Below are 72089 nucleotides of genomic sequence, written 5' to 3'. Positions count from 1 at the left end.
CAGTCATCTGTGCATTAACAGGCACCCCACATGTTATGTACTGTATTTATGTTAGTTATTTCTGGAGTCGAATCAACCAGCTTTAATACACTAACCCTAGTATAATAAGTCTCCACCTGGATCTAACAAAGCAAATAGGTAAGAGCCCCCCAGTGGATCATCACTGCAGTGAGAATAGCTTGTTAACACTAAAACGTATTTAACAACCATGTAAGGAGTTATATGCAAATCACATACACAACTTGATGAGAACTAAAGGGATTAGAACTAAACAAAGTAAGAAAACCACTTAGTTATTAGTGAAGCTTATTGAAAAACAGCAAAAAGAAAGTATAAAGATGAGCCTGTGGAACAACTGAAAAAGGTCATGTGGTCTGATGAATGTAGACAGAATGAATGTGATGAATGAATCAGGGTGAGAACAGAGGTGGACAGTGTTGTAAAGATTATTCCTGTGGGGTCAGGTCAGCTGACTGCCTGAATAAACTGAATGACAGCTTTGAATGTCAACAGACTGTTTCCTTCCCTGATTACTAGAGGTTTAACGGTGCACTCGAGGTGAACCAAACGAATCCATGTAGCCTACGTGAAGAACACAGACACTGTGGAAGCAGGGTGGACACAAGCAGAATCCATGTGCAGGGTTTCCTCTATATACATTCAGCAGTGAATTCTCAGCACTGCTGCAAAAAAAAAACGTTTCATTTTCAGTTTTTGGTTTGTTGCAGCTTTGTGGCACAAAAGAGCCCACAGGTTCCTTTAAAGCAAAAAGGGTTTTATTTTTTAACTCCAGTTAGTAAAATCCAGTGAACCTGCTCCTCTTCTCCTTCACCGTACCTCTGCTGTGGTGTTACTGTGAGGTCACATTCACAGCACCTCAGGGAATACTGTGAGGTGTTCAAAAACACTCAGCAAATTACAGTGTTTGCCATAAACAAACACTGAACATTCAAAAATACAAAAATACATAACATGTGGGGTGTCTGTTAATGCACAAATGACTGAACAATATTTTGTAGAAATGTCCTGTGTCCCGAGCACCCCCCCATACTCCCCCCATTCACTGGTCTCCTTCACTGTACCGAAAACGTATTGAAAATGTATCGAACCGAAGACCCATATATCGAACCGAATTTTTTCTGTACCATTACACCCCTACTGAATACATGTACATATTCCTAGATGACAATGCCAGGATTCATCAGCCTGAAATTGTAAGAGTAGTTCAGGGACCATGAGGCATCATGAGTCCAGACCTTAACCCAATTCGAAATCTTTGGGATGTGTTGGAGAAGACCGACTCGCCCGTTATCAATACTGGATCTTACCTAAACTTAATGCACATACAGAAAGAAATAAATGTTGTGACATTGCATAAGCTTATAAAAACAATACCATGGTGAATGCCTCCCATAATGAAAACTAAATATGTTCCAATATTAAATTGTGGGGGTTTCGGACCAATGCTGTGAGTAGGGATGTAACGATAACCGGTATAATGATAAACTGCGGTAAAATTTCCGACGGTTAGGGCTGGGTAAAAAAAATCAATTTAATCGATCTTAGATCGATCTCATTTTAATTTTACGTAATCGATTAATAGTGGATGAGATCGATTTTTTCAGAGCAGGACCGGGAGTATGTGGAACCGTGGCTCTATCTTGTGAACCGCTGGGGAAGACTTGGTCTAGCTCGTGAAAAAGATGCGGAAAAGACGCGGTGGGGAAAACCCCTTCCGCCTCAAACTCAAACCCGCAGTGTGAAGGAAGTGGCCGCCCAGCAAGTCGCAGAAGCCAGTCGTTCTTGGAATGATAACTTAGATCCATACTATCACCTATGGCTGAGTATGGAGTTAGAGGAATAGTAAGGCAACAATGTCCGACCGCTGCGCTACCCGCACCCCCCCCCAAGCCACTGTAGAAACATGGCAATGTTTCTGTGCCGTTCATTATTTAAGAGCACATTCAGCAACTTACTGCTGAAATGTCATACTTATTTCCTTTCTAATATCAATATTGATACCAGTATTGATGTGTTGCATGACTGCGGTACTCAAATAATCAGGTTACAACTCAAAATTGTACTTTGGTATCTCTAAATTACTCTGACTCAATCAATTACTACTGAATCGAATTGATATTGAATCGAATCAAATCGTGATTAATCAATTCAGAACCTTATGAATCAAAATCGAATCGATTATGGAAATTGGCCATGATACCCAGCCCTACCTACGGTTAGTATTACCGTTTAAATTCTAATTATTATGATAACCGTGTTCGTACCGCACCTAGAAAACTCAGGTACTGTTCATTTCCTGAAGAAGCAGAGGCACTCCAGGCGTGTGCGCAGTTTGTAATGTTTGGCCTCTGAAAACATGGTGGAAGGCACCTGCATAGACAGAGCTCCAGAGATTCTGGGATAGCAGCTCCCGCATGGATCCGGTCCGTTGGAGCACGCATGCACAGACCTGGTCCGTCTGACTGCGGGTCGGTCCAAACAAGCACACGCACGGATTCGGTCTGTCCTAGCAAGCGAGCGCACAGACCCGGTCCACGCTAGTGTTGACCCGTCCCTGACCCCCACTGATTCAGATCCTCACCCACCACTGAAACTGTCTGAATATAGATACTCAGGACAAACTCATGTCAGTTCAAATGAGCCCAAATGAGTGAACTTCAACTGTACAAAGACACATAATGTGTGTAAAAACCAAAGGAGAGGAGGCTGTATGAACTGAAGGACATTCAACAGTATATCCAGTGACTGACCTCCAGAGGAACTGGACCATATGACACTGTTGTGGTTTGTCTGTCTCTCACCAGGACTGAACCACTGACCAGTCTGGATCAGATCAGCCTAAAATGTTTTAAAATCCTCATTCTTTCAGAATACATTTGTTCATTAAATAGTTCAGGAAAATATGACTGTGTTTCACTTTCTGTTTGTGTGTGTACAATAGTGTATATGTGTGACACGGTTAATGATTTGATCTGGAAAATGTTCAAACAAACTCCACTATGACCTGTCCAACTACTTTTTTTCACACTCAAAAAAACCTCAGGGATCAATAGGAGAATTGATAAGGAATTGGATTGATAAGCAGAACTGATAATGGCACTGATATTGATCAAATCCTATCAGTTCCACCCCTGGTGAAGGTATCTCTTGTGTCCATAAGGTGCCAACTTTAATACACATTTGTATGTTTGTTGTTTACATGTTATTACTTGAATGTTTCTGTAACAGAAAGTACATTGTGCATGTTACTTTATTAGTTTTTTTTTTCACAATACAACTTGGTTATATTATTTCAGTGTGTGTATAAGTAGTTTTGAACATTTTGAGCACATTTCAACAATACCGCGATAATAATGATAACCGTGATAATTTTGGTCACAATAACCGTGAAATGAAATTTTCATATCGTTACATCCCTAGCTGTGTGTAATGTTTACATGTCCCAAAGCATTTCATGGCAACAGAACTTTGACTAGAGCAAAATCATTTCACTTAGGGATGGGCGATATGGCTTCTAACATGTGTAGAAGATTTGAAAATATTGACATAGATATCGTGTATCGCGATGTAGGCTAAAAATATCGCAACACACGATATATATCTCGATATTTTGAAATCACCTATATATGTCTGTATCAATGTTAAATTCAACTCTTTAATGCATTGTCTCCTATTAGATTTTTTCTTTAGTATGTGCATGCTAAAAGTGGAAAATCACAATGAAATTATTTGTAAACTATTTAAAATGACTTTGGGTCGAGTGTCTTTATGAGATTCTTTAATCCTGGCTTCTCCACAACGCCAACAAGAGCAATGTCTTTGGAGATGTGTTTTGTCGCTGCGGCTGTAATCCGTTTCCATTTCAAACCTTTTTGTTGTATTGGATTGATTTGGCAAATAATGAATCCACAGTCATTTGCTTCAAGGGTTAGTTCCGATAAAGTTTTAAGTAGGGGTGTGCGATATGACAATATTAAATCGTGAAGGATTAGGATGCATCAATGATCCGACAAAGCAAAGACATTGTGGAATCAGGTGGGGGGTGGGGGTGGGGGGTATAAGGGGGTTCCGCTCCGTGCCGCACGTACCCTACAATGAGTACGAGCAATGAAAGCGAAACTTAAAATGGCAGGGTAAGTCTGTCATAACTTAAGACTTGGCCCCCACAGAGTTGGGCGTACTTGACTCTGTGTACGTCTGCGCACATCAACCTGCTTTTGAATGTGAAATTGGTTCGCTCGACAATGAAACCTCAAACGTCCACGTACAGTGCGCACAGTCCGCGCTGCTCATACTACACACAGTATGACCGACATGAGTCCTCCACATACAGGTCTGTGGCGTTTAGAGCTGGGAGACAAAAAATTGATTTAATTGATCTTAGATTGATCTCATTTAAATTTTGCGTAATCGATTAATAGTGGATGAGATCAATTTTTCAGAGCAGGACCGGGAGTATGTGGAACCGCAGGAGGCTCCGTCTTGTGAACCCCTGGGGAAGACTTGGTCTTGCTCACAAAAAAGACGCGGTGGGGACACCCCTCCACTGGAGGTCCTCTGTTCTCAAACTTGAACCCGCAGTGTGAAGGAACTGGCCGCCCGGTGAGTTGCAGAAGCCGGTCGTTCTTGGAATAATAACTTAGATCCATACTATCACCTATGGCTGAGTATGGAGTTAGAGGAATAGTAAAGTGACAATGTCCAACCGCTACGCGCCCCCCCCCCCGTGAGTAGAAGCCTCCAGCCATAAAACAGAATAAGGATGACAAAGTCTGTTCTTAGCCACTGTAAAAACATGGCAATGTTTCTGTCCCATTCATTATTTAAGAACACATTCAGCAATTTACTACTGAAATGTCATATTTATTTCCTTTCTAATATCAATATTGATACCAATATTGATGTGTTGCATGACTGCGGTACTCAAATAATCGGGTTACAACTGAAAATTGTACTTTGGTATCACTAAATTACTCTGAAATCAGTTAATACTGAATCAAATCGATATTGAATCGAATCGAATCGTGATTAATTGATTCAGAACCTTATGAATCGAAATCGAATTAATTATGGAAATTGGTCATGATACCCAGCCCTAGTGGCATTACACTCTTTGAATAACGTATGTCAACACTAAAAATCTGTTCAATCAGCTGAAGAGACACCATCCAAACAGTATGAGTCAAACTGAACTAGAAGACCAACCACACCACACCACACCACACCACAGCCAGACCCTAACCCTAACCCAAACAGTATGAGTCAAACTGAACTAGACCAACCACACCACAGCCAGAGGCAACAGGTAGAATTAATCAAAAGCAAACAACTGTAACACAAGCATTTAGTAAAGACAGTATGAGAAGAGTAGCAGCTATGTTCCACATTGATCCTTTTTTGGAGTGCCCGGATTCTTCTTCTTCTCATTTTGGACTTCTTCCTCCATCCAAGACCACCCAATACATTGATTACCAGTTGGAAAAATCAGAGCTACCAGCCACCTGTTCTGTAAACCTGGAGGATTATTGGAAACAGGCAATTCTCCACTGATATTTTGTTCTCCTTTTTTTTTTTTTTTTTAAACTTTTCATGTTTATTGAAAGCTACCTCAAGAACCAAGTGGAGTTTACTTTTTCTGTTCCAGAGTGCACTTAATCAGAGTGTTGTTGTTCACATTTTAGTATGTTTATGTTCTTGGCACATATTGGTAAAATTGCATAAATGATATTAAAATGTTCTGGAGGTTCTTTGGGCAAAATTATTCCTTTCTTTTAGGGCTATGTTTTACAGAGGGAAATTGTTTGGTTGCACTGTTCAAAAAGTTGCAAATTAGTCTCAAAGATCAGTGTAAAGAATCGTGAGAAAATTGAGATTGTGATTTTATTTTTTTTAAAATTGAGATATGATATTTTTGCCATATTGCCCACCCCTAACTCATCTACACACAATATTGTACACATAATCAGATTTGTCCTTCTGTGTTGGACCCCAAGAACATTAATTTGTCACTTTAGTGGCAGATGGGGATCCTTTTAAACATTAAACATTTGTGTCATTCATCTGCATCAATAATGTGTTTTACAATAGACTGAATTCTCAAAATATCAGATTTTCAGTGTATTTCTGCAGTGGTGTCACACAGGAGCAGAGCTAACAGGCTGAGTTCACACACTGGACTGACATATTTCATGTTTCTATGAAATTCCACTGACCTGGCCCGACACACACCTTGGGGGGCGGGGGACCTTTCTGCCTCATTCCCTATTAAAGCCAACCAGTCAACCCGACATTACAGCTGACACAGTCAAGAACTCTATCTCACTGCAAACATTATTTGACTCGTATGATCATTCTGTCAGTGCCACATCAAAATGAGAACAATCTGAACAATTCTAATAGTTGATTATTGAACAGATAAAAGGCTCATGTTCTCTGGACCATTAAGAATAGGGGTGTGTATTGGCAAGAATCTGGCGATACGATATGAATCACAACACTAGGATCACAATATGATATATTACAATATATCATGATACTGTTAAAAAGGCAATTTTTTGTTTTTTCTTCTTTTTTAAATGATTATTTCCTTGAAGAATTGAATTACACCAGAAATATGCACAAATACTAAACACATTTTTATTTGATCACAACAGGATCTAATGCTATATCACAAAATGTTCCTGTGTTCAAACTGAAATTCTGTTTTACAGACATTACAGTTTAAGATCCTGTTCAAATGTTCATATTCTATTAGTTCAGAACTAACATCAGAACATTATTTTTGTGCAATCCCAACAAAGGAACTAACATTATTTAATAAAAGAGTGTTAAATAATAATAAAATATAAACAAAAAATAAAACAAAAATGAATCTCCACAATATCTGCATTTGAATAAATACGAAGAAATATCGATACAGTACTTTTTAATATTGATACAGTATTGTGAAATGAAATATCGTGATATATTGCAGAACCGATATTTTCTTACAGCCCTAGTTAAGACAGATTTTTCATGAGGCACTTAGATTCTGACCAGACTGCTAATATCTCTGGCCACCAGACAAATTAGAATTCTAAACACTTTTTTGTTTTCCTGAGCAACAATGACACATCTTTAGGGTTTGGAGTATCGGCTGATAGAAAAAAAAAAAAACAACTAACTGGGTTACGTACCTATATTCACAGAAACCATTTCAACCACTTTGATGAATGAATGACTTAATATCTGAAAATCACAAGAAACTTTATCAAGCTAGTAATTTACCATTTAAAATCATAACAAACTGTCATGATTTAGTGTCTCAGTGGGATAAATGTTTAAACTACATTTTCCGAAACAAGCGTATTAAATCAGTATTTTGATGTACAGCTGGGGTGTCATTTATTTATTTAATTCAGGGACCATATTCAGCCCAATATGATCTGAAGTGGGTCAGACCAGTAAAATAATAATGCAAAAAAAAAATTAAATTACATTATGAAAGTGTTTACATCTACAAAGTTTCCTTAAAGCAGCATCTGATTTTGATCCCAGATGTTTGTCCAAATGTGTCCAACTCCAGTCAGATCCTAATTCTCTCTAATCCATTCGTCTGTCTGTGCTTCTGCACCTGAATCACTTCCCTCACAGTGAACACCTTCGTAGATGACTCCATCATAAACACAGTCCACTTGTTTACAGAACAAACCTAAATGTCACTCGGGCCTTTTCGGAAATTTTGTCGCAATGTGCACTGCGGGAAGCAAAAGTGGTTTGTCACAGATTCGGGTAGAAAACAATCTACATCACTCCAACGTAAACTCCTCCAGTCCACCAAGGCTGTTTTCCAGAATGAAAGGTTTGTTAAGCATCTGTGTGTTATTTATGCAATAAATTCTATACATTTTTCAAATCAGATTTTATATAAATATATTTTTTGGTGTTTTTTGGCCTTTTATGTTGATATAGTAGATTAAAGTGAAAAAAATAATAGACAGATGATATAAATGAAGTTGTGCTGAAAAAAAAGATACCAAACATGAGTATAGTAAACATTTGTTTATATAGTATATAAAGGCTAAATTAAAAGGACTGAAAAACAGCCAAAATAGGCTCAGACCACTAAGGGTTAATATTTGAATGTTTCTGACAACAGAAGGTACATTGTGCCAGTTATTTTATTTGTTTATTTTTTTGTTGTTTTTTTTTTTCAAAATACAACTTGGTTAAATTATTTCAGTGTGTATTAGTACTTTTTGAAAATGTTGAGCACAATTTCAACAATACCGCAATAATAATGCTAACCGTTATAATTTTGGCCACAATAACCGTGATATGAAGTTTTCATATCATTACATCCCTATGACTGAATAAAGAATTTCATCATCACAGATTGTTAATATGTTCAGTGTATTTTTTTTGCATGTGATAACTTCATCCCAGGGGCCACTAAACGCCACCTCCTTCTTAATTGGAAATCTACAACAGCCCCTTCCAGCACACAATGGATTAATGAGTTAATGTCCTTTTTAAAAGTAGAGAAAATTAGATATTCAAAACGGGGAAACTTGAACAAATTCTACAATAAATTGCAACCATTTATGGATTTTTTTTGAGACAATGTAATCCCCCCCCCCCTTTTTTTCTTTTCTTCTTTTTTTTCCTTTATTATTTACTTATTTATTTATTTTCTTATGTTTATATCACCAGTTTAATTATTTTATTCAGACTATGTCTTAGTATTCTTTTCATTGTATTGTTTGTCAGGTTTCATTGTTATTTGTTCCTAAAAAAAATATCCAAATCTGAAAGTAATGGTGTTTACAAACCTGGTTAACGTTGACATCAGTGTGCCATGGTATTGGCATGTACCTTTCATTTTCTTGCATACACATCGGATAAAATTTACTTAGGGGGTCAAATGAGAGGCCATTTTTGTCAAAAAAACAAAACAAAACAATTGTAAGAAATACATAGAATTGTGTTGAAATAATGCTAATACATTTGTGCACAGACTACTAATATTATTTGACAGTGGAAGCTATATTTTCAGAAATATTGGATTTTGAATAGCACGTGTATGTGAAAACTTTTGCTAGTGGATGGACGTGACATTACCCATGATGATCTAGTCAGTACCAGTACTTTATTAGTAATAAACTTATATACTTATTATTGCTAATTATCCTCTTATTCATAAAAGTTAGTATTGTGGATCTAAAACAATAACAGCTGAACAAAAAAAGGCCCAATGGCCCTGTAACTTACCGGCCAAATTAAAAGCTTTGGGAAATGTATCCAGATGCCATTTATTATCACCTAGTTATGTGTATTTATTATGTTACAGAAATAGCCCATGTTTGGGTCATATTTAAGTCAGATCTGTTAAAAATTCAAATTCCAACTTGAGATCATTGATACTTACTGATTTATTGGATCAATCCACTTCCTATCTCTTATAATGGGAAAATTTTTCAAAGTGGCACCAAATCCAGAATCAGATCCGGATGGAAATAATTTCAATACCTTGTGTTGACATCATCATAAAGAAGCTGTTTACCAAGTTTGAAGTCAATTAGAATTGTAGTTTTGGAGAAGAAGACGATTGAAGTTTTTGTAACGGATGACAGACGCCGACGCCGCTGACGGATGCCGCATGACGACAATAGCTTACGGCCTGTCGGCCAGTAAGCTAAATACACAAAATGTGGCACTGGACAGATGTGACGTGATTGTTGTAGATCCCATCATACTGATGCTCGGCAGCCATGTCACCATTTCCATAAATGATCCCTGTGCAAAAACTAGTATCATAATTATTTATTGTATAGTTTATCATCACACTAAAGAGTAAATAACAATATAGAATTGTTATTTCTTTATAAAAATGTGCATTATTAGAAAACTGTTGATTTCAAAAGTGACGTGTGACATTCTTAATGTATGTATTGGCGTAACATAAGCAGGATGGATCAGCACCATACTCCATACTGCAACCTGTAAAAATAAAACCTGATATGTAGTATATAATCTGGTAAGAAAAACTGAGGAATCTGAAAGAATAGAATATTTGTTTTTCAGGTAAATTCAGTTAAAATATAACTTGACATGAAAATATAGCATTAATTGTGATGAAATTGGACATTTTTGAGCTGAAAACATAGTTCATATGACCATCAACATGTTGCAACAGAACTGAAATCCTGTAAATTTGCATCACTTGCATTTACCAACACAAAGTTCCTTTGGGGATTCACTTATATTGATTTCTTATGCACGAAGACATAAATAAGACCTCTAAGTAAATTTTAGCTGACATCTATGAAAATATGGAAAAAGAAAAAAAATAAAATTCATCCCAGGGGCCGGATTGGACCCAGACTGGACCCCTTGGTGGGCCGCTTTTGGTCCGCAGACCATACGTTTGACACCTGTGTTCTAAATAATAAACAGGCCCAGCAGAACCAGACCCGTCCGGACCGGGCTGTGGTGGTTTTCCCAGACTGGGCTCACCAGGAGCCTTTAGTGGTCCACCCGGGTCTGTAGACCGGATTACTGGGCCACATGTGCTCCGTGGTGCGGTCAGGTGAGCTGCTTTTACCTGTTTCCTTCGACGTGGATCCGTGAAGCCGAACCCAAATCCGGTCTCCTCCTGGAAGTGGAAGATTCAACCTCAGAACTTCGTCGATGCTGAAAACGCACCGGTGTGGGTCATGGAAGTCTCCAGAAAAGTGCCGTTTTTCACCAGTTTCACGCGCAGACTCAGACGTTTATATGAAAATCCGACCTCGGCTCGCGCATTTTTTTTCCCGAGGATTATCGGAGTTTTCCGGTTTTGTTCGGTGAAAAGTCCACAAGTCCTCCCAAAACAGACCGTAAAGTCTGGTGTTTGGTTGAGTCCAGACTTAAATAAAGACGTATTTTTAGTGCCGGTGGATCCTAAAGGTCCTCCCCCTATGGAGTCTGTAATCAGATGCTGCTCACCACAATATCCATTCATCCTATTACAGTTTAACCCTTCACTGGCCGGACCACGGCTTAATGCGCCGTTCATGGACTGTTGGACAAACCGCTACCGAGGCCAGTAAACACATCAGTCTGTCATTCAAGAGGAGTAAAATATCAATAAACACAAGGTACTTTTGTACAAATAAATACTTAGGTGTAATTATGGACCTTCTGTTATGGAAAGTAGTTAAATTTATGTTCAAAAAAAAAAAAAAAAAGAAAAGAAAAAAAAAAGGACTGTAGATCTTTGGGCGTTTTTTTTGTAACTTGAATCTTTAACTTGAATCTTAATTGAGTAAAATTATAACAGTACCCCCCCCCCCCCCCCCCCAAAAAAAAAGAGACAAAAACAAACACACAAAACAAATCAATACAAAACAAAAAACCCCCAGCAAAAATAACAGACAAACAGCAGAATGAGTACAAAAGAAAACTATGTGCCCAGGTAGCAACTTTTTACTTTGTCAATATTTACAACGCTTAATTTTCACACTTTTCAGTTAATAATAATCTTAAATGACTGAATTATCAGTAAAATATCAATAAAAACAAGGTACTTTTATATAAACAAATACTTAGGTATAATTATGGACCTTCTGCTATGGAAAGTAGTTAAATTTATGTGCAAAAAGCCCCCCCCCCCCCAAAAAAAAAAAAAAAAAAAAAAAACAATTGCAGTGTAGATCTTTGGGTGTTTTTTTTTTTTTTTTTTTGTAACTTAAATCTTTATTGAGTTTTATGTACAATTATAACAGTACCCCCCCCCCCCAAAAAAAAAAAAAAAATATATATATATAATTTTAAAAAAAAAGAAAAAAACAAACACACAAAACAAATCAATACAAAACAAAAATTAGGACCAATGGCCCTGTAGCTTACCGGCCAAATTAAAAGCTTTGGGAAATGTATCCAGATGCCATTTATTATCACCCAGTTATGTGTATTTATTATATTACAGAAATAGTCCATGTTTTGTTCATATTCCAATCAGATCTGTAAAAAATTCAAATTCCAACTTGATATCATTGATACTTACTGATTTATTGGATCAATCCACTTCCTATCTCTTATAATGGGAAAATTTTTCAAAGTAACACCAAATCCAGAATCAAATCCGGATCAAAATAATTTCAATACCTTGTGTTGAAGTCATCATATAGAAGCTGTATACCAAGTTTGAAGTCAATCAGAACTGGAGTTTTGGAGAAGAAGACGATTGAAATGTTTTCCCCATAAGAGCTCATGTTAAATTTTCTGTCAGTTCCCGGATCCAGAAGAAGATCCTGATCAGCATGTGGACATTATGTTTTGGTCATCTCCCCATCAGGGCTGGACTGTAGAAATTTACACTTGAAATAATTTATATTTACTGAGTTATTGCATCAATCCACTTCCTATTTCTTAGAATGGGGACATTTTTCAAAGTGGCACCAAATCCAGAATCAGATCCACATCCAAATAGTTTCACTAACTTTTGTTGACATCATCATAAAGAAGCTGTATACCAAGTTTGAAGTCAATCGGAATTGTAGTTTCGTAGAAGAAGACGATTGAAAGTTTTGTAATGGACGACAGATGACGACAGACGACGACAGACAATGACGCCAGACACCGCATGACAACAATAGCTTACTGCCTGTCGGCCGGTAAGATAAAAACACTAGCAAAAATAACAGACAAACAGTAGAACAAATGAGTACAAAAGAAAACAATGTGCCCAGGTTGCAACTTTTTACTTTCTCAATATTTGTAACGCTTAATTTTCACACTTTTCAGTCAATAATAATCTTAAATGACTGGATTATTAGTAATATATCAATGAACACAAGGTACTTTTATATAAATAAATACTTAGGGGTAATTATGGACCTTCTGTTTTACTGTTGTCAGGGTTAAGGTGTTGAAAAGTGTCACTTGTATGGACTGGAAGTATGTGTTACAGTTCACTAACACATCTTCAAAATAGTTTGTGGCACATCTCTATGAGCTTCATCTGTGGACATACAACACCTAACAAACACAAAATGTCTCATTTCTCATCAAATACGTCCACCCAGGGAGGACATGTGGTCCTGGTTCTTATGTCTGTTTTCAGTAGGATGAAATGTTTGTACTGATGTCCTGTTTGCATTGTCTGACAAAGGAGGACTGAGGTGGCCCACTGGATGGATCTGTCCTACACTGTGGTTCTCCCTCAGGTTTCTTTTTTCCCACTGGGTTTTTGGAGTTTTTCTTTGCCGAGAAGGAGGGTCTAAGGACGGGGGATGCTCGGGACATTAATCCATTTCCCTCAACTGCTGTTTATTAGACTGTTGTTTGTTTTCATTTGTTAACGTGTTCTTTTGTCGGAAGCTCCGAGAAAAAGTCCGGATTCTTTTAGGTCTGATTTTTATAAATTTAATTTGGCTTATCTGACCACAAACAAAGTACACGATATGACTCAGCGCTGAGGATCCACACCAAGCAGGAAATGGATCCAGACATTCCAATGCACATCACTTTTATAATCCTTGTAAACTGATCTTCAAACTGGGCTGAGCCCCTTGTACTAGGTGGGCTGGGTCACAGAAAACGGGCTGGTGTCATCTGACTCTAAAGTCAAGCAGATGTGAAACCTCAACTCTATGGAAAAGCCTGTATTGACAGTGCGTTTATCTCTTATCTCCTGTTATGTACGATCATATATGTCCTAAGGACCTAAAACCTAAGTCCTGTGATCATAAATCTGTCAGTTTAGTTTGTTGACCAAGATGTGACCTATTATCCTAAGAACTGTACCACTAACCACTGAAACAAAGAACTCTAGTGACACGAAGGAATCCTAACCAATACTGACTAATATGTGATTAAACTTAAGAATTCAACTATCTAAATTAAAATAATATTTCACATATCCAACTAATTCTGTAAAGCCCTGTGAGGCAACCTTGTTGTGATATAGGGCTCTACAAATAAAATTAAATTGAAATTGTGCTCCATTTATAAACAGCAGTTCTCAGGGTCTACAAGTCCTCTTCAACTTTTTTTGGATCAAATCTAAAAGAAACTTTATCATAAAAATTCCATTGTGACATATATGTGAAAGTCCCAGAGCTGTTTTTGTGAAACTGTCACACTTTCCCATGTGGATAAATGTAGATGTTCCACATACTGATGGGAGACTGAGCTGGCCCTGAAGGCCTCATCATTTATGTGAATTCACTGAGAATACAGGTTTGTCTTCTACCACACACTTTAATGTTGGAGTCTCCACAGACACCAGAACATCACCGTATGAGTGTAATTCATTCCGAGACCAGGCTCGTTTTGCGATTTATTCATTTTACAAACCAGTTTTCCCCATTGAAATGAATTGAAATACAATTAATCCATTCCTGCACCCCCAAAAAACAGGCCAAAATAATTTAAGGGTTCTTAACACAGAAAAAGCACAGTTGAAAGAAAATAAAAATTATAAACACAAATAAACTGGTTTTGTTAACTTATTTACCTTAAAGATGAGACGATCAGTGGGTGGAGGATGAGGAGGATGAGGAGGATGAGGAGGGTTATTCACTGGGAGGAGAATCTCCTTCCATTAAACTTCAGGAAGTTGAATTTCTTGTGTTGTCTTTTCCCGTCATGTTCTTTCTTTCCTCACTTTCATCTGTCTGCACTTAGGGAGATTCTTCTCCACCTCCTCTTCCAGCTGAGTTCTGGTGCTCCTGAAGGTGACATGAACCTGTGGAGGCTTCAGCTGTTGGAGGAACACCTGCTCCTACTTAGGGCTGTAAGAAAATATCAGTTCTGCAATATATCACAATATTTCACTTCACAATGCTGTCAATATTAAAAAGTACTGTATCGATATTTTTAGGTATTTATTCAAATGCAGATACTGTGGAGGTTCTTTTTTTTTCTTTATTATTATTTAACACTTTTATTAAATAATGTTAGTTCCTTTGCGGAATCGCACAAAAATAATCTTATGTTGGTTATGAACTAATAGAATATGAACATTTGAGCAGGATCTTGTCTGTAAAATATGATTTAAGTTTTAACAGGAAAATTTTATGATATATTAGATCCTGTTGTGATTAAATAAAAATGTGTTTAGTATTTGTGCATATTTCTGGTGTAATTCAATTCTTCCAAGAAATCTTTTCAAAAAAAGAAACAAAACCAATTAAAAAATTGCCTTTTAAACAGTATCATGATATATTGTGATATATCGTATCGTGAACCTAGTATTGTGATTTGAATCGTATTGCAAGGTTCTTGCCAGTACACACCCATACTCCTGTGGATTTACACTCATATTTACAGACTAAAATTCTCCAGAGCTGCAGCTCATAAAGCAACTTTCTTGTACTATGGTGAACTCGAACCGTCAGGTTCCACTGTACATGATTTAGACTAGAAACAAACACACAGAAGCACATTCCGTTTATTTCCACAGTTTTAATAGGATTGTATTTACATAAATATTTCGGGTGTGAGGGGATACAAGTGCCAAACTGACATGTGTTTGTGCACATGTTACTTCTTCTCGGTGGACGTGTCTCCAGCCTCCAGAGTGGGAGGGGCCTCCTTGGGCTCTCTGTAGGCGGGGAAAACCTCCCACGGTGTGTTCAGGTCAAACTTCCTGAACTCCTGAGCCAACTCGACAGGTTCAGCCACAACACGCTTCAGCTCATCGTCATAACGCACCTGCACATGTGACAGAAGCATTTGCACATTAATATTCATGTTCCACACTCACAACAGGAACGTTAATGTAGCGTTCATCACATTCTGCAGACAGAACAGGACCAGGAACACACTCCTCAGTAGGGTTGTGTACTGGCAAGAATGTGGTGATACGATACCAATCACAATACTAGAATCATGATACGATATATCACAACATATCATGATACTGTTAAAAAGGCAATTTTTTGTTTGTTTCTTCTTTTAAATGATTATTTCCTGGAAGAATTGAATTACACCAGAAATATGCACAAATACTAAACACATTTTTATTTGATCCCAACAGGATCTAATGCTATATCACAACATGTTCCTGTGTTCAAACTTAAATTATGTTTTACAGACATTACAGTTTAAGATCCTGTTCAAATGTTCATGTTCTATTAGTTCAGAACTAACATCATATTATTTTTTTCCCAACCAAGGAACTAACATCTGCATCTCTCAGACAGTAAAAAGTGCTTTTAGGATGCTTCAAATAACCATTATTTAATAAAACAGTGTTAAATAATGATAAAAAAATAAATAAATAAACAAAAAAGAAAAACAAAAATGAACCTCCGCCATATCTGCATTTGAATAAATACCTACAAATATCGATAGAGTACTTTTTAATATCGATACAGTATCGTGAAATGAAATATCGCGATATATTGCAGAACCGATATTTTCTAACACCCCTACACCTCAGCATATCTTTATCATATTCAAAAGGTCCCACATGTTCCTAAATGGATCTGACCAATATTACCTCAACGTATCCAGACAGGGGGAAGTCCTTCCTGAAGGGGTGACCCTCAAAACCATAATCTGTAAGGATCCGTCTTAGGTCTGGGTGGTTTGCAAAGAAAATGCCAAACATGTCCCATACCTGAGAAAACATGCAACACAAAGGTTTACATACCGAACACATCAAACATTAATGAACTCAAACTAATGTGTACATGATCCAAAAAGGCAGTGTAGTGTTTGGCCTGTTGTGTTTGTTGTACTGACCTCCCTCTCGTACCAGTTGGCAGCTTTGTGAACAGACACGGCAGAGTCCACTGGAGTTAACTCGTCTGTGTATGTCTTCACACGGATACGAGAGTTGTACCGCAGAGACAACAGATTGTACACGATCTGCAACACATACAGTGACAGTGACCAATCAGATAAAAGGCCTGTTACAGCAGCTTGACGAATGTACGGTACTGATCTGTGAGCTAGGAGTATACCTCAAAGCGGTTCTGTCGTGTAGGTATGTCAACAGCCGTCAGGTCGATCAAGTTCCTGAACTGGCCGTTGGTGTGATCTCTAAGGAAGGTGAGCACTGGGATCACACCGTCAGGATGGATCATCACCTCCAGCTCATTATAACATGTCACCTACACACACACGACACAAAACCTCATAAAAGAACACAAACAGGGCTGCAACAACTCACTGACGGGTGGTTACTGACATCATGATGTGTATCCCACAGTATGTAGTCCCATATAGTGAACGATTTATGGCTAACAATATGTGATTCTTCATGTACTACTACTTCAAAGTGGTGTAGTTATAAGAAAAAAAAACACTACAGTTCACACCTGAGATTAGAGCTGAACAAGGAGAAGTAAAGGGCTTGGATGATGTGTAGGGTTTCCTCTCTGTATGGTCTTTTTAAGGTCTTGACCTGAATTTGTCAAGTGTCTTGAGATAACCATGTATTATGACTTGTGCTAAATATATAACGAATTGAACTGGAAAGAAAAAACTTTGAACACATCCAGCTTTCCCTCAGGTTTGACAAGTAAAACTTGCAAATATCAGGCACTGCTACATGTTTAATGTGTGTATTTTGACTGTAAATGTGAGGGATTTCTCTGAACTTGGACTGACCTGGACCTGCTGGATGTACTTGGGCATCATCTCAGCCACATATTCTCCAAATGCCACCAGGTGGTTGTGAGCAACAGCATCTTTCGGCCGAACAGTGGCTGCATAGAGACAGATCAAGTTTAATGTTAGACCTCTGACATTGAGACAAGTGTGTAAAGCAGCAGCCACATTCAGGTTTCAGTGTGACGGACTCACGTTTGACATCAGAGCTCTGGAGACGACTCTGCTGCTGGATGACACTCACGCTGCGATTCAAAACTGAAAGCAAACCAAGAATATACAAGAGATAGACTAAACAAGCTCTTAAGTGACATGTGTTCAGTCAGAAATAGCATATTTTCATGACACTCAGCGCAGACTGAAACCTTAGGTAAAATAGAACCCAAAAACCACATCATGAACTGCTACAGTAAAGTTTAGAATTGATCGTGATTCAGTGAAGGATGTTACGGATGTGCATTTGAATCACTGAGGTTCAAACCTACATACAACAAAACATTGGAATACATCAAATATACCCTTAAGACAAAAAAAGCACAGGAACTTCTCATTCCTGTTTTGCGCCTTCTAGACGATACTGACCAAGAAATCAGTCTCAGCACCGTCTTTAAAATACGTCCAAATGCATGTAGCAAGGAGCAAAGAAACTGGCAGAGGAGCTGGGACTGAAGAGACACAGGTGTATCATTTACAGAAGTCTTTGCTTTTCATACAAACCACAGCAGAAGCAGGACTCTTACAAGTCAAAGCTGTCTTTATTCCAACATTATTAAGTTATTTAAAATAATCAAATGCTGGATCAAACTTGGCCATTGAAAATTTTTAATATTTATGAAGACATCCCAACATCGTCTATTCATACATGAAGCCACAATGTGAAATTAATTGTAAAAATTGATCATTGATTTATGTGAAAATTCATCTGACATAAGATCCTTAAATGGTAACTGTAACCAAATACCAGACAGATTAGATGATATTTAACAGATATGCATTTAAAGAACAGTTGATTCCACTGCTCACTTCTCAGATGGGAATAATCTAAATACTAACCTGACCTGATAACATAAGATGACAAGGCCATTTATCAGTGTGTTATTTAATTAGGAAAAATATATAAAATGATCTCATCAAAAGTATTATTTCCTCCCTGTGGGCAGATACTAAAAGTCATCGTCATTCATGAGCATTCACATCTATTCTGTTGGAAAAAGCATGGAATCGTCTTGAATTCTTGTTGTAATTATATACATGTTTAGTTTAGTTTATTTCCAATGTGCAACAAAACCAAACAATCCTACTTTGTCCTTATGAATGAAACAGATTATAACAAAACAAGACAAACAAAAACTTATACATATGTATAAAAACAAAGTATGACTTAATTTGCATATTCAAAAAGGAGTGGGAGGAAGTATAATTTATTTCATCCCACCCCTTCTCCACACAACAGTCTATCATTTAGTTTCCTATCAGCATATGAAAAATCAAGTCCTTTGGATCAGTTAACCTCACCTATCATCTTCACACACACTTACACAAACATGCACATCTATATTGACATACCAGAAAAGTAAAATTAAATACATAAATAAATATATACATACATCCTTGAAGGCAACACAAAATGAATACAAAATAAAGTAAATAATAAGACAAACTGAACAACAACAGCAATCAAACAAAACATAAACAAATCGACACACACACACACACACACACACCCTGTAAAAACAATGACATGTGTGTCTGTATGTAACCAATGTTGTGTCTGTCTATAAGCACAGGTGTCAAACATTTGGCCCAGGGGCCAAATCCGGCCCTCCAAAGGGTCCAATCCGGCCTGCGGGATGAATTTGTGAAATGCAAAAATTACACTGAAAATATTAACAATCAATGGTGTCAAAATAATTTTAATTCAGGTTCCACATACAGACACATACAGTCCAATTAGATTTTAAGTGGATCAGACCAGTAAAATATTATCATTATAACCTATAAATAATGACAACCCCAAATTTTCTCTGTTTTTTTGGTGTAAAAAAGGAAAATTACATGAAAATATTTACATTACAAAACTATACTTTTACAAAATATGTAAATAACCTGAACAAATATGACCAAACGGAAATGTCTTAAGAAAAGTAAATGCAATTTTTCCAATATTCTGCCTGTTACTAAATGTTTTGTGCGATTGTAATGCAAATGTGTAAATGATAAACTGATAAACCGAGGCAGAATATTGTTAAAATTGCACTTGTTTTTCCTCAAGACATTTCAAATTGTTCATGTTATTCAGATTTTTAAGGAAACTTTGTACATGTAAACCTGATCATAATATAATTTTACTTTTTTCACTTATTATTTCACTTGTCCGGCACACTTGAGATCATATTGGGGTGAATGTGGAACTGAACTAAAATGAGTTTGACAGCCCTGGTCAATAGTGTTCCTCCAGAGTTAATGTTGTCTCCAAGAAGCTCATGGATGATCACGACTTTAATTCTGTGCCCCTCTTGTGTATCCGTAAACTGCGTTCTGATATAACACATGAAACGAACTGTGGAAATAACAAATCTAACAAACACTTGCAACCCGTAAAAGACGTTGAATAATATTTGAAAACACAGAAACAGCCGCCGTGTATTTACCTGACTGAGCCGTGCTAGCATTAGCATTAGCATTAGCATAAGCTTCGCCAAAGGTCAAACCAAATATGGATGACCGTTAAAATTATATCCCTTGGTTTTCAGTGACGCATTAAAGTCAAACCACTTCAACAGTCTTCACGGTGCAGACTGAGTCCGCACAGACAGCAGCTTTTATAAAACTCACCGTTAAAACTCCGTCCCAGTCCTCCACGGACCAACCGCACCAATGAGGCCGCCATGTTGGATCTCCTCCTGTTCTTCTTCGTTGGTTTTACTATTGGGTTGGAATCAGCTTTATTGCACATGCGCACCAGCTACTGGTCTGGAGTATGGGTCAGGAGATGACTGTAGAGTAGAGAGGTCCTCCAGTGTCACTGCTGTCCCAGTGTTCCTGCCAAACTGTTTACATGTCCCTTTTGATTGTACTTTTGACCTAGTTTTCTATCTGCCAACAAACAACATTGATGTTCAACCTGAGAGTTTGTTTTGTTTTGCTAATGGGCAGGGACAGTGGTGTAGTGGTCCCTGGAGAAGTGGGGATACTGTCAATTTTTGGCTTCTTTTTTTTTTTTAAGTCAAGAAAAATGCTCTGTTTTAGAAACTGTGACATGTTAGACTACTCTGTTTAGTTTACCCCAAAATCCATCAGTAGTATTTGCTCACTATTATAAACTTATCATGAGTTGATCAGGAGCAGTTTGTAGGTTTTACTGGACACACAAGCAGCTGCATGAATGGAAATAGATTCAATATGAGGCAAACATAGGAGAACGTTAGCCTTTCATAACGTTAGCCTACTGGCATAATTGAACTACTGGGACAAAATCTCTTCTTCTCTAAATGTGCAGTTATATGGCCAGTAGTTTAAAACAGTGACGCATTTGGAAACCACCTTAAATCTTCCCTCAGAATTGGCCTCTTGGAGGCAGTTCTTAAGTTTAAAATTTGTTTTGACTTTAAGACCATGTATCTCAATGATTTAGACGAACTCAAGTGTACTAAGAGTGATAAGTGGTTATTGAGATTACTCTTAATGGCAAGTAAGAAGATCCTGACTAGAAAATGGCTGAAAAGAGACATACCCACTATAAATGACTGGACTGATGTAGTGTACAATATATATGTCATGGAGAGAATCACATTTAATTTAAGACGTAAAACTGATATTTTTACTGAAAATTGGTCAAAGTGGCTCACTTAAATTGTAACTGTGAGACCGGACTTTGTTTAGTTTCAAAGGACCCTCAAACTTTACTGTAAAGGGAAAAAAATATATATGGGTATACGAGTATATTAATGCATGTGTGTGATGTATGTATACATGGACTAGATGCTGCTCTAAGGCTGGACTCTCCCCTCTGTTGTTTGTTTTGTATTGTTTTGTTAGTGTAAGTATTTGTGTTATGGTTTTCTTGAAAGCAAAATAAAAAGTAAATTAACCCTCCAGTATCCCGTCCACCAAGGCCCTTACTAAGCACCAAGTGTGCCTTTTTGGCACACTTGTGGAATAATGTCAAAATTTTTTTCATACAGTTTGTTTTTAATTCTTTTACACTTTTTTCTATTTCATCAACTTCAGCCATAAATAAAAATACCAAATACTCAATAACTGTCACATTTTTTAACCCTTTAAATGCTGTGTTTTTAATGTAAACAAACCATTTTTTTGGATGCAAAAAAACACAAAAAATTGATTTTTTTCAATATACTACATAAAAAGTGGATCACATATTATTTGATTTTTGCAGCCTGGCATATGTCAATGATTAACTCCAACACTGGTTAATTTGCATTATTATTTTTGGCGCTAGGTCAAATGTTCAAAAATACTAGCATCTGTCTCCCAAGTGTGCGTAAAATGCACACCTATAAATCAAACTATTAAACATTATATATTGATTTGTTTTTCTGCTCTCATTTGATTTTATTTTCATAAATCAAGGTCAGCCCTAATCATACATATCAAATGGAAAAAATAGTGCGTTTTAGGCACACTTGGGAGACAGATGCTAATCTTGCAATTTTCTTTTGTTTACAATGTGCACATTTTAGTTAGTGGCCAGAATTTTAAAGATCATGCAAAAATGAACAACTTTTGAATTCTAACCTTATTTAAATTGTGAAAAATAATGTGAAGTTTTTTAAAACGAAGTACAAAGTGTGCCTAAAAGGTGCACCTGGATACCACAGGGTTAAAAAAAAAAAAAAAAAAAAAACTTCCCTCAGAGTTATATATTCCATCAAAGTAGGTTCTCTCGATGTGTGTCACTCACGTGAAAGACGTTTATTCTGTCTTTCTCGTTCATATTTCCAATAATCATACATCTTTCAAAGGGACTTGCAGTGACCTGTCAATCAACTGGGGCGGCACTGGCACCTGAGGTGTCCAATCAGGTTCCAGAGGTGGACAGGACTAAGTTAATGACATTTTCCTTGGCAGGACCCGCCCTACTCTGCCTCTGATTGGCTCATCAGTCCTCATGTCTAAAGTCAATCAATCTAACCAGTGAAGGCAGCGAGTACTAGCCAATTAGAAGCAGAGTACGGAAAGGGGAAAACACGGACAATTTGGCTCAGATACGACTGAATGATGCACATCGGGGGGATTTAGAAGTGGGTATACCCAATGCTGACTGAAAAATAAGTGGGTGTACTCCATATGCCCCTGTATACCCTGGACTACACCACCGGTCAGGGATCCAGGTGGGAAACTCAGCTCTTTTTGGAGAACCGGCTCTTTTTTTGACTCTAAAGTGGCTCCCCTGACTTTTTTGTTACTTAAATTTACCAAATTAAGTGTAAAATAATGTAAAAACATACATTATAGCAAATGTTTATTATTTATATAGCTTTATTTTTACACTTCAAAACACACTACAAAAATAAATACATAAACAAAGGAGCGGTAACAGTCTCAGCAGACACACTGGTACCTTCATTAATCCTTGCGCATAGTTTATAATTGCACTGATGGATGAACAGTTCCCATATGCTCGTGCAAGTTGTTTGTGGAACCTGCTCTGTATTATTTTTATTTTTTTTTTACATTGTACAGTCTACACTCTACTCTTCTGGTATTAAAATGCATCCAAATTTGACTTCTTTTTCTTTCACTCATTTGTCTCCCCTTTGCAGCATGTAATCTTTCGCACGTACTTCTCTCACTTTCACTCCTGTTTCATAGACACACAAATGCCACCACACATCTCGACCAATCACATGGTTCTTCAACAGAAAAGACGAGTTAAAAAAAACTAATCGACTCCCAATCCAGAGCCGGCTCCCGCAACTCAGTTCAAACATATAAGAATAGAAAACATACTCTGCGTTCTTAAACCATTCACTCTTTATTGCCAAATTATTACCCACTATTCACCTGTTACAGCAAACCTGTAACATATATTCATACTGAGGTAGTTTCCAGTGGGACTCTGCTGATCACAGACCAGACTGTTGGAAATGCAGTATTTCTGACTTCATTAAAAACTGGAACTGATGAACTGGACGCTAAAGTAATAAACGCCTAAATCCATAAATCTATCAGTTACAAAATCATGATCTGAACATCAACTGTCTGTCAACTGAAGTGTATGTGTGTGTGTATATTTATTTCTTTATTTATTTCTATCCACTATTATGCGGCCTCCATTAGCGTCAAGTGTCAGGTTCTGCTTTTACTGTATCTGTAAAACATCCAGCAGGTGGTGACTCACACATCTGTCTCTGTTTTCAGTCTTTCCTCTTCATGTTTAAACAGTGTGAAGTCACAGCTCATATATAATGTTTATGCAAGAAAAAATTGGCACAAAAGACACAAAATAAACTTTCAAATCTCTTGGTTTCAGTGGGTGGGCCTGAGGAAGACCGTCCCCTTCCTTCTCTCTCCTGTTCCGTCGTATTCTCGGTCCTCGTCCACGTTTGTCAGCTCTGAGCCGTGGGTCCACACACCTGTTCGTAGTATTTACTGAGCACGTTGAGCTGCGACGGGCGGATAATAATGTGAGGTCGAATAGATGCCAGTTTATCACGAGCCTCCTCTGGACTAAAGCAATGTAACTGTAAAAAAAAGACAAAACCAGCAGTGAGATCCTGACTGTACCGACAGTTTAGTATCAACTAGGGATGTAACAATTAGCCGTATAATGATAAACCACAGTAAAATTGCAGATGATTAGTATTACCTTTTAAATTCTAATTATCATGATAACCGTGTTCGATTATCGCACTTTTAGGGGAAAAAACCCAATGTAAAACTATGCTTTTATGTCAAATATTCAAGTATAGTTTTAATTGATTACAATTTTGATTTTCTATACCTACTTTTTGGAACCAATATTCACTTTTAAAGTCTTTGAAAAGGTTCGTTAAACATCTTTGTGTTATTTATGCAATAAAGTATATACATTTTTCAAATTGGATTTTATATTTTTTTGTGTTTTTTGGCCTTTTACGTTGATATAGTAGGTTAAAGTGAAAAAATAATAAGCAGATGATATAAAGTTGTGCTGAAAAAAAAATCCCAAACATGAGTATAATAAACATTTGTTTATATAGTATATAAAGGCAAACTCAAAAGTACTGAAGAACGGCCAAAATAGGCTCAGACCACTAAGGGTTGACATTTGAATGTTTCTGCAACAGAAGGTACACTATATTGCCAAAAGTATTTGCTCACCTGCCTTGACTCTCATATGAATTTCAGTGCCATCCCATTCCTAGTCTATGGGGTTCAATATGACGTGGGTCCGCCCTTTGCAGCTATAACAGCTTCAGCTCTTCTGGGAAGGCTGTCCACAAGGTTTAGGAGTGTGTTCATGGGAATTTTGGACCATTCTTCCAGAAGCGCATTTGTGAGGTCACACACTGATGTTGGACAGAAGGCCTGGCTCTCAGTCTCCGCTCTAATTCATCCCAAAGGTGTTCTATGGGGTTGAGGTCAGGACTCTGTGCAGGCCAGTCCAGTTCATCCACACCAGACTCTGTCATCCATGTCTTTATGGACCTTGCTTTGTGCACTGGTGCACAGTCATGTTGGAAGAGGAAGGGGCCAGCTCCAAACTGTTCCCACAAAGTTGGGAGCATGGAATTGTCCAAAATGTCTTGGTATGCTGAAGCATTCCCAGTTCCTTTCACTGGAACTAAGGGGCCAAGCCCAGCTCCTGAAAAACAACCCCACACCATAATCCCCCCTCCACCAAACTTTACACTTTGCACAATGTGGTCCGACAAGTATCGTTCTCCTGGCGACCTCCAAACCCAGACCCGTCCATCAGATTGCCAGATGGAGAAGCGTGATTGGTCACTCCAGAGAAGGCGCCTCCACTGCTCTAGAGTCCAGTGGCGGCGTGCTTTATACCACTGCATCCGGCGCTTTGCATTGCACTTGGTGATGTATGGCTTGGATGCAGCTGCTCAGCCATGGAAACCCATTCCATGAAGCTCTCTGCGCACTGTTCTGGAGCTAATCTGAAGGCCACGTGAAGTTTGGAGGTCTGTAGCGATTGACTCTGCAGAAAGTTGGCGACCTCTTCACATTATGCGCCTCAGCATCCGCTGACCCCGCTCCATCAGTTTACGTGGCCTAACACTTCGTGGCTGAGTTGCTGTCGTTCCAAAACACTTCCACTTTCTTATAATACAGCTGACAGTTGACTGTGGAATATTTAGGAGCCAGGAAATTTCACGACTGGATTTGTTGCACAGGTGGCATCCTATCACAGTTCCACGCTGGAATTCACTGAGCTCCTGAGAGCGACCCATTCTGTCACAAATGTTTGTAAAAGCAGTCTGCATGCCTAGGTGATGATTTTATACACCTGTGGCCATGGAAGTGACTGGAACACCTGATTCTGATTATTTGGATGGGTGAGCCAGTACTTTTGGCAATATAATGTACATTGTGCCAATTATTTTATTTGTTTGTTTGTTTTTTTAAATACAACTTGGTTAAATTATTTCAGTGTGTGTATTAGTACTTTTTGAACATTTTGAGCACAATTTCAATAATACCGCAATAATAATGATAACCGTGATAATTTTGGTCACAATGACCGTGATGTGAAATTTTCATATCGTTACATCCCTAGTATCAACAAAGACGTTTTTCAAACTATGTCTAAGTGCTTTAAGGCAATACAAGTTATGAAGTTTTAAATAAATTGTGAAACAGGAGTGAAGCTGACCCAGGACTGACCCGTATCAGATATGCAGCCACCAGGGTGGCGCTGCGGCACCGTCCAGCCTTACAGTGGACGTACACGCTGGTCCCTCTGTCTCTGTGCTGCAGGGCAAACTCCACCCCTCTGTGAAGGTTCTCCAGAGACGGAACCCCGGTCAGATCCACGGTCCTGAGTCTGAGCTGCTCCACACCCACGGCCTGCCATTCCTGCACCGGTGGAAAGACACACCAAACACACCCACAGGTGAGACAGGCTGAACTAAACAAACGCACCCCTGTCAGGAGGTCGTTACGTCCACTGTGAATGTTGGCGTCACCTCGGCAGAGTTGCAGAAGTATTTGGTTTCATAGTCCTCGTTCATGGTGATGACCCCCCGGACATTTTCTGTCTCCACCAGCTGAAACAACCAACACTGTATCACTTACACTGAAAACGGTTTAGATTAAACAATAAAAAACTGACTTACAATGTTTTAAGATGATTTTAACCATACAGATCCCAGTGCCACTTCTGTGGTAGTTCCCAGGTGATTTTTTTCTCTATAGTTAACGTTTCTTGAGCAACTTGTCATCATTTATTGTGAAATAATCTTCTGTATTTTGCGTTTTTCCAGTGAAAATCAGGTATTTTCCAATACTTAGTTCACTGATCATACAGATGTTCATTAAAGCTCAGATTAAACTTGACGGTAATTATACCAAAAAACAGAGAAAACTGAAGAAAAAGTGTCTTTTTCAGTCCAGTCTGTCATTAACTGAACATAAACCCAGTGTGTCCATCCACTGGCACTGATCCAACTGCATGGGTTTTACTGGGGAATCAATGTTGGAGAAGATGATGGTGTTTCCATGGTAACTACGGAGCCTCTGAACATCCAAATATGGTCATATCTAATGACCATGAAAAGAACTGTATTTTACACCAATTATTGACATGGACTGATAGGATTAGTGGGTCAACAGGAATTAAACAGTTCAGATCAGGAGATGGTTTAGGTTAAAAGTGGATGTTTTAAAAAAAATAAAAAAAATCATTTGGGAACTGTCATAAAAGTAGCACTGACCTGAGCAGAGACAGAGGTGCACAGGAGGACTGGGAGGACAAGAAGGACTGGGGGGACAGGGAGGACATGGAAGACAAGGAGGACAGGGAGAGAAGCTGCACTCACAAACTCTGGGAAAACATTTGACCCATTTAGAGAAACTGCAACAAAAATATGGATCTGACCCTGACCCTGGTACCGATACTATCAGTCTCCAAATGGATCAGTCCAGTCCTACTGTTCTGTGGTCTGTGGAGGACTCAGACCCAAACATACGGACCTGTTCGGTGCCGGACCGGAAGGGCAGTGCTCCCAGCAGAACCGTGTCGTCCACCCGGTCGAACCAGCGGCGGGAGCTCAGCCTCTCCATGAGGACATTATAGGCCAGGGTGGGGTAGAACAGCACCCGGGCCAGGACCGACATGGTTCCGGTTCCACCACCAGACCCGCTCTCAGATACAGGGTCGTCCTTCTGCATGTCACTGCACACACACTGTGTTCCGGTTCCTTCTTCTTCTGTTCGGTGCTTTACCGCCGCCTGGTGCCCGGATGTATCTGGAGCTGGAACTGGAACTATAACTGTATCTGAATGTATCTGTAACTGTAACTATAACTGTATCTGAATGTAACTATAACTGTATCTGAATGTATCTGTAACTGTAACTATAACTGTATCTGAATGTATCTGTAACTGTAACTATAGCTGTATCTGAATGTATCTGTAACTCTAAGTATAACTGTATCTGTAATGTGTAACTATAACTGTATCTGTAACTATAACTGTATCTGAATGTATCTGTATCTGTAACTGTACCTGTATCTGTACAGGGTGGGGAAGCAAAATTTACAATGAACATTTAGTTGTTTTTTCTCAGCAGGCACTACGTCAATTGTTTTGAAGCCAAACATATATTGATGTCATAATCATACCTAACACTATTATCCATACCTTTTCAGAAACTTTTGCCCATATGAGTAATCAGGAAAGCAAACGTCAAAGAGTGTGTGATTTGCTGAATGCACTCGTCACACCAAAGGAGATTTCAAAAATAGTTGGAGTGTCCATAAAGACTGTTTATAATGGAAAGAAGAGAATGACTATGAGCAAAACTATTAGGAGAAAGTCTGGAAGATACTATTAAAGAAGAATGGGAGAAGTTGTCACCCGAATATTTGAGGAACACTTGAGCAAGTTTCAGGAAGCGTGTGAAGGCAGTTATTGAGAAAGAAGGAGGACACATAGAATAAAAACATTTTCTATTATGTCAATTTTCTTGTGGCAAATAAATTCTCATGACTTTCAATAAACTAATTGGTCATACACTGTCTTTCAATCCCTGCCTCAAAATATTGTAAATTTTGCTTCCCCACCCTGTATGTATCTGTAACTATAACTGTATCTGAATGTATCTGTAACTCTAAGTATAACTGTATCTGTATGTATCTGTAATGTGTAACTATAACTGTATCTGAATGCATCTATCTGTAACTATACCTGTATCTGTAACTATACCTGTATCTGTATGTATCTGTAACTATAACTGTATCTGTATGTATCTGAAACTATAACTGTATCTGTAACTATAACTGTATCAGTATGTATCTGTACCTGTAACTATAACTGTATCTGTATGTATCTGTAACTGTATTTATCTGTATCTGTAACTATAACTGTATCTGTATGTATCTGTATTTGTAACTTTATCTGTATCTGTAACTGTATCTGTATCTGTAACTGTATCTGTATGTATCTGTATCTGTAACTATAACTGTATCTGTATGTATCTGTTTCTGTAACTATAACTGTATCTGTATGTATCTGTACCTGTAACTATAACTATCTGTAACTATATCTGCTCTGTAACTGTAACTATAACTGTATCTGTAACTATAACTGTATCAGTATGTATCTGTACCTGTAACTATAACTGTATCTGTATGTATCTGTAACTGTGTATATCTGTATTTGTAACTATAACTGTATCTGTAACTGTATGTATCTGTATTTGTAACTTTATCTGTATCTGTAACTGTATCTATATCTGTAACTGTATCTGTATGTATCTGTATCTGTAACTATAACTGTATCTGTATGTATCTGTTTCTGTAACTATAACTGTATCTGTATGTATCTGTACCTGTAACTATAACTATCTGTAACTGTAACTATAACTGTATCTATAACTGTATCAGTATGTATCTGTACCTGTAACTATAACTGTATCTGTATGTATCTGTAACTGTGTATATCTGTATTTGTAACTATAACTGTATCTGTAACTGTATGTATCTGTATTTGTAACTTTATCTGTATCTGTAACTGTATCTATATCTGTAACTGTATCTGTATGTATCTGTAACTATAACTGTATCTGTATGTATCTGTATTTGTAACTATAACTGTATCTGTAACTGTATGTATCTGTATTTGCAACTGTATCTGTATGTATCTGTATGTGTAACTATAACTGTATCTGTATGTATCTGTAACTGTATGTGTCTGTATTTGTAAGTTTATCTGTAACTGTATCTATATCTGTAACTGTAACTATAACTGTATCTGAATGTATCTGTAACTGTAACTATAACTGTATCTGAATGTATCTGTAACTGGAGTTAACATTTATTCCATTATTTATTTATACATTCATCAGGATGATGGATTCATCCACTTATTATCAGTACTTTGCCACTTATTTCTACTAGATCTTTCCGATTTGCAGTTGCAGTTTTTCAGATCTGTTTTTCATAGTTAATCCTTATTTTTTCCCGATACATCTATGTCATTGTTCAGCTCTTTTCCAGAATAATTCTTTCGACAAAAGGACCAGTCGCTGTCCTTCTCTGCTTAGCGTTCACACTCCATTAGTGCTTATTGTGTAAAAAGGAAATGGGGCCATTCCTTTATCTTTTAGTAAGTGAGGGTTTATTTTTAAATCTTAATCTTCATTTACTTTCTTTTACTGTAGATTAGATCACATTTGACTTCAAAAACCAGACTAACATTTAATTATTTCCTTTAGATGGACTCTTGACTAAACTTCATAACTGAGACATTTGCTGCAGCTCAGACACAGGTTTAGTTCTTTAGACTAAGGAATCGAATGGAAGAGTTTACACATTTTCATTTCAGTTTAATTTTTTTTTTGACGCTGAAGTAGTTCTAGTTTTTATTTTGAGGAACTATTATTTATTTTATTTTAGTTTTAGTCTTCCAGGTTTTATGACCAAAGCTTTGATCTAAATGCAGTGAAAAAGGTCACATTAATGATTCATGACATCAAACATCAATTTTAAAAATGTTAATTAACATTTTATTTAAAAAATATTTCATTACTTTGCGCCATGTAGTTTAGGTGCCTCCCAAAATAAACACGTGAGTGTGAGTGTATCTAACTTATTTTTCACCCTGATCACTTTATTTTGAAAACTACAAAATAATCAGTGTTTTACTTTATTTTTCTGGCAGTGTAGTCAGGAAATGAAGATCATTTCTGACTGTGGTGAGAGCTAACCTCGAGGTCTTTCCACAACATTCATCAGAGGTGGTGAAACAGACACATTTTATACAATCTACTAACTCACCTTTATTCACATTCAAACCACCAAAGTATCAGTGTCACCAAATAAAGGAGAAGTCAGCGATTCTCTGAACAAATATCCAAAACAAACTTATATACAGTACAAACAGTATCATCTGTTTATGATCTTTTTTTTTTTTCATCTTAAAACTGTTCAACACACGACTGATACTCATCCAACAGTCACAGGTTTCTACATAAAAAATAAAAACCACAGACTGATCCTTTAACTCAACATCTTTCGTCAAAAAACAAAAACATAAATATGTAGAAATCTGATGAAGAGTGACTGTGCTGTGATAAATTTTGTAAAAAATGTGCAAAAATACATATTCATACATTAATAAATTTGACCTTTTGAGTCCACGTTGTATAATATTTTAAAAATAATAACATGTAGAAACAGATCGCGTAGTGTCAGTTTAGTTTATGATACAGGAGAGACTGAAGCTTTTAGTCTAAATATTATTACAACCTTACTATTACTGATACCTTCATATACATGGAATGGAAGCAGGCAGAGTGATGGCAGTGATCAGTTTGTTTGAATCTGTGGATCACATGTTGGTGGAGTTCAGGACGCTGTGCTGGACCTTGGCGTTAGAGGCTTCGGACAGATCTCGCTGTGGAACAAAAACACAAAACAGGAACACATAAATAACTCTTAACTGTTTTTATTTTTAAACTGTTTTATCTGGCTTACTTATTTTCTATTTTTATTCTCTGTTATTTATTGCCTGTAGCACTTTGAGATTTTTAGACAAAAATGTAAAGTGCATTACAAATAAAATTTATTATTATTATTATTAATAAGCACAGAAGGTATCTGGTTATATGTAACAGAAATCTCAGCCCCAGTTTGGTTCTAAGCCTCGGATACGTTTAGACCGAGGAACAAGAATTTAAGATTTAAAATTTAAGGTTTTTCCTTAAATTGCCAAGTAAAGGGTTTTTGAACTGAATGAAGCAAAGCCGTTTCTTTATTATATTAAACAACCACTCCATCTATAGAGATGTAAGAAAATATCAGTTCTGCAATATATCGCGATGTTTAATTTCACAGTACTGTATTGATGTTAAAAAGTACTGTATCAATATTTTTAGGTATTTAATTCAAATACAGATATTGTGGAGGTTCATTGTTGTTTGTCTTTTTTTTGTTTATACTTTATTTATTACTATTATTTTAACACTCTTTTATTAAATGTTTCTTCCTTTGTTGGTATCGCACAAAACTAATGTTCTGATGTTAGTTCTGAACCAATAGAATATGAACATTGGGACAGGATCTTAAACTGTAATGTCTGTAAAACAGAATTTAAGTTTTAACAAAGGAATATTTTTCTGATATAGCATTCGATCCCGTTCTGATCATATAAAAATGTGTTTAGTATTTGTACATATTTCTGATGTAATTCAATTCTTCAAGGAAATAATCATAAAAAAAAGAAACAAACAAAAAATTGCCTTTTCAAAAGTGTCATGATATATCATATCGAGATCCTAGTATTGTGATTCGTATCGTATCACCAGATTCTTGCCATCTACTACTGTCAGCTGCTCCATTCAGCCAATCATCTGCTTCCATCTGACCCTGTCCCACACACCCTCTACCTGCATGTCCTCCTCCATCACATCCATTCGTCTGCTCTTTGGTCTTCTGCCTAGTAGCTCCATCTCCACCATCCTTTTACCTATATTCACATTTTGTCCCCTAAACACTGACCCTGAACCGTGCCTCTGATGCACTTGTCCCTAATCCTGCCCATCCTCCCGTAAAGCTACACTGAGCTTTTCTGAAAACACTCCCATCAGTCAATCATTTTCCCCCTAGAGTCAGTCTGGTCTCATTTGTTTTATTTGGACCCTTCATTAAGAGATTCAGTTCATCTGGAAATTTTACTTAAAACTCAGGCCAGATCCTCCTGAGACCCAGCAATGCTTTTTTGTCCTCCGTAGTGAACAAAACTTTCACAGTTTTACTTTATGTACTCACTGCTGTCCACTGCAAAGGGGATTCCATTTAAAAACAAGAAAAGCACTCGGAGAGCCCAGACCTCCGCCAAGGCAGATCAGTGCCCCCCCCCCCCAGATCACCACCAAAATGTAATCATTTCTTCCTTGTGCCACTATCAACATTTCCTGAAAATTTCATGACAATCCGTCCATAAGTTTTTGAGTTATCTTGCTAACAAACAAACAAACATGCACGCATGCAAACACACAAAACAAAGCGATCACAATATTTCCTGGCGGATGTAATAAATAAATATAAAAAATATAATTTAAAAACTGCATCTGAAAAAACTGTTGCATTATGCTGTTTCCAGTCAAGATAACTGTTTAATGTAGAAAAGCTAAACCTTTCACTTTCTTGAGTCTCAGGAGAATATAGAAAACTTTGACAACTGCTGTGTTGGGCTTTGATTGACAGGTGTGATTCATAACTCACTGCTGCCAAATCAGATTTTGTGGGTTTCTGTTAATTTAATAAAATATATATTTTCCAACAAATAGCTGCACTGTAATTGTGGATAATAAGTCAAACACTAGATGAGAGTAAAGTAGGCAAAATATACACTTTCAAAGTTTACATGGAAATTTGTTCTCATGTTAGAGCTGGGCCAAATGACCAAAAACGTTACCACGATAAACATCATCCGAGGCCTCCACAACTAAAGGATAAGTTCAATGTTTAATAAAAGCCTGCCACAGTAAATATATGTATTTTTTATTATATATAAGTTTGTTATTTGATGGTTCACAGTCATTTACACAGTCATTAATTTAGTAAAGGTGCCTTAACAGTAATGCGTACGTTAATTCTTAGTCTGTTTTGTGGTAAATACTGCCATCTAGTGGTCATATAGCATAAGCAGCAAGTCAGTATGTATTGGGCTAAAGGTGCAGCGATGTCCTCCAAGCATTTAGACAGAAATGACCGATGTGCGGTATCTCTGTCAATACTTGCATCTACTGCCCTTGAAATGGCACAAATGTTTTTACAAAATAAACTATAAATCTTTTTACAAAAGACAAGTGGTACATCAGTAAAAGCTCTGAAGAATCAAGAAATGCAAGAAGTTCTCCTAAGCGTTTACTGGAGCTGTTTATGTTTAGTTCACTACATAAGCAAAAGACTCACATTTAACTGAGAATACAGTAATAATCATTATCATTCCTCATGTCATCCATTAAAATGTCTGTATAGATAGATATTGTCAGATGACTATGATCCAATTTCTTTTCTGATTGAAAGTTTCAGAAACTAGTAAAACAGGAGATGAACTGAACTGTGCTGGTTCCTGGTTCACGTTAATGAAACATGCAGTGTGATGTTCTTAACTGGCTCAAACCAAACACACTATATTGACATGGATTTCTATCTATCAGTGATGTTTGAGACACACTGTATTGACAGTATTTGATGAGCAGGGTGTGATTCAGAGCCTCACACAGAGCTTCAAACACACCTGGACTAAACAGACTCAGGGTTCATCAAGTCGTTCTAGAATATAAAGAAACAGACATGTGATTTACCACAAACTCAGAGTATGTGCTGGCCACAGATGTGATGCTGCAGTGCCTCTGTGGACTGACTCTGCATGCCAAGGCTCCGCCCTGGGGCGTGGCCTTCAGGTGAGCCTCATTCTCCTTCAGTTCTCCTCCATGAAGCCGGGGAAGGGGCAGCAGCTGAGGAGGTTTACCACGAGTAGGGGTCCGCACCGAAGGGGCCTGAACACAACAAAGGACCAAGGTTATTATTGTTAACGAAAACTGACAAAATGACGAAAACTAGAATTGAAAAAACATTTTTGTTAACTGAAATAAATAAAAACTGTAATTAAAAGACAAAAACTATAACTAACTGAAACTGTATTGTGTGTTTACAAAACTAACTAAAATGTATAAAAATTATGGATAAAATTCTCTTCGTTTTTATCTTTGTCAATGTCGGATTGATACGAAAGCGATTTATTTCGGTCTAGCAATTTTAGCTAGCGGCACCATACGACACTTCACAGTCCGTCACTTCTTGTCACTTGTGGTTTCCAGTCGTCTTCTGGTCCCCACTCTACCTGGAAACATGGAGACTAAAGTTGGGAGAAAGCAGCAGAGTCCTGTCTGGGATTTATTTGAATACGACGGAGAAGAAGAGAAAAGATATAAAAAAACCTAAAATTAATACTAAAACTAAACTAAAACTAAGCATTTAGAAAAAAAAAAAAGAAAACTAATAAAAACTAGCAAACCTGCTCTAAAAACAAATTTAAACTAACTGAATTACAGAAAAAAAAGTCAAAACTAAATAAAACTAAACTATAATGAAAAATCCAAAACTATTAGAACCTTGCTCAGGACATGAGGGCATACAACATGAGCACCGTCTAAAGCAGTCTGTATTCTGGGCACAGTCCAAAGCAGTCTGGTCTCATTCCAGCGTGCCCTGGTCTCAGTCTGAAGTGGACTGGACATAGTCTTAGCCTCAGGCTATGTCCAGATGACAACGCTTTTGGTATTTTTCTTTTGCAGATTCTAAAAGTTTGGTGCTCATACACGTATCATTTCAAGAAATATCTGTGTCCAGGTGGAACATGGTTACAACGGTGTAATACATATGCAACACCTATATGTGGCGCTGTACACAAACACAGACAGAGCAACAGGATACACTAAAATCACAGAAGAATGCACTGAGCATGTGCATGAGGGTACGTCCGTGGTCTTCTTATGGATACATGGTATTATGGCGTCATCGTTTCCAAAAAGTGGTGTTGTGCCTATCCATGCGGCAACGCCAGGGCGGCGCTGGGAGATATTTCAGCTCTGGGAACTGTTCTCCAGAAATACTGTTTCAGGGCACCGACAATGCCGGTGTCATGTGGATGAAAGGTTGAAATGATATTAAACTTTTGCGGGCTGACATAATTTCGTTGTTGTGTGTACGGGGTAAAGCAGCCTAATCCAGTCTCTATCCACTGTCCTGGTTCAAGTATCAGGGTCAAGTCCTGGTCTTGGTCTGAGTCCAGGGTGTTCCACTCATACTCTTTTGTTTTTGATGAGCTCACCTTGGTGGACAGCGGAGGTCGGGCCACAGGTGAGCGGCACATGACTCCTCCGATCCCTGAGCGCATGGTGCTGTTGGAGGTGCTGGTTGCACTGGAGGTGGCGTTCATCTGAAACAAACGCAGAGAAGGAGAGAGGGAGGTAAAGAGTCACCAAACCTGGATGAGTGGAGTTGGTGTTAACATGAACTGATCACCAAGTTTTCAACTGTATCTGCTGTTGTCCATGATGATAATGGCCACATCACTAACTCCCCATGGAGGCTCAACTACAACTGGAGTGTTTCACACAATGCTGAGGTTAGAAATGGTGTTAGTTTATGTCATCACCTCTGAGGCTACACTTGGAGCTTTAAAGGACCGACACTGGTCCGTGTACGTCACAGCCATCCGATTTCTGTTTTGGAATTAAAAAATTAAAAACAGAAAACGACCTGTATTTTGTTTTAAATAGGTAAATGAAAAACAGAAAAGGACGTATGATTAGTGTGTAGTGCAGTGTAGTTGGTTTTTGTTTGGTGCATCTGAAAAATGCTGCCCTATTTGAGTGTCAAGTACATTGGAGATGCAAAGTATTCAAAACCGGCCAAAATCCACTCAGACTCCAGAGGGTTAATAAAATCTGAATATTGATCTAAAGTCATCTTCTTGCACCTAACAAATCTGAACTACAAACTTCTTTGGTTGTGTTGGTTTTGCAGGAAAACTCAAGAAGACCTACCAACGGCAGAATGAGGATGAAAAAGGAACGACGTTTTTGTCAGTTCCAGTTTTCCATTTTCCACAGCACCTGAAGTCAGTTAAAGAGCGGTTTCCTGTTTTTTAAATTTTATGAAGAACAACAGGATGCATGTCTTTTTACGTTTACCAATTTTAAAATGAAATACAGGTCGTTTTCTGTTTTTCATTTTTGTTGTTTGAAATCCTTTGTTTGTTTGTTTCAAAGGTACAGGCAGTCTTTGGTGATAAATATAGCAGCATAGTTATCCACTCTGAGGTTCTGTAAAAATGGTGGATATCATAGCTTGGGAGAAGGACCTATTTTTCTGAAAACACAATAAAAATTATTTGAAATATAACACTGTTGGATATCCACAAAGATTCTTTCATTCTGTCAAAATGTTGTATTATGATTCTGAATACTATTAACATTATTTTATTGCTAATATTAATAGTAGTATTACTTTTCTAGCTGTTTTTTCAGGGTTCATTTTACCATTTTTCGTGGCTTGCATGTTCCCGGCGTTCCAATGAACCTGCGTTTGGTTGGCGTTCGAACTGTCGTCCCATACATCATGTCCTCCTCCATCTGTTTGTTCTTTTTCAGTTGCTGTGATTTAATTAAAAACAATCGTCAGGACATTTCAGACTGACATGACAGGCATACACAGTGTGCTGACTCAGTGAGTTTACCCGCTCCAGTTTCTGGTTCTCCTTCTCCAGTTGGTGCAGCTCCACCTGCTCCTCCACATACTGCAGGAACTTCACTCCATTCACCAGAAACTCTTGGCCCTGCTCCGCTTCCCATGATTCTATCTGGGCTCTCAGTTTCTTCTCCAGCTGAAACCATACAGCTGTTAGTTTCATAAAAGCACCTCATGCTACATTTCCAGCCTGATAAATGTGCTGCTGCGTCTGGTACCTTGGGCAGGTTTTTGTGCAGCTCTGTCCTCTGTTTTTCTTCTTTCAGCAGATTTCCTCCTCGATTCATAAAACGGTTTGGATCTGTGGCTTTTTTCTAAATGGAGAACACAAAAAAGTCATGTGACCACTTTCACATGACAGCTCTGACATGTCAAAGATTAAGTAGTGCCGGGCAATGTGGCCAAAAACATTATTATGATGACATTTTTCATACTAGATCCAGAGTCTTCAACTACAATAGTAAGAGTTCCACTACGTCATCGCTCTCTATATGAGGTCACAAGTATAATGCAGGTTTATGCTTTTTGTCACATTAAAACATTGCGAAATTTTACTAAACTTATAAATATTCTCAGTTTTAAAGTAACATGTCTTGGTTTGATATAACTAAACCTTAACACTCTCTCTTGCCCTGTAGTCGAAAAAATAATAGCATTTTTTATGTGAGCTTAAAAAATGTGGTTTCAATGTAAATCAATGAGGTATTTTTTGCCATGAAGGTCCTGCATCGCACAAAAACAGCTAATGCAATTAAATTAGTGTCATTGTTCATCTTTGACATGTCCAAGACTCTGATATAAAACAGAGCCACATCCCTCCATCATTTATTATATGGAAAATGTCTCGTATTTTGTGTTTTTCATGTATTCATACTTATATTTAACCTCCTGAGACCCAGGAAACACCAGCAAAGTACAAGCTTTTTTTGTTTTTTAATTAAATAAGTGCCTATATTGGAAACATCATGATGCAACCGTTTTTTGAGATGCAGTTTTTAAAATTTTTATGGAATGTCCGTTGTGGTGGAGTTTTCTTTTCTTTTTTTGTATAAAATTGTGTACACATGTGGACAGAAAACCCATAGCTGGGTCTTAGGAGGTTAAAGGGTAAACTCTAAGGGGTTTATGCTTCTCTGTGAGTCACTATTCAGGTAATTTCCTCTAAAGAAGTTTTATTTTTCCTTCAAGGATGAAGGATATTGTCATTGAATGAGATTTAGAGATCTGACTGTTTTTTCTTCTTCATCTATTTCAGTCAGTGTGCATTAAATTAACTAATATACTCTTCAACTGTACTAGATGCTATTGATAATTATCATAATACACTTGAAATCCTTATTTCTCTTGTGATTTTTGTTTTTGAGCAAAAGCTGCAAACAATGAGGCATCAAATATCAGAACACACTAAGATTAAATAAACAATAGAGACAGAAGACAAATGTGAATGTGTTGATTTACTTTAACTAGATAAGCATCATTTCTTTACTTTTTTGTGACTTATTTGAAAACTAAACAGTGTAGATGCTGTGGCTTTAACTTGAATCAGTCCCAGCTCACACCTTCTCACCTCTAGATCTAAGAAGAGTCTCCAGCTCTCCTCCCAACGCTGAACACCTTCAAACAGCTCTCTGTGCTGCTCGTAATGCTGCTTCAGCCGCTGGATCTCTGCAGAATGGAATGAAAGGAGCTCCTCTGTGAAGTCCTCTGAAATTAGACACATACAAAAACAAACAAAAAAAGAATTACACAACAAACACAATACAACCTCTGAATGTCAGTAAAATACTCTGAAACACAACACAACACTGTAGCTTTTAAGAAACTCTGAGGTCAGTGAACACACCGCTGAAATAAGGAGCGAAGGCCTGCCGCTGCTCAGGGTTAAAGAAACACTTGTCCCAGAACACGGCGATCTCAGAACGAACGGCATCGATGTCATTTCGGATGTGGAGCAGTTTGAGCTCTTCCAGACGCTGCACCTCCACTTGTAACTGAAGAAGAAACAAAAATACACGTTAAACTGAACAAAACCAGCAGTCAGTAAACAGCAAAAAGACAGGACGTCCACTCAACGCACCGCCTCCAGGTTCCTCCTCCTGGACGACACCATGTGGTCACTGAATGGCTCCCTTTCCTCCTGGGGAACCTGCAGCCGCTCCCACAGCTGCTGGACTCTCTCTCTCAGACTCTCACATGTTGCCTCCATTTCTGCCTTACGCTGCTCCAGCTGCAACAGAACCACAAGCAGAGGGGAATCACACGGCAAAGCCAGAACCAGAATAAGAGAGACGTCAGAATCATGAATAGACTTCGATCCAGAGCTGAACCAAATGTGATCTGTGGGTCTGACCTGGCAGAGCAGTAGTTTCAGTGCTGTGATATTGTCTCTGGACAGGCAGAACGAGTTCTCATCCTCACAAACCACGTCCTTTTCGAAGCTGGTCTCTGCAATGTGGTCCAGCTGCTGCATGTGCACAATGATCTGCTTCTTGAGGTCAGTGAACTCAGTGTGTCGCCTCATCTGCACAGGTAATATAACAGTCAGTATAGAATCATAGGTGTTTGTGTGAGCATGTGTATCAGTTATTCAGTCTGTAAACTATTTTACTACCTCCGCCAAGGAGGTTATGCTTTTGTCGGCACTGGTTTGTCTGTTTGTTTGTCTTTCTGTCTGACTGTGTGCAAGATAACTCAAAAAGTTATGGACGGATTTGGATGAAAATTTCAGGAAATGTTGATACTGGCACAAGTAACAAATGATTAAATTCTGGTGATGATCGAAGGTTGGGGGTGGGGTGGGGGCACTGATCTGCCTTAGTGGAGGTCTGTGCTCTACGAGTGCTTTTCTAGAAAAGACAGCGGAGACCTCCGCCAAGGCAGATCAGTGCTGCCCCCCCACCTCCGATCACCACCAAAATTTAATCATTTGTTCCTTGTGCCAGTATCAACAATTTCCTGATATTTTCATCCAAATCCGGGGCACTGATCTGCCTTGGTGGAGGTCTGCGCTCTCCGAGTGCTTCTAGTTATTATAATAAATCTTACCACATTTCAGAATAGAACCATAGAACAGAATAGAATAGAAAAAGCTTTATTGTCATTGCAAACTGCAATTGTACAGTGCAATAAAATTGTTTTTTAAGTTCTGTAAACTGCTCAGTGTAAGAGTCAAGAATAAAAATATAAAAACAGTCAATTAAAAAAGACACACACACACACACACACACACAAGCACGAGTCCAGCATCAATAAACTGTGCAGGATGTACAGGTGACAGTGCCGACTATAATGTCAAGTCTTTTTCAGTAAGGTGAATTGTGCAATGTCCTGAGTATGGGTTCCGTAACTACTTCCACCTCAGGTCACAGTAATATGGAATTGCCTGTTGTATTCTCATTTGAACAACAGGCGGCAGTATTCACTGTTTCAATAGGGCCTCGAGTAGCAAACCCTTTGGTGAAGCAACGGGCTAGAGAGCCTCTGTGATTCATGGGGCTTCTTTTGACCATCAGTTATTATAATCTACATTCATTTGGATCAGTGTGTGTGATGAAAAGTGCCAAGAGGATTCGACAGAGGAACCAGACAGGGGTTTTAAAGATCTTAGACTGCTCTGTTTGGACCAACCTTCTCCTCATTCTGGTTCCTGATGTGCTGCTGGAGGTCCTCCAGCTGCTGCAGAGAGGGGACTGTATCTGCAGAGATCCCATAAGGGTCAGAGCACAGGATGTCACACAGTTCCTGGTCCTGGTCCATCAGAGTCTTCAGCTGCTGCATCCGCAGAGTCTTCTCTTTTGTCAGAGCCTCCATCCGGGTCCGGATGTTCTTCTCCTGCTGCAGGATGCTGATGCCCTCCTCCTCCTGGAAACAGAAAACAGTTAGTTCCCACAGTGAAGAGCAGTGAAATTTAGTTCTGTAACAAGGACCAAACTGAGATAATCAAATAGGAATAATACCTCACAGATTATTGACATTTTATGGTTTATTTTTGTTCCTGGTTTACATTCTAGACATTTTTTATTTTTAACCCAAGAAATTCTGATATTATATAGGGATAAGAATATGATAGTACATTTACATTTTTACAAATATCTTTATAGGTTTGGGTTTTTTTAAACTCTGATTAAGTAAATAGATTTGTTTATGTTTTTTGCTCAAAGCATTATGTGACTTTTGAAACATCACAGGTAACAGCCTCATAATATGAATTTATTTACTGGTACTTAAAATCACTGGTAATTAAACTCACAAACAACAAAACTGTTGAACTACTATAACTTTGTACTTGAAAATACATCTATAAGACAACAGAATTAACTAAGATTTGTGTAGAAGTTCTTCTAAAATTTTACACCCAAATTTTATTTTTTACTGCACATACAGTATATAGTCAGACCCAAATGTATTTGGACAGTAAAACAAAACAAAAATATTGCAATATGACATTGCCCATCTAAAAATTACAACCATTTTAAACAAAGTCCCTCCATTTTTAAAGATAATTTGACCACTGACTGACAGGGGGGGATGTGGCCTGTTCCCTGGGTATTTTCTGCCAAATCTGACCTGATTTCTAAATTGTGAATTTCATTTGTTTGCTCATCACTGAAATTGTCAACATGAGGTCCACAAAGGTGCCAGTGCAAATGAAGGAGGCTATTAAGTCATCTGAGAACACAAAAAAAAATCTATAATAGATACTGAAAATTTCAAGAGTGGACTAAAATCAACACTTTGGTACATTCCTAAAAGAAGAAATCCACTTGTGAGCTCAGCCACACCAAAGGCTAAAGACTACAGCTAAAGTGGGTGATCACAGAATTCTTCTGTTGGTGAAGAAAACCCCTTTAAAACCATCCAGTTGAGTCAAGAACACACTGGGTAGGACATTATCAAATCCTACAATCTAGAGATGCCTTCATGAATGTAAATACAGAGTTAAGAACAAGATACAAACCACTGTGAACACTCAACAACAGGAAGGCCAGGTGAGAATTTTCCATAAAACATCTAAAGGCCTGTCTACTTCTGGAAAAAGGTTCTCTGGACCGTTGGAACCAACCTAAACTTGTACCAGAATTAGCGTAAAGTAGGGAAAAGTACAGACAAGGAAAGTAACAGCTGAAGCCCACCGCATACATACAGTTAATAAATATACATACTGTTTCATAGATGTACATAACTGTTTTCATGGGCAACACATACAGTTAATATTGTTCATAGATATACATACTGTCACATATTGTTGATACTGAAAATTTGCATCTAATCACATTTTGTCCAGTTTTAGTTTTCTTTTATTCTACTTAGCTCTATTCTTATGTTACTTTGTAAAACTGTAAAACTTATATTCTTTTTTTCCTTTTCTGTATTTTATATTCGCTCTATTCTTATTTCTGTAGTACTGGTGTTTTGACTGGAATAGCACTTCTAATTTCTTTGTACACACAATGACAATAAAGACTATTCTATTCTATTCTATTCTATTCTATTCTATTCTATTCTATTCTATTCTATTCTATTCTATTCTATTTCAATACTCAACTAGTAATCGACTACTGTAATGACCAATCAGATTATGAACTGCAAAAACAAACAAAACTAAACAAAAATAATAGCACTTATTCATTGCAGCAATAAAATACTTTAGTGTCCGACTGAATGTCTGAAGGACTGAGGAGGGTTTATTCCATACTGGTCACTTTATTGGAAGATCAGCATTGGTTACTGTCGGCTGTAACCATGGTGACATAACAGAAAGAAAAATGAATGGAAAACTTAACTGCTGGCTCTCTCTCTATATAAATCCACTCTCTTTTACTGCTCACACCTCTCCCACACAGGACTCACTACACACACCGGCTCCGTCCCCATACCTTTCTCATCCACTCACCTATACACCATAGCCCTCTAAATGTCCCCTTGACTCTCATGAGGATTATGCATTTCCCAAAATGAATAAATAAACACAAGAATTAAAAAGTGACATCTATAGAACATTCAAATCTATTCAGTCAAGTACAATTAAGTACTTTTTTCTTAAAGTTAAAGGACTTGGCCCAAAAAGAATAAAAAAACATATTTAAAAAAAAAAAAATGACATACAGTAGGTCCACAGCTATCTGACAGTTTAGCTGTCATATCACCTCAAACAGTGGAAGCTGAAGCTCCAGACACAGTTTCTTCATATCTGTGCGACATGTGTGGATGCTGCTGATAAGCCTCTGCATAAGAGATTCTTCTTCTTTAATCATCATTTCCAGTAAACCCTGGAAGAAAAAGAAGAAGAAAAAGAAGAAAAAGAAGGAAAAAGAAGAAGAAAAAAGAAGAAGCTAGTCAGATAATATTTATAGTCTTGTGTGTCTCTGCTCAGCTGGCGGTTTGATATAAAAGCTCTACAGACACAGAGCAGATTCAACTGTTTATTTGACCACATTTCAGCTACATTCACGACTTATATATAGAGAGCAGAGTGGGATTATTCAAACTAATGTCACAGAATGCTCTGTATTTATCAATGAAAAACAATTCATATTCATAACAATTCATATGAGTACAAACAATGACATGAGATCACTCATATCTTTATAACTTGAGTAAACTAAGACCTGTAAAATGTTAGTGGTGCCTGGATTCTTAAATTTCACATTTTCAAAAGCACAAAATAATGCAATTCAGTGCTACACCTCATCTAAATGGGTTCACATGTAAAACCATTAGGCCTATACTTAGACCTGGGCTATTCTGGACAAGATGATCTCTTATAAGCTAAGTATTTTTTAAAACCTGTATTCTAATTATTAAAATAAAAAGTCACATTTCCTGGCTTGTCTCTATACCTAGACTACACCTCTAGAGGTCCAGATGCAAAAACCATAATCCTTAGAGTAATAAATCCAATGTTATATTATCCAAAAGAGACTAAGGCAGTGGTTCCCAACCTTTTTTTGGCTCGTGACCCCATTTTAACATCACAAATTTCTAGTGACCCTAGACATTCCAAATGGAGACTTTTTTTTTTTTTTTTTTTGCTAAAATTAACTGGTTTTTGATCATGTAATAGTTTGCTATACTATGTTGCAAATAAATGTTAATTTTAGAGGATATTTAGTCTATATAATGTATATTATTCTGGACGGCGGCAGTAAAGCCAGGTGTAGATGACTGCACAAAGTGAGAATTTGATTTTCCTTGGTCAGGATATGTACAGCTTGGATTTACAAGGCTTGAATTTACAAGGCTGACAATTAATACTGAACAAACAAGAACTCAAACTATGAATTATGAAAGAGCTGCAGCATCTGAAACCAACCACAATTAACATTTGACAGATAAACAGTACCGCAGTGCTTCAGTTTCAGCTTCACAGTTTGTCATGTCTCTCTCAACTCACCATATATCTTTTATTAGTAAGTTATTTTTTAAAATTTTATCAATCGCTCGAAATTTCAGGCGACCCCATCTGAATTCCAGGCGACCCCACGTGGGGTCCCGACCCCAAGGTTGAAAAACATTGGACTAAGGAGTCTTTCAACCAGTCTGATTACACTTGGTCTACAATTTTTTATTAATTATCTGCCTCAGAGATTAAATGTGCTAAATGTTATATATTTTAATCAAATTAATTGGAAAACAAATGACAGAAGTGATGGTTTGCTGATATTTTCAAGGTACATGATAGTATTATTACACATATTTATTGCTTTATATACATTTATGCAATAGATTTAAAACTGTTCCACTGATAGAACCTGTAAAGTGAATGTATTGTAATGTACAGACAGTGTTATGAAGAAGATCTGACACTAATATTCCTTTGGAGTTAAACCTATTCTATCATTAATTCTCGAATTTCACATTTTGACTCAAGAATGTATCTGTGAAACTTCAGCCAACCAACATTTAGGACTGGATTTATCTATAGCAGTGACTTTCATGTGTGGTAAAATGTCACTACTTTTCTTCTGGAAGTATTAGACTTGTATCCCAGTGTTCTAAACAGTTTATTCCACCCACCTTGATGTGGTTCTTGACCACAGTGGTCCTCTGCAGCCTCTGGTCCTCCGGGATACCGATCTGCTCCCAGATGTCCTTCAGGTGACAGAGGGACTTATTTAAGCAGGACACGGCATCTGCTGCCAGCAACTCACTGTTCACAAAACAAAACCACATGAACACAGACATAAACCACAACCACAAACCAAAAACACACAAAGGTGAAAGGTTAGAGGTTGTTGTGCCGAATTCTACTCCCTGCCGAAAACTGCTCCCCCTTCCTAAATCAGCCATGAAGAGGACAATGTGCACCAAATTCACCCTGCCACAAGTTTTTCTCCTTTCTGACTGTAGGATATGAAATTAATTGTGAATTATTCAACCTCTTAACACCATTATCGCTGTGTAGCAATTAAGTAAGGAAAAATATTGTAAGATATTGAAGTTCTGTTTTTTTTTTAATCTGGTTAATATTAAAGAATGTGCAAACTGTAAGGTATATAAAACTTTCTAAAGTTAAATCTTAGATATACAACACATAAAATATATGACAATAAAAGCAGATACTGCTGAAAACTGCATCACCTACGGCTGGGGATGCAGTTTTCGGCAGGGAGCAGAATTCGGCACCAGATATAGCCGAAAACTGCATCCCCCATTACAATAAGCTTGCGAAGCTACAGGAGTGAAATGACTTCAGCAGCTCACATTTGGAGCTATTCTGGTGTGACAGGGTGAATTTGGTGTACTTTGTCCTCTTCATAGCTGACTTTGGAAGGGGGGGCTGTTTTCGGCAGCTGCTGTGTGATACAGTTTTCGGCAGGGAGTAGACTTCAGCACAACAGTTGTAAACGGGCGACGGGGCGCGAGACCGGGTTTAATGAACGAGCTGAGACCTAACTAAGGAATTACCGATCACTGCCACTGAATACTGTCGTAAAGAGAGTCACACTCACCTCTTTCTCATGTTTAAGTCCCTCTTTCGGTGTCTGTATTATGTGATGTTGTCTTTAAACAGAAAAAAACAGTGTAACCTTGTCCAACAGTACAGTCAGTGGAGCTGCACCGCCTACCCCCGTCAGTCCGTTCGGTCACTGTTCAAAATTCGCGTGCAGTGACATTCCGCTCTCTCATTGGCTGTCTGTGGAAGCTTCACATCCGTCTAAGTGTTGACGTAACGCGTCACGTGATATTTCTGTTTATGAGCGCAAACAAATTCTTTTTTTTTTTTTTAATTGAAAATATTTAGGTACACAAGACATATACGTTTTGAAGAAACACCAAGATATCAAAAATAAAAAGCATTTGAACAAATAAAAGGTGCAAAACAAATCCAAGACGTTATAACACCGTGACTGTGTTTACGTCATACACTAATGTTGTGATGTACCGGAGCGGGTGAAACAAGGCTGTACTGTTCCGAGCTGAACCATTTCAGTACTGTAATCCGGTGAACCTACCTCTGGAAGGGAGAGCACTTCTGGCAGTAGGCTGACCAAACAACCTAATCCTCCAACAAGGTCAAGACAAGGCAAGTTTATTTCTGTAGCACATTTCATGTACAAGACAAAGTGCTTTACATATAACATTAAAAGCATTACAGCAGACGCAATAAAAAGTATAGGCATGAGAAAAACAAACAAAAAATCTGATAAACAGATCAACAGATAAAACAGATAAAAACTTTTAGCTTAAAAGGAACAGTGCAGATCTGAACTGATGAATACAAACTCTATTCAAATGCAGCTGAGAAGAGGTGGGTTTTTAACCTGGATTTAAATAAACTGAGTGTTTCAGCTGATCTGAGGTTTTCTGGGAGTTTGTTCCAGACATGTGGAGCATAGAAGCTGAACGCAGCTTCTCCGTGTCTGGTTCTGACTCTGGGAACTGACAACAGACCGGATCCAGATGACCTGAGGGGTCTGGTGGGTTCATACTGGGTCAGGAGGTCACTGATGTATTTTGGTCCTAAACCATTCAGAGCTTTATAGACCAGCAACAGAACTTTAAAGTCTATCCTCTGATGGACAAGTAGCCAGTGTAAGGACCTTAGAGTTGGACTAATGTGGTCCGCTATTCTGGTCTTAGTGAGGACTCTAGCAGCAGAGTTCTGAATGAGCTGCAGTTGTCTAATGGATTTTTTTTTAACTAGACCTGTAAAGACACTGTTACAATAATCAAACCAACTGAAGATGAATGCATGGACTAGTTTTTCCAGGTCCTGCTGAGACATCTGATCTTTTATCCTTGGGATGTTCTTAAGGTGATAGTAGGCTGATTTTGTGACTGCCTTGATGTGTTTTTCAAAATTTAGGTCTGAGTCCATCACTACACCTAGATTTCTGGTGTGGTTGGTGGTTTTTAGATCTATAGACTGAAGCTCTGTGGTGACCTGCAGTCGTTTTTCTTAGGCTCCAAAGACAATTACCTCCGTTTTGTTTTGGTTCAGCTGAAGAAAGTTGTGGCACATCCAGTCATTAATTTCCTCAATGCATTTACCAAGAGCCTGTAGAGGGCCTTGGTCTCCAGGTGACATTGTGATATAGATCTGTGTGTCATCTACATAGCTATGGTAGCTAATATTGTTGTTCTTTATAACCTGTGCCAGTGGGAGCATGTAGATGTTAAACAGAAGAGGCCCCAGGATGGAGCCTTGGGGAACCCCACATGTAATTCTTGTCTGCTCAGAAGTAAAGTTACCTAATGACACAAAGTACTTCCTGTTTATGTTTATGTTTACGCATTTGGCAGACGCTTTTTTCCAAAGCGACTTACAGGGGAAAACCAATTAAATCACTATATCAATCAAAATTTTATTTATATAGCGCCAGATCACAAAAAAAAGTTATCTCTTGACATTTTATATATAGAGTTGGTCAAAACCAGACTCTAAGTCAATTTACAGAAACCCAACAGAATCCTCCAGGAGCAAACACTTGTGACTGGTGACAGTGGCGAGGAAAAACTTCCCTTTAACAGCAGAAACCTCGAGCAGACCCAGACTCCTGGAGGATGGCCGTCTGCCTTGACCAGTTGGGGTTAAAGAGAGAGGGTAGAGAAGGGGAAAAAGAGAGAGCGATAGCGATAGAGACTGGGGGAGAAGGGGGGAGTAGGGGGAGACACATGGAGGCGGTTGAGGATAAGTGAGTGGTGATGATGAGGGCAGGGAAGAGGCCGGACCACCGCAGCAGGTCCAGAGATAATCCTGGAAGAATCTGTGGTTATCCTGGGAAAAACCTTATTAGAATATTTAAAATGGAATATTTGAAAGTGCTAGGATAGGAGGTGCTCTCGGAAGAGCTGGGTCTTCAGGAGCTTCTTGAAGATAGGCAGGGATGACTCTGTTCTTGTAGCACTTGGTAGAGCGTTCCACCAACGTGGAACGACCCATGAAAAGAGCCTGGATTGTCTTGTACAAGGTCTGGGGACCACCAGACTACGTTCCCCAGACGAGCGGAGTGGTCGTGGGGCGACATAAGCTTTTATTAGTGCACCTAAGTAGGTAGGAGCAGACCCACTGAGAATTTTGTAGGCTAGGATTAAAGATTTGAATTTGATGCGGGCAGCTATGGGTAGCCAGTGTAACTCAATGAGTAAGGGGGTGACATGTGCCCTTTTAGGCTGATTGAAGACCAGACGCGCTGCTGCATTCTGGACCATCTATAGTGGTTTGACAACACAAGCTGGGAGGCCCGTTAGAAGAGCATTGCTGTAGTCTAGACGGGAGATAACCATAGTCTGCACCAGGAGCTGGGTGGCCTGTTCGGTTAGGTATGGCCTGATCTTTCTTAGGTTGAACAGAGTGAAACGGCATTCCTGTTCTCTAAGTATGTCTTGAACCAGTTTAGTACAGGGCCAGACAGACCCACCCAGTTCACCAGTTGTTTCAGTAATATAATGTGGTTGACTGTATCAAACGCAGCACTGAGGTCCAGTAAAACTAACACTGACATGTTTCCATTGTCTGTGTTCGAACAGATGTCGTTCATCACCTTGGTCAGAGCAGTCTCAGTACTGTGGTGCTGTCTAAAACTTGACTGGAAGACATCATAGCAGTTGTGTTAAAAAGTCGTTTAGCTGGTGAAAAATGGCTTTTTCAATTATCTTACTTAAAAATGGGAGATTGGAGATCGGCCTGTAGTTGTTCATTTGTGTCTTGTCTAGATTGTCTCTTTTTAGCAGAGGTTTAATTACAGCTGTTTTCAGTGGCTCTGGGAAAACACCTGACATTAAAGACCAGTTCACAATCTGTAACAGATCTGACTCCAAAGTCTTTGAGACCTTTTTAAGAAAGTCTGTGGGCAGGATGTCCAAACAGCAGGAGGAGGAGTTCAGCTGACATAAGATGTCCTCCAGAACTTTGCTATTAATGGGATAAAGCTGTGTCATGGTGTTTGAACTGGTTTTGGGTGGACATGGTATATGTCCTGAACTTGCTGCTGATGAACCAACTACTTGTCTAATATTTTGGATTTTGTCTGTAAAGAATTTGGCAAAGTCATTGCAGGCCTTGGTGGAATAAAGTTCAGGTGCTGCTGACGCAGGAGGGTTTGTTAGCCTGTCAACTGTAGCAAATAAGGCCCGACCACTACGACTATTTTTGGTGATAATGTCAGAAAAATACAACTTCCTTGCATTCCTTAGTTGTAAGTTATAAGAGTGAAGTTTCTCTTTATAGATGTCACAATGAACTTGTAGATTTGTTTTTCTCCATCTGCGCTTCGCTTTCCGACACTCTCTTTTTTCATTTTTTACCAGTGTGGAATTTCTCCATGGAGCCTTTTCCTTCCAGAGATAACCTTCACCTTAGTGGGAGCAATGAAATCCATAATATTTAGCATCTTAGCATTGAATAATAATAATAATAATACATTTTATTTATAAGCGCCTTTCAAGACACCCAAGGACACTGTACAACAAGATAAAACAAACAATCCATAAAATACAAAGAAATAAACAGATTAAAACAAATAATTACTATATATAGAAATGAAGTAGTAGAATGGAGATTAGAGCTTATGGGGGGTAGGCTATTCTGAAAAGGTGAGTTTTGAGTCTGGATTTGAATGTGGGGAGAGAGTCACAGTTACGGATGGATGGTGGGAGGGAGTTCCAGAGCTGAGGAGCAGAGTGGCTGAAGGCTCGGCCTCCCATGGTGCTGAGACGGACAGGGGCCACGGTGAGGTGGATAAAGGAGGAGGACCTGAGGGAACGGACTGGAGTGGCGACATGGAGGAGGTCTTACAGGTACTGAGGGGCGAGATTGTGGATGGATTTAAATGTGTACAGAAGGAGTTTGAATTCAATTCTCTGTTTGATTGGGAGCCAGTGTAGTTCCTGGAGGATGGGGGTGATGTGGTGGTAGGAGGGGGTTTTGGTGATAATGCGGGCGGCAGAGTTGTGGACCAGTTGGAGCTTATGGAGGGACTTTTGGGGGAGACCGAATAGGAGGGAGTTACAGTAGTCAAAGCGGGAGGTTACGAGACTGTGCACAAGAATAGAGGTGGTATGTGGGGTGAGGGAGGGGCGAAGACGGTTGATGTTGCGCAGGTGGAAATATGCAGACTGGGTGATGTTATTGATGTGGGATTTGAAAGACAGTAGGCCATCGAGGATGACGCCCAGACTCTTAACCTGAGGTGAGGGGGAGACTGAGGAGCTGTCGATAATGAGGGAAAAGATGTTGGTTTTGGAGAGAGTGGATTTTGTGCCAATGAGGAGCATTTCTGTTTTATCACTATTGAGTGTCAAGAAGTTGGAGGTGAACCAGAATTTAATTTCAGAGAGGCAGGAGGTGAGGGAGGAGGGTGGGAGTGTGGAGCAAGGTTTGGTGGTGAGGTAGAGCTGGGTGTCATCCGCGAAACAGTGAAAATGGATATTAAATTTTCTGAAAATATTGCCAAGGGGGAGAAGGTAAATGATGAAAAGAAGGGGCCCCAGGACTGAGCCCTGGGGCACACCTGAGGTAACTGGGGTGGGATTTGACCTGAAGGATTTGAGCTGAACAAACTGAGTGCGGCCTGACAGATAAGAATGAAACCAGTGGAGGGGAGTATGGGTGATGCCAATAGATGAGAGTCTACTGAGGAGGATGGGGTGTGAGATGGTGTCGAAGGCTGCACTCAGATCGAGAAGAATCAGGATGGATAGTGAACCGGAGTCAGCTGCAAGGAGGAGATCATTAGTGATTTTTAGAAGGGCGGTTTCTGTACTGTGGTGTGGACGGAAACCGGACTGGAAGGGCTTGTAGAGACTATTGGTGATTAAGTGTGTGTGGAGTTGAGCGGCGACTATTTTTTCGACAATTTTGGAAATGAAGGGCAGGTTGGATATGGGGCGGAGGTTATTGAAATTGTTGGGGTCTAGACCAGGTTTTTTGAGGATGGGGGTGACGGCTGCAGTTTTGAATTGTGGAGGAACAGTTCCAGTGATCAGGGAAGAGTGAGTGATGGCAGATATGAGGGGAAGGAGAGAGGGAAGGCAGGATTTGATCAGAGGTGTGGGGAGAGGATCAAGGTGACAGGTGGAGGGCTTGGAGTTTTTGATAAGGTTGGCGATTACAGAGGTGTCAGGAAGTTGGAAACTGGAAAATGACTGTTGGAGTGTGAGTGGTTCAGGTGGAGAGGCAGGCGGTGAGTTTGGACAGAGGTGCTGGTGGATGTTGTGGATTTTGTCATTAAAGAATTGCAGTAGAGACTGGCAGGTGCCTGACGAGTACATGTGGGGGGGAAGGGAGTCAGGTGGCTGGAAAGTTTTATTGAGTAGGGTGAACAGTGTTTTGGTGTTTCCTGAAGTTAGTGACAAGCTCATTGACTGAACCCCCTGACAGGGCAGGTGTTAGAGAGAAGACCTGGTTAAAGACCTCATTGGTGTTTTCAGTTATACAACATTTTGTGATTACCTCCTTTGAAACATTTGTGTACACTGAAATTGTACTTTCAAAGAAAACACAGCAATGATCAGACAAGCCCACATCACACACACTTATTTTAGAGATGCCCAGACCCTTCGAGATCACTAAGTCCAGTGTGTGCCCCTTAATGTGTGTCGGTTCTGTTACATGCTGAGTCAGCCCAAAATTGTCCAGAGTGTTACTGAGGTCTTTAGTCCCTTTGTTCTGAAAGTTGTCAACATGGATGTTAAAATCCATCCATTATCCATCCATTATCCACCGCTTATCTGGGGCCGGGTCGCGGGGGTAACAGTCTAAGCAGGGATGCCCAGACTTCCCTCTCCCCAGACACCTCCTCCAGCTCTTCCGGGGGGACCCCGAGGCGTTCCCAGGCCAGCCGAGAGACGTAGTCTCTCCAACGTGTCCTGGGTCTTCCCCGCGGTCTCCTCCCGGTGGGACATGCCCGGAACACCTCCCCAGGGAGGCGTCCAGGAGGCATCCGAAATAGATATGTTAAAATCACCAACAATAATTATACAGTCAAAATCAATACAGGTCATAGACAGCAGTTCACTAAAATCATCATTAAAGTCTGCACAGTATTTGGGGGGGCGATGAATATTTAAAAGCATGACCCTGGACGATGCCTTAAGCTGTACAGCCACATATTCAAAAGAAGGGAAACTTCCAAGAGACAGCTGCTTACACTGATATGATTCCTTGAATAAGACTGCAACTTCCCCTCCTCTTCTGTTTATTCTAGGCTCACTGATAAAACTGAATTTGGGAGGGGTTGACTCAATAAGAACAGTTGCGCTGTTATTTTGGTCCAACCAAGTTTCAGTTAAAAAAATAAAATCGAGGCTGTGCTCAGTAATAAAATCATTGACTAAAAATGTTTTCCCTGCTAAAGACCTAACATTTAATAAAGCTTATATAAGAGTTTTCAAAGTATCATGTGTGGGGGCAAGCTGTGGCTTACAGAGTATGTTTACCTCATTTGAAAACCTTTTTCTGTGTGGCTTCAACAAGATCTTTCTATTCTGGGTAGAGTACTTTTAACCAAAGCTGAAGGTATCTCAAGGCTCGTTTATCTTGAGTTGTCACTATTTGTTCAAGATTCAACCCTTAAAGAAATAAATAAGTTATTTATCAATTTTGCATGGAAAAACAAAAAGCATCTCCTCAAAAAAGACATGCTTCCAGCATCTAGGAAAGAGGGAGGATTTGAGTTATTGGATTTTATTGATTTAAACAACACATTTAAAATTAAATGGATTAAGGAATGTCTAAAGGCTCTTCGGTCTATTTGGTTTTTTATTCCACACAACATATTTTAAAATGTTGGACGTTTACATTTTTTATTGTCTTGTAATTACAGTATCACCAGACTACCTTTGAAACTTTCTAAATTCTATCAACAAGCTCTGCTTTCTTGGAAACTTTGCTATACACACAATTTTTCTCCACACAAAGCTGTTATTTGGAATAATGAAAACATTATTGTCAGAAAGAAATCAATTTTTTTACAGAGCTGAATTGACAAAGACCTTATTTTCATTTACAACCTCTTTGACAAAGATGGGAACTTATTAAGATATGAACAATTCATGACAATAAATTTGTTTCCAATTCCAAATAAAGAATACAACTATGTATTCAAAGCAATCCCTAATGGTATTTTCTTACTTATGAAAAGTCATCTTAGTTATCAAACATCACAGACAGATAAACCTTGTTTATTGATTAATGGCATTAATATTCTTAGCTCGAGCTGTAATAACAAGCATATACGCAATACATTGTGTAAAAAGGGGAAAATTTCCCCCAAAGGTAAAGCATGATGGAATTCAACTTTCTCTGAAATTGAGTGGTCAAAAGCATGGACATTACCATATAAATACTGTATTACGGACAAAATTAGAATTTTACATCTCAAAATTTTACATAACGTATATCCCTCCAATGTTATTTTGTCTTGATTCTCTGTTGTGGAAGAAATGTGTAACTTTTGTCATTCTTACTCTGAAAATATTCTACACTTATTCTTTTTGTGTGAACATTCTTTTAATTTCTGGTCCAAAATTGAAAAATATATCATATCTAAAATTAATAATACAATAACTATAACATCCCAAAACATCATTACATATTTTAAACATGATATTCACAATTTAGAATTTGTTGTAAATGTGTTCATCTTACTTGGAAAATTTCATATACGTAAAAATAAATACACTAAAACACACCCAAAGTTTAAAATCTTCCAATTGGAATTTGAAAATTATATTAAATCTTTAGAATTTATCCATAAAAAAAAAAACAAAAAAAAACTCTAACACCCTTGCCATTTATAAACAATTATTTAATATTGACTGAACTCTCTGTTGTATTTATTTATTTTATATTTTTGTTAGATCTGTTATTTTTATTTATTTATTTACTTTTTTATACTATTATTTGTATATTATGCTTTGTATCTTTCATCATTTTCTTAAACTTGTATGTTCAAATGCTTTTTCCCTTTTGACATCTTGTTTGTTCAAATTTTTGTACGGTATACTCAAATGTTTTCAATAAAGTTGGGAAAAAAAATAACTTAATGTCTATGTCGACATAACGAGATATACCTAGAAAAACATTTTAAACACTTAATTATGTTTATGTTACATCACGTAACTTACAGCCATGAAATTTAAGTAAAACTGTAGTCATATTCGGTTTTGAAGTTTATCCGTTTCCACTTCATCGAATCTACTGCTGCCCTGAGCATGCCAGCCCTGGAAGTCCGTCAATGGGCGTGACTCAACCTGTAGGGGGAACCGGGGGAGGGATTAACCCTGGTTGAATGGGCGTCAGTGGTACAGGGTGGGTTCTGCAGTGAGCACCCTCTCATATCATCTGCCCATCACTAGAACCAGTCCACAGTGGAACTGAGTGGAAGCAGTGCAGTGACACCTGTGTGCTTCTGAAGCCTGGTTCAGATCAGGCACAAGGACATGAAACTACAGCTGTGGACTTTGTGCAGGAAGATGGAAGTGTTGGTGGTGTTTGTGATCCTCATCCACGGTAAGACAAACATAAACAGCCCTCCTCTGTGTCATCTGCTGGAACAGGTCTGTACTGTTACTGCACTCTGAGGGGTTTGGGACATTTTACTCAAATATATCAAATGTTTCACAGACTATGTTTCTGAGAGGAAAAAAGACCAACTGTGGATAATTTGAAGGCAGATAAAGGAACAAGAAAAGAGTTAATTTCATTGTTAATATGAAGAAAATAACTGTAGAGTGAAACCACTGGTCACTGATTGAGTGACTGATCTACTGTTTATGAACAAAGTCCAGACAATGAATTTATACTAACAATCACATTTATGTTATCAGGGTACAATTTGTCAAAAAACAGGGGAGGATATGTTTATATTTTTTGTTGGAGGAGGGGCGGGGAGTGGGGGGGGGGCAGTAATATATGATAAGTGGGGGTGCGGTTCATCACTAACGTCACTAATGCTGGCGTGAAACCAAAGTGAAACTTGATGATTCATGGGGTTAGGAAGTTAAGCTTAAAAAAGTTAAGCTTTTTCTGCTTAAAAAGTTCAGTTTGTTACATATACACTTTGTAATCAGTTGATAAGTTATTTTATTAAGTTGGTCTAAATGAAAAATAAGGAAAACAGCCTTAGTAACATCAATTTTGAACAGACATTTCTGCCTTAATTTAACATAGAAGTATATTAAGTTAGGACAGCTTCAAAATCTTATAAACTTCCTCTAAAAGCTGAGTACAAAGCTGACGAGCCTGAAGATGTTTTTATGAGGGGCCGTATGGGACATAATTCAGAATTAGCTTTCACACGTGCACACGGGTGTGAATGCATTTCATATGTGTATGTGTGCGTTTTCATATGTGTGTGTGAGTGCATTTCATATGCATGTGTGAATGGTTATTCTGAATAATGTCCCACATGGCCCCTCATATGTTTTACTGACAGACCGCACCTGCCAGAAGAAATGGAGGGAAGCACAGAAAGAAAAGGAAGAAACATGATTTTACACAGAACTTCACTAAACGTTAAGGCTGGATAAGCAGAATTTAACTTTGTTTTATTCACAACAGCTAATAACTATCAACACAAATGACAAAACATTTTTTACACCACACTAAAGTCTTTTCCTCAGCTAGAGGTGGTAACATTTAAGCTAGTAACGTAAGACTTTTAGCTAATTGACGTAGCAATTCCACCATAACATTAGTCTGTTAGATTTTGTTTTACGGAAGCGGAATGGTGTTATGGTTATTAACTGGCCCTGAATTTCTGCAACAGTAGTTTCAATTATGCAAGGACTAGATAATACATTTTTACTCCTTTCTAATTTAAAATTGTAGTATATATATTGGCATGTTTGCCGCATTGCATTGTGGGTATTGGGTATAGTGTTGAAAAAATGTTACTTTCTGTGCAGGGGTTCAGCAGGGTTGTGGTGTTAGTGGTAATTTGGAGTTAATGTGTGCATGCTAATGTTTATTGGCCTTTTTGTGTTTATTTTAGTATTTTTATAGAACTGCACCATGAGTCAGAGCCACAGGCCAAACAATGCCTTTCCTGTTTATCAACACTTGTAGTTATTCCTTAGGTATATAATCAGTATAACTAAATGGAGTGGTTATGATACAATTCAAACTAAGTTAGTTTGACTTAATTTAGCTTACAGAGTACAAAGCAAATCAAGTTGTTAGTACTGAAGTAGTAGTTTGTCTAACTAGAGAAGTCTTGTGGCATATACACAAATATGGCCAAATTGAAATAACTTAAAAAGATTAATGGAAATTGTTACATCAATTTTTTACATTGAGCCAGCATATCATTTTTTAGAGTGTACTTTCAACGTCCAACTCTCTGGTTCTATTCCTCTGTTAAACAGTGGATCTTAAATGAAATTTTCACAACTTCTAACCTGTATCCACTGGACACACAAATGCTGGGCCACATAAATTTGTCCCATTTACCCCCCCTTTACAGTGCCCCAGTGCATGGGGACGTTCATGAATTCTGAGACTGTGACAGTTGAGTTCAGGTGAACGTTAGTGTCAGTATTGGAGGATATAGGAGGAAGAAAACTGACACAACCTGATGGGATTTACATTAGTTAGTTGTCCCCCCCCCAAGGATGAAATTCATTCAGCAGAAGTAGGGATGTGGCAACCAGACGGGGGTGGGGGTGGGGTTGATCCCAACAAATCACACCCTGTATGTTATGACAGGACGAATTTGACAAAAGTTCAGGTTGAAAATCCCAGCCTTATTTATGTGAGTGTGGAACAGATAAGGATGATCAACAACAATCAGAAGGAGGAAACTGAGGAGGACTCACCTGGGTTCTTCTGGTCCCATTTACAGATGAACACACTGTTTCTGTGTCTGTCCTCAGTTTCCCAGCATGCATTGGCTGTAGTGGTGCAGGCGTATGAGGGGATGGAGTCGGTCCTGCTGCCCTACCGGTATTCTGGCATGTTACCGGAGGTTCCTTCAGTGGTTTGGAGACGCTCTGATCTCAACCAAACAGTCATCCACCTGCTTAAAGACGAAAGTGACGATGTGAAAGAGGAATACCGTTACAGTGAGCGCACGTCAATGAAGACCAACGCTCTGGAATCTGGAGACTTCAGCCTCACTGTGAAGAAACCACAACTGTCTGACAGCAGCAGCTACACCTGCAACCTCCAATGGGAAACCGAGTGGAAGGAGACTAAAGAACGGAGACTGACACAAGTACAGCTGCAGGTCAAAGGTCAGACACAAACCACACCCACTGCAGTAGACACAGGTCAGAGGTCAGATATAAACCACACCCACTGCAGTAGACACAGGTCAGATATAAACCACACCCACTGCAGTAGACACAGGTCAGATATAAACCACACCCACTGCAGTAGACACAGGTCAGAGGTCAGACACAAACCACACCCACTGCAGTAGACACAGGTCAGAGGTCAGATATAAACCACACCCACTACAGTAGACACAGGTCAGATATAAACCACACCCACTACAGTAGACACAGGTCAGAGGTCACACGTACATGTGTCTTTGTATTCAGCTCATTTCAGTTCTGTTTTCTTCACAACACAACCTTCATCAAACATGTACCACTTCACCCTGACTGTTTATGCACAGAAGCTACTGACTGGATTATTCCATTTTGTCACTGGTTCAGGATGAAGGGTTCAACTGAACTTTTGGTCAATCTGTTGCTGAAAACACACCTTGGATTGTTATTGTTCCTCTCCATTTAATGTGAATAGTGTGTGTTGTTGAAGTTCTAGAGGGCTTTATTGTATGTTCTAATCATTGTGGTCTGTTTCCTGTCAGATGACGAGGAGGAGGTGGAGGTCCAGCAGGGGGCGGAGTCTATCCAGCTGCCTTGTAAAGCCTCAGCCGATCTGCCTGAAGACACCACAGTGGAGTGGACTCACTTTGATCCAGAACTGGTGGTGGTCCATGTGTACCAGAATAAAGCTGATGATCTTCAAACACAGGACAGGTTTTACCGTGACCGCACAGAGATGAATAAAGACATGAGTCTGACTCTGAAAAACCCCACAGAAATAGACAGAGGTGTGTATATCTGCACCGTCTACAGGGAAGGAGACGTCCTGAGGTCTAAAGTCCTGCTCCAGGTGGTCCAAGGTCAGTGCTGGGATAGACCACATGAAACAGCTCCAGTCTGAAAACACACACCTTCTTCTGCAGCTCACACTTCTGGGTCTAAAACATTAAATATGGAGATCCATGTCCTGATGCCATTTCATGCTAATGTAGAAAAGACACTTTTCAATACTCTTACTGTCAATACTACTTATCACTACTCAGTACTACAGTCAGTACTCCACCTTATCAACTCTGGCTCTTTCATATGATCAGCTGTCAAACAGGTACACAGAATAATACACATCTTTCTTTTCAACTTCATATAAAGCAGGTTTTAGGGTACCTGATAATGTCTTTAAAGATTTGTTAGGATTTGATTGATACGTCATCATACGATCATGTCTTAGCTGGAGTTTATGTTGGTGTTTTTTGACGTCCACAGGTGGTTTTCCAACCTGGGCCACAGCTCTCCTGGTTGTCTTTGCTGTTCTTGTATTTGGACTTGTATTTATTTTTCACGGGTATTTTCTGCCAGGTATGTCACATCTGTTCCTATATTACCCATTGTGCTGTTCTTTATCATGTTTTTCTTTGTCTCATGTGATCATAGAAGCAGTCTGTCACTCATACATATAGAAACCTACATACCAAGTTTGTGATTGTAATGTGTGTCTGTGTAGTCGCTGCTGAGGAGGTCAACAGTCAGGAGTCACAGTGGACTGATCAGACAAATGCTTCAGAGAATGTGTATAATTTTACAGTACACAGACAAAACAACAGTCAAACTGGTGTCTTAAGTCTTTTTCATACCTAATGGTAGACTTGGTTCCATTGGGGACTCAGTTCAGTTGGCGGCTCAGTTCGATTGGGGAATCGGTTTGTGGGAATAGGTTTTTTCGGGGATTATGTTTGATCGGGGACTCAGTTTGATTTGACAGGGGTTCCAACATTCAAGTTCAGTTGACATGTTCACACGTCCCCAAATGAACCAGATTATCAGAGGAAAACAAACTGGTCTATTCAAAGCAAACAAACACCTCTGATGTGAGAGCCCCTTAAACTGCTTCACTACCTTTTTAAATGACATTGATAAAAAATTAAGTTCTAATCATTTATCCATCAACAGCAATTGGACCACAATATTTAAGGTACACAACAAACTTACAGATGATACAGTCATAAGACACAGACCATGTGCTCACCTTTCACATCAACACCACATGAAGCAGATTTATTTCTTCCACAATAGTAGAGGAGGCATTAAAACACCTGAACCTTTGTGTCTAAACCAGGGGTGTCACACGCATTCAGCCCAATTTGATCTGAATCAGGCTGCACCAGTAAAATAATAGCATAATAACACTGTAAATAATATCAACTCTAGGTTTTTGTCTTTGTTTTAGTGTGAAAAATGTAAAATTGCATAATGAAAATGTGAATAACCTGAACAACCCTGTACAACCACAAAAGTAAGTATACAATTTCAACAATACTATGTCTCATCTTATCATTTACACATGTGCATTACAACTTACAGATCACAGTGGATTTACAAACACACAAGACATTTAGGAACAGGTGGAATATTGCCATCTGTAAGTTATAATGTTATTACACTGTTTCCAATAAAAATTAGAATAAAATATTTTTTCATGTGAAATGTGATTTATCTTGATAGTATGTAATCATTGTACTGGGTCAAAAGTGATTAAATGGGAATAAAAAGAGGAACATGTCCCAAAACTGAATTGTTCCAACTTCATTGACAACAGTGTATTTGTACTGGTCCGACCCACTTGAGATCAAATTGGACTGTATGTATCCCCTGAACTAAAATGAGTTTGACACATTTGATGTTCACAAATTCATCCCATGGTTTGGATTGGACCCTTTGACGGGCCAAACCCCCCCGTCTAAACAGACAAATATGAATATCCCAATTGGATGTAAGTAGACAGGTGGTTTGTCTTTCCTCAGACAGATAACTTGTCCTTGTTGTGAACCTGCTCTTTGCCAGCACTAGGAGAATGTATTTGAGCTGGAACATTTGTCATGGAACATTTGTCTGAACCAGTGCAGCTGCAGCCTTTTGTTTGCACTCTGGAGCTCTTCAATGTGCTTTCAGTACCTGCATATTAGACACACACAGTTTTGGGTGTTCATTTAATGAGCTGCCATGCTTCTAAGACAATGCTGTCCACAATATTTTTGGTTCATAATGAGATTATGTTGGAATAAAGCACACTACAGCAGGCCAGCCAATGAGGTGTCTACTTTTTATTTGTTTGTTCTCAGTCCAACTGGTGGAGGTGGATTCAGGGGAGGAGTCTGTCCTGCTGCCATGTAAAACTATAGCTCACCTGACAAAGAACTCCAGACATATTAGCGTTATGTGGAAGAACTTAGACAACAAAAAGCTCATTATTAAGTACGGCTCTGGCCAACCTGATGAACAGAACCGGATGTACAGAAACAGAACAGAGATGAAGAAACACTGGCTGAGAACTGGAGACTTCAGTTTAACCCTGAAACACCCGAGGGCTTCGGATGCCACCGATTACTTATGCATCGTCTACAACAAAAACAAGGTCCTGAAGGAGAAACAAGCGGTGCTGAAGGTCAAAGGTCAGTGCTGTAGACAGAAGATGAGAAAACTAAAAGCGCCTGGATTATCAGACAGAAATGTCCAGTGTAGTTGAACTGAGAATACGAGTTAACAGTTTAATAAGCAGTCAGTTCTGCTGATGATTCAACACAGATTGAACAAAAATTACTTAGAACTGTGTCCATGGCAGATGTTTTCCTCTACTGTTGTCTGATGGTATGGTTGTTGTTCTCAGTCCAACAGGTGGAGGTGGATTCAGGGGAGGAGTCTGTCCTGCTGCCCTGGAAAATCACATTTCATATAGAGGACGTCAGTCAGGTCACAGTGAAGTGGACAGATGAGGATGACAAGAAGGTTCATGTGTATGAGGACGGCTCTGACAGAACTAATGAACAAGACGATAAATACAGAAACAGAACAGAGATGAAAGAAGACCCACTGAGAACTGGAGACCTCAGTCTGACCCTGAAACACCCCACAGACTGGGACAATGACACCTATACCTGCACCGTCTACAAAAGAGACAAGCAGATCCTGAGGAGGAAACAAGTGCGTCTGGAGGTCAAAGGTCAGTACTGTAGACACAGGTCATTCCTAGTTCTAGAATACTGAGCCCTTCTTAGAGTCACCATCCTAGACGTGGGTCAGTCCTCTAGATACAGGTCAGTGCGCTCAAGGGAAACCAAAAACACTGCAGCATTCATTAGTATTTAAATGCCATAAATTTCTCTTTCAAAACTCTGAAAAAAGTACTTATTTTTTCCTGACATTCCAAAGTAAAATAGAATTTGTCAAATATTTTACATCAAGTCTCACATTAACACTATGTAGATCAGGATGATAGCATCAACTTATGGGTTTGTTTCTACAGTGCTTTGACACAACAACAGAAATATTCCTTCATTTTCCAAACTGTTGAATCCTCTGGAGGGTTGCAGAGATGCCAGGGCCAGGGTCAGGATGCCTGACTACCAACAAGGAAATGCATGGTTTACTCTGAATATTTGTCTAGGTCATCACTAACATGTAGAGACTGACAACCATTCACTCTTACATTCTTATGATTTAGACTCACCAATTAACCCATAAAAATGCATGTGTGTGGATGGTGGGAGGAAGCCAGAGTACCTGGTCTGAGAAAGGCCACCACCAGCAGGTTTATGCTTTTATAAAGTCTGATATAAGACTGTGTGCCATGAAAAATGAGGTGGAATTCCAACTCAATACCTTTTAGTGACTGTTTTCAAAAATAATGTTTCCTCTCATGTTGTTCATTAAATTATGTTTAAAGTGTCGTTAAAAACTGATGCGTTAAAGGTGAAGTTTGTGATATTTACTCCCACCTAGTGGTGAACTTCTAGACTAAGAGAACCAACTGAATTCTGCTCACCCTCTCTTAGGGGGACACAAAAAACCTCCAAGTCCTTCAGAAGTGTCAGTCTTTCTTTTCATTCCTTCTGGTCTTTTCTGTTCAGATTGTTGAAACCACTTCTTCAACACGTTTGTATAAACTGGAATTCATGGAATGCCACACTTGTATTAATTCTCGTTTTACTTTGTGGTTTGTTGGTTAAAGTTTCCTTGTGCGACATTGTCTTTACTGATGTTTAATATCCTGAGAGTTACTTTCAGATCAAACTGGATCATAAAAAAGGAGTGTGGTTATTGGCTGAACCCTCATTGAGTCACTCCTATTATTTATTATTTCCCCAAAATCCACAAACATCTTAGGAAACCACCTGTGAATACAGCATGGAGCAAATCCAATCAATTATCTAGATTTAACCACATATAAAGATGAAACTGGAGTTCTTCACACATCTGTTGAAAAGACATTTTAGTAAGTAAGTAAGTAAGTAAGTAAATTTTATTTATAGAGCACTTTTCACAGACAGAGTCACAAAGTGCTTTATCGATTCAAATCAGAATCAAATCAAGTTTACAGAGACCCAACAGAATCCTTCAGGAGCAAACACTTGTGATTGGTGACAGTGGCGAGGAAAAACTTCCCTTTAACGGGCAGAAACCTCTAGCAGACCCAGACTCCTGAAGGATGGTTGTCTGCCTTGACCAGTTGGGGTTAAAGAGAGAGAGAGAGAGTAAAGGAGGAGAAAAGAGAGAGCGATAGAGATATAGAGAGACTGGGGGGGGGGGGGGGGGGGGGGGGATGACACATGGAGTACGTTATGATGAATACATAGAGTGTAATCAGTCTGTGGTGGCCCTGGGTCAGGTAGGAGACTAAAAAGCCTTTTTGAACAGGAGGGTTTTGAGGTGTTTCTTAAAGCTCTCTACAGAGTCCATGGACCGTAGGTGTAGAGGCAGGTCATTCCATAGACGTGGTGCCACAGCTTTAAAAGACCTGTCACCGAGTGTGCTAAAACAGGTGCGTGGAACCATCAGCAGGTGCTGTCCTGAAGACCTCAAGCTACGAGTCGAGCTGTAGGGCTGGATCAGGGAAGCAATGTATGCAGGGGCCTGGCCATGTAGAGCCCGGAAAGTTAGCACCAGAATTTTGAAATGAAGACGATATAGAACAGGGAGCCATTGGAGGGATTTAAGGATGGGAGTGATGTGGGTTCTCCTGTTTGTGCGGGTCAGGAGCCTGGCAGCAGAGTTCTGGACAAACTGTAGACGGGCCAGCTCCTTCTTGTTTAAGCATGTAAACAGGCTGTTGCAGTAGTCTAAGCGAGAAGACACAAAAGCGTGAACGATCATCTCGAGCTCATTTGTGGACACCATAGATAGTAGCAGTCATCCCAAACATATGACAGATAACATACCAGCAGAGCAGTTTCTGAGACTGAAATGGAACTGCTCTGATCCTGATGACATTCGTAAACATACAAAAAACTTCAGACACACACATAAGTACTTGGTTCTGCTGCTGATTGGATCATCATTTAGAAGTGTATCCATGGCAGATGTTTTCCTCTACTGTTGTCTGATGGTATGGTTGTTGTTCTCAGTCCAACAGGTGGAGGTGGATTCAGGGGAGGAGTCTGTCCTGCTGCCCTGGAAAACCACATTTCATATAGAGGACGTCAGTCAGGTCAGAGTGGAGTGGATGGCCTATGGTGCCAGGAAGGTCCATGTGTATGAGGACGGCTCTGACAGAACTAATGAACAAGACGATAAATACAGAAACAGAACAGAGATGAAAGAAGACCCACTGAGAACTGGAGACCTCAGTCTGACCCTGAAACACCCCACAGGCTGGGACAGTTACACCTACACCTGCACCGTCTACAAAAGAGACAAGCAGATCCTGAGGAGGAAACAAGTGCGTCTGAAGGTCAAAGGTCAGTACTGTAGACACAGGTCATTCCTAGTTCTAGAATACTGAGCCCTTCTTTCCCCCTTCCCTGTCTAACCTGCACAATCACAAACAGCACAATGTGGAGTTACTCATGGTGCAGATTTTAATTATATATATTTTAGTATTTTTCATCAGGCTGGATAATCCATCCATCCATCCATGTCCCTGTCCAGCTTCTCCATTGGCATGTTCTTAATTACACTGTTGTGACAAAGTGTTTGTTCTAGACAGACTGTCTAGTACAGAGGTCTAATAATAGAAAAACCCCAGGTTCAGATCCAGCAGACCATTCCTCCCAGTCACACTCCTCCTGGTCTCATTGTCATTGCCCATGTGAATGTTGAAGTTTCTCAGTAGAACAGTGGAGTCCCTGAGGGGAGCGCCTTCCAGCACACAACCAACAGACTCCAAGAAGGCAGGGTACACATGGGACAGACAACAGTCACAACCTGTTCCCTGAACTGAAGCTCAGCCCTCTCATTCAATGGGGTGAACTCCAACATAAAACCACTGAGCCAGAGTTCTACCAGAGGGCAGAGCAGGTGGGAGTAACCCCACACCTTCTGCACACCTCTAACCCTGAACAACTCCTGAATAAGGAAAAAAAAAAAAAAAAAAAAAAGAAGTCTCACCACCCTTGAGGAGATCGGTTCCAGAGCCCAAGTCTAGTCTGTACCTCTCAATCATCTGCCACAACTCTGCCTCCTTCCTCACGTGGGGCCTCATGTACAAAGACTTGTGTGGATTTCATACTGAAACCTGGTGTTTGCCCAAATCCAGAAAAGTCCGTACGCACAAAAAAAAAAAAAAAAAAAATCCAGATGAATAAAACTGTGCGTACGCCCGAGTCCAAGCACACTTCCTTTGTACATCCCAATCAGCGTGGAATTGACTGCATATGTTGGAGTACCAGAGTCCTCCCTCTCCACACCCACATTTAAATATACAAATTAGTATAAACAGGGTCTTCAGATGGGATTCCCCTCTCTGCATGATCAAATGACGTCAAAGTGGACATGAAGTGGGGGCCAAAACAAGCAGAAGGAGAAAAAAAAGGGACAAACTCACCCCGTTTGAGCAGAGAGTCACCGCTATTGTGAGTGACACTGCTCTCACTGGGGTGACTCGAATCATCCCCAAGGTAAACATATATTTAGTATTTGTGTAACTCACATATTAGTTCATTCTATTGGTCATGTAATGGACTGAGTACAAAGCCTGAACCCAAATGCAAGACCAGTAAACAGATAAAAAGTTGAGTGTTTATTAAACACAATCACAGGGGAAAAAAACAATACAGAATAGTTAACACGTCTGTGAAGGCGTTGGTATCTGGACTCGATGTCCGGGCTGTGAGCAGGGTCAGCGGGCGGTCAGCACAGCCGAGCCGGAGTAATCCCGACAGCAACCCGACTAGGGCAAAACAGAGGGATGTCAAAAAAACAGGCCAGGTCATACACGGGGGAGCAAAACAGAAGGCAACGGGACATGAGGGACAGGCTTACTCACGGTCAAAATCCAGGCGAGGGTCAAAACACACAGGTAATCATTGGAGGCTGAGGTAACCAGGGGAAAAGGCAGAATCGGAAGTCGGATGAACAAACCAGGTCACAAGCAGGCAGATAAGGAACAGGCAGAATCGGTGGTCGGTAGACAAAAGAGGTCACAACGGGCAGACAGACTGACAGGATCCAAAAACGCTGGTGAATAAGCACACAAGTGTAGCAAAGAAACAAGGGAAGACACAGGGTTTAAATACACAAGAGGGAGGGAAGACAATTAGACACAGGTGGAACACATCAGGGTGGAGACAGGTAATCAGGAGCAGGTGAAACAATCAAGGAAGGGAAGTAAAGGCAACAGACATGACACATGAGGGAAAACTTAACAAAATAAAACAGGAAATGACAGACAACATAAAAGACAGACAAGACAGACAAAAATCCAGACACTGTCTGGGAGCCGACATGACAGGTCATACAATAGTCTGATCACAGCCAAACAAGATAAAGGTTTATGTGTAATCATGCCACGACATCAAAGAGGAAATCAAAGACTTTGACTCATTTTTAATCACTCCATTTATTTATTTATTTATATTTATTTGAATGAATGAATGAATGAATGAATGAAATCTTTATTTTGAACATATCAACAGTGAAATCAAAACAAAAATTAGCCAACAATATACAAGTACTATACATAAATGATTGATAAGCAACAAACAACAAAATGAATAAATAAATAATAATAGTTATAGTAAATAAATAAATAAAATAATAATAATAATAATAATAATAATAATAATAATAATAATAATAATGATAATAATAACAAATGAAGTGAAATTATACATACTCCAAAAAGAGTAGGAAGAAGTAAAAACTTATGTACTCCTACCCCCAATTTCTATTCCTTATGATCACTATATAGCAATTATTATTTATTTCCCAAAAGACACTTAGACAGAAGATGGTGAGACGCAGTCTCAGCCTGTCACAGACCGTAGGATTTCTCTGGTCCAACAGCCAGCTGCTGATGCCCCTCCTCGGCTGTGTCCACACCTGTGTCCACCCGAGTCACAAGAGGACATCGTGAGGGCAATCGGCGGCATCAGTGAGTGCCAGGATCGACTTATAAATGTTCCCACAGACATTAATATTACATTAAATGTATTTATCAACAAGTGAATTGTGTGTCCTTGTCTCTTCGTGTGGCTGAAATCACATCCTATTCGGATGGCAGGATTGGCAGTGATGGGTCCAGGGTCCAGTTCTGGTGGTGGTGGTGGTGGGGGGGGGCTGCTCTGGCAGTAGGATGATGTGCCAGTGTGTTCATTGTTCATCTGTGTATCTCTGCTGTGCACATCAATCAGAGGAATTACTTTTGTAGCTTACTGGCCGATAGGCCGTAAGCTATTGTCATCATGCAGTGGGGAGATGACCAAAACATAATGTCCACATGCTGATCAGGATCTTCTTCTGGATCCGGGAACTTACGGAAAATTTAACATGGGCTCTTATGGGGAAAACATTTTAATCTTCTTCTTCTCCCAAACTCCAGTTCTGATTGACTTTAAACTTGGTATACAGCTTCTTTATGATGATGTCAACACAAGGTATTGAAATTATTGGATCCGGATCTGATTCTGGATTTGGTGCCACTTTGAAAAATTTTCCCATTATAAGAGATAGGAAGTGGATTGATCCAATAAATCAGTAAGTATCAATGATATCAAGTTGGAATTTGATTTTTTTACAGATCTGATTGGAATATGAGCAAAACATGGACTATCTCTGTAATATAATAAATACACAGAACTGGGTGAGAATAAATGGCATCTGGATACATTTCCCAAAGCTTTTAATTTGACCCATAAGCTACAGGGCCATTTGTCCTATTTTTCACATTATTAAGAGTTTCCCAGTATCACCTCGAAGTGTCGCCAATGGTTCAAAAGCACTAGAAATGTGCGTACGGCAGCTATGAAGTTGGCGTGGAGGACTGCATATTTCCACGGTCATGTCCTTCTTTGTACATTTGAACGTGAGCGTGGAAAAGGGCGTACGCCACATTTTTGTGCATACGCAACCTTTGTACATGAGGCCCCAGGACAGTAGCATTCTGTGTCCCTGGTGCCAATTTAGACAACCATGGAGTTCTGAGTGTAGTCATCTTATTAGCCTTCTCTGCTGTTCCTGGTCAAATTACTTAAACTGAGTAATTATTCAATCTTTTCCTTTTAAAGAGGCTGATTTTCCTCCACATTGAAGATTTGATGATAAAAAACTGTCCTGTGTTGATGTCATGTTTCCTCCCAGTTCAAGAGGTGGAGGTGGAGGAGGGGGCAAAGTCGGCCCTGCTGCCCTTCAGCATAACCCCTGACCTGCCTCAGGACGCCACAGTGGAGTGGAGGTACTATACTAATGTCTATGAATACATGTATGTCCATGTGTCTGAGAAGACGTCAGCTCAACTTGGTCAACAGTACTATAGATACGAAAACAGAACAAAGATGAATGAAGACCCATGGACAACTGGAGACTTAAGTCTGACCCTGAATGACCTCCAACAGGACGACTCTGGAAGATATAAATGTAAAGTCATCAGAGATGGAGTCACCCTGAGAGGGAAAACAGTGGAGCTGAAGGTCAGAGGTCAGCGTTCAGATGCAGGTCAGAGGTCATGTGGGTCTCTGTCTTCTGTCTCCTCTACAGACAGATCTCAGATCACATATCAGTTTCCTCTAATAAGATCGGATGCAGAAGCTGAAGAACGTGTTTGATTGATCTGTTGTGTATGTGTTTCTATTTATCAAGTCAAACTCCTAAACGGAGGCTTGATCTTATTCTTCTTGAATATATGAAACAGGTAAATACAATAGAAATCGACACACTTCAAACCACTCAAACTATGCTTTTAGACTCTTCATTATTGTATTTCTAGTGTTTGTTGTTCTCTGATGACAAATTTTTCACAGCAGTAGTCTGTCCTCCAAACCAAAGAAAATCCAAACAATCAAATCAAAACCACTGCAGCAAAATCCAACAAATGAACAGTGTCAAAGAGGATGGATTTTCCAACAGGATGATGATCTGAAACCTATCTGTAAATCCACCATGGACGACCTCAGAGACTGCAGCTGAAGGTTTTGAAACAGACCTCACAGTCCCAGACTTGAACATCATTGAACATCTGTGGGTAGATCTGTCATGGGGGGGATTTAATGTTATCAAAGCTTCAGCTGTATGTAGTTCTAGTCGGTTTCCATTTAGTTTTCTCCTTTTTTGTTTAATGGTTTGACCAAACCTCTATATATGCTCCCACTGTGTCTCATTTTGTTGGGTCAGTTTTGTCAGTTTGTGTGGTGCATCAGTTCTTGTTCTCAGCCTGAGTTGCTATTATTTTTGTGTACAGTTCTGTTATGTTGACCTCTTTTACATACTTAATTATTAAAACTATCATTTGTAATCATTTTTTGCATAATTTTGGGTGAATAAAAACTCACACCTGTCTCCTGGTCGTCTTACTGCTCGGTCCCTAACAAAGATAAAAGAGAACAGTGAAGCATCAGTCCAGTCCTACAGAGACAGCACATCTAATCCAAACATACAAAAGCAGCACATACAATAGAATCGCACAGAATACATCAGCACAGAATCACAGACAGATGTAAACAGACATTACATATGGAAAAACAGCATCTATGATCATGACACAAATAACACACAGACACAGGTTAGTGTGTACAGGTGTAGTTGTCTGCAAACCATGTTTTTAATTTGGCTGTAAAAGTGCAGTATGTATGTGTATCTTTACTGTGGGTGGGAAGTGAGGTCCAGTTTTGTGTCGCTTTAACATAAAATGAGAACTGACCTAATGTGCTTTTCCTGAATGGAACTGATAAGTCACCCCGTGTGGTGCTTCTGCTGATCGGACTAGTGTTATTACGTTGGTTTATGAATGAATTTCATGCTGTGACCCTCAATAAAGGGGTCTGACTAATAACAGAGTGTGGAATTTTTACACGTCACAGTTGTGTCTTTTAATGCTGACAGTTTTTCCCCATATCCTATAGAGCCCAAAGTTTTTCACTCAACTATATTTCATACTGTAGGTGTATAAATCAGTTTTGACCTGGAGTAGATTGTGGTCAATCTGTACAAAATGAAGAATACACGTTAACTTGATCTGTTGTTGTTGCCTCTACATCTTCGGCATCTCAGGTTATCTGAAGATCCCAGTTCAAGTCCAACACATACTTGTTTTTGTGTTCTAATGTGTACAGAGATACTATAACATGGAGATCCTGTAGGTCTTCTTTCCAGCCCTTCTAATATGAGATCTAACCCTTATTGTCCAGTCTCCAAAAATCAACTCTTTTAATAAACTAAGTCAACTTTCTGGTCCCGCCATATGAAGATGTGTCCAGCAGATGGCACCACTGTTTCTGCCTGTGAACTTCTGGATCCAGAGGGTCACACAGCTCCATTTCCAGTTCTTGCTCAGAAGTAATCCATCCCTTTCAGATCTGCTTCTCACAGAACAGAATAACGGTTGCAGTTGAGTCTGAGCATCCACAGAGTGGTGTTTACTGCAGATCAGCCACTGTTTCTGAAGTGAGGAACTGACCAAACTGGAGATCTGCTTCAAATATGAAACCAGTGATACATTAGTGGAGCTGATATGAGCATGCCACCACTCCTGTTCACACTGACTTTATCCAAAACCAGCCACAGTTTGAACAGGTGATCATTTAAAAGACTTCAGCACAAACTGATTAAATAAACAAGTTCTGGTTTTATTTCCTACATTTGGGTGCTTTCAGTTATTATTTGGGGTTCTTTTTGGTTTGTTTTTTATAGAAACAAAACACAACATTTGAAGACAGCACTCATCTAACTCACCAAATCGTCCTGAAAGTTGTTCACTTTTCATTTTAATTTAGAAGAACCATTTGTCCATCGTAAATCAGAATAATTGCTAAAATAATTTTAGTATTTTAGGTATTTATTTATTTAGTTACAAGACAGCGCGTATTGGCATTAGTTACAAAGAACAAGATGGGTGCAGCAGATTTAGCAGAGGAGCTAATTCCCATCTGTTGTCCTGGACAAACAATCAACATAATAAAACATCACATGGTTCCAGAGTACTAATATACAGAATGAAAACCATGAAACAATGACAGATATAGGAACATATGCTCAGGCTGAACGGTTCCAGCCAAATACATGAAAAGGGGCTGACATTCTAAAAGTACAAAAACATTTTCCTAGAATAAGAATAAAATATGGAAGAAAGAAGAAGAGAGAGAAAAAAAAGAAAGAAAAATTGAAGACTAAATAAATAAATAATCATAAAATAGAGGGTCGGCACGTGACGTCACCTCTAGTGGAAGTCACCATGGTTCTGCCCACTGAGTGGAAGAAAGAGGGAGATACAGGTTTGAAAAGCAGTCGGAGCTATCGATTTACAGACACCGAAAGACAAAGAAAAGAGAAGTAGATGGATCCACAAACCCAGGAAACCAAACCTAGATCTGTGGATCCTGTTTGGTGTCAGCTAACATTAATTTA

The 72089-nt window shown here is 39.0% G+C and overlaps 5 protein-coding genes across 7 annotated transcripts in view; 1 reads left to right on the top strand and 4 right to left on the bottom strand.

Annotated features, from left to right (window-relative positions):
* Nucleotides 1-10983, bottom strand: part of pacsin3 (protein kinase C and casein kinase substrate in neurons 3) — a 35256-nt gene extending 24273 nt beyond the window's left edge. The window contains exon 1 of one of the 2 annotated variants that reach the window (XM_030127819.1): nucleotides 10604-10983. The gene's annotated coding sequence lies outside the window, so the exon portion shown is untranslated. The remainder of the gene's footprint in view (nucleotides 1-10603) is intronic. The other variant, XM_030127824.1, reaches the window with a different exon arrangement.
* Nucleotides 10984-15422: 4439 nt separating this feature from the next.
* On the bottom strand, nucleotides 15423-20542 carry ndufs3 (NADH:ubiquinone oxidoreductase core subunit S3). The gene is made up of 7 exons (XM_030131025.1): nucleotides 20440-20542; nucleotides 17800-17862; nucleotides 17605-17702; nucleotides 16956-17105; nucleotides 16735-16860; nucleotides 16490-16609; nucleotides 15423-15699 (listed from the first exon to the last, which is right to left on the bottom strand). Exons 1-7 carry the CDS (start codon nucleotides 20492-20494, stop codon nucleotides 15529-15531), a joined length of 783 nt encoding a protein of 260 aa, XP_029986885.1. The 5' UTR covers nucleotides 20495-20542; the 3' UTR covers nucleotides 15423-15528.
* Nucleotides 20543-23290: 2748 nt separating this feature from the next.
* Nucleotides 23291-27978, bottom strand: ptpmt1 (protein tyrosine phosphatase mitochondrial 1). The gene is made up of 4 exons (XM_030131287.1): nucleotides 27757-27978; nucleotides 26751-26831; nucleotides 26449-26640; nucleotides 23291-24311 (listed from the first exon to the last, which is right to left on the bottom strand). Exons 1-4 carry the CDS (start codon nucleotides 27952-27954, stop codon nucleotides 24177-24179), a joined length of 606 nt encoding a protein of 201 aa, XP_029987147.1. The 5' UTR covers nucleotides 27955-27978; the 3' UTR covers nucleotides 23291-24176.
* A 2939-nt stretch (nucleotides 27979-30917) lies between these two features.
* On the bottom strand, nucleotides 30918-46630 carry prc1b (protein regulator of cytokinesis 1b). Its single transcript, XM_030131121.1, has 14 exons — nucleotides 46499-46630; nucleotides 45564-45696; nucleotides 43694-43816; nucleotides 41175-41408; nucleotides 39898-40068; nucleotides 39625-39774; nucleotides 39391-39538; nucleotides 39115-39251; nucleotides 37766-37861; nucleotides 37537-37683; nucleotides 37340-37453; nucleotides 36127-36234; nucleotides 34598-34792; nucleotides 30918-31680 (listed from the first exon to the last, which is right to left on the bottom strand). Exons 1-14 carry the CDS (start codon nucleotides 46507-46509, stop codon nucleotides 31615-31617), a joined length of 1833 nt encoding a protein of 610 aa, XP_029986981.1. The 5' UTR covers nucleotides 46510-46630; the 3' UTR covers nucleotides 30918-31614.
* An 8680-nt stretch (nucleotides 46631-55310) lies between these two features.
* On the top strand, nucleotides 55311-71076 carry LOC115417123 (uncharacterized). 2 transcript variants are annotated; one of them, XM_030131118.1, is made up of 8 exons: nucleotides 55311-55503; nucleotides 57867-58226; nucleotides 58808-59125; nucleotides 59529-59621; nucleotides 61382-61711; nucleotides 61927-62259; nucleotides 64661-64993; nucleotides 68832-71074. In XM_030131118.1, the coding sequence occupies exons 1-8, from the start codon at nucleotides 55434-55436 to the stop codon at nucleotides 69293-69295; spliced, it is 2301 nt and encodes a 766-aa protein (XP_029986978.1). In that variant the 5' UTR covers nucleotides 55311-55433; the 3' UTR covers nucleotides 69296-71074. The 2 variants fall into 2 exon arrangements, with proteins under 2 accessions (XP_029986978.1, XP_029986979.1); XM_030131119.1 differs by lacking the exon at nucleotides 64661-64993 and having other exon boundaries at nucleotides 68832-71076.
* The last annotated feature ends 1013 nt before the right edge of the window (nucleotides 71077-72089 follow it).

This window comes from Sphaeramia orbicularis, chromosome 3 (assembly GCF_902148855.1).
Source record: "Sphaeramia orbicularis chromosome 3, fSphaOr1.1, whole genome shotgun sequence".
Classification (NCBI taxonomy): Eukaryota; Metazoa; Chordata; class Actinopteri; order Kurtiformes; family Apogonidae; genus Sphaeramia; species Sphaeramia orbicularis.
This window is presented reverse-complemented; position numbering and strand designations above follow the sequence as displayed.

Bases quoted from the DNA above. Each gene is read 5' to 3' on its own strand.
- ndufs3 (XM_030131025.1), bottom strand. From the start codon at position 20,494: ATGGCGGCCTCATTGGTGCGGTTGGTCCGTGGAGGACTGGGACGGAGT. The intron at 17,703-17,799 runs GTGAGTCCGTCA...GTCTCTATGCAG, and splicing joins CCAGAGCTCTGATGTCAAAC to CCACTGTTCGGCCGAAAGAT. The intron at 16,861-16,955 runs GTATACTCCTAG...TATGTGTTGCAG, and splicing joins CACGACAGAACCGCTTTGAG to ATCGTGTACAATCTGTTGTC.
- ptpmt1 (XM_030131287.1), bottom strand. From the start codon at position 27,954: ATGCAGAAGGACGACCCTGTATCTGAGAGCGGGTCTGGTGGTGGAACC. The intron at 26,832-27,756 runs GTCCGTATGTTT...TGGTTGTTTCAG, and splicing joins TCCGGTCCGGCACCGAACAG to CTGGTGGAGACAGAAAATGT. The intron at 24,312-26,448 runs GTCAGTCCTGGG...TTTTTTTTACAG, and splicing joins TGGCTGCATATCTGATACGG to TTACATTGCTTTAGTCCAGA.
- prc1b (XM_030131121.1), bottom strand. The intron at 40,069-41,174 runs GTTGGTCCAAAC...TTACCTGTGCAG, and splicing joins GGAACCAGAATGAGGAGAAG to ATGAGGCGACACACTGAGTT. The intron at 34,793-36,126 runs GTGAGCTCATCA...TGTTGTGTTCAG, and splicing joins GACCTCCGCTGTCCACCAAG to GCCCCTTCGGTGCGGACCCC.
- LOC115417123 (XM_030131118.1), top strand. From the start codon at position 55,434: ATGAAACTACAGCTGTGGACTTTGTGCAGGAAGATGGAAGTGTTGGTG. The intron at 55,504-57,866 runs GTAAGACAAACA...GTCTGTCCTCAG, and splicing joins GTTTGTGATCCTCATCCACG to TTTCCCAGCATGCATTGGCT. The intron at 58,227-58,807 runs GTCAGACACAAA...GTTTCCTGTCAG, and splicing joins AGTACAGCTGCAGGTCAAAG to ATGACGAGGAGGAGGTGGAG.